Consider the following 57,926-nt stretch of genomic DNA (forward strand, 5'->3'; position numbering starts at 1 on the left):
ACCACCCTTTGTGTGAAAAAGGTACCCCTCAGATTTCTATTAAATATTTTCTCCTTCATCGTAAACCTATGTCCTCTTGTCCTTGATTCACCTACTCTGGGCAAGAGATCTCGATCACTGACTGGACAAGTGCATCTAATCGATCTATTCCTCTCATGATTTTATCCACGTCTATAAGATCACCCCTCATCCCCCTGCGCTCCAAGGAATAGAGTCCCAGTCTACTCAACCTCTCCCTATAGCTCAGACCCTCTAGTCCTGGCAACATCCTCATAAAATGCATTCATGATCAATGATAAATGCATTGGCTTTCAATTGTCCCCTGATCGTTTATGCGGCCACCTCTAACAGTTGCATTTGGATCGCGTCGTCTTTAATATGGTAGAACAACATTTAGCCGGCAATATACCAAATGTTCAGAAAATCTTACCAAATTCAATTCTGTAAACCGTTGTTTTGTGAGCGCCGACTGTTCTGGCTACTGGTCCCATACCCCCGGCATTTGGCAGGGCGGAGTTTACCTTGTCTGGGTACATCATCAGTAGGTCGCTCGCTCCCTCGGGCTGCGGCGCCACAAATAAAACGTGTTTTTGCTGAAATGTGTCGAGGGCTGTGTCTGCCCAGCTCCAGTTTCCCCCGGCGGCCGCTCACGTGTGCTTCCACGGCCGGAGGCTGTGGAGGAGAGACGAGGCGGGATGGCGGATGCTTGAAGCGTGGGGCTGGGAACGGGGAGGAGGGGAGTTTTCACACTGACTCGGGTACTGGGCGGAGCTGTGGTCGGTGAGCGGTTGAGCCGGCGACTCGGGAGGTGGGCGGTAACGTGAGCGGGGTGGGTCGCCCGCAGGGCGCTGTGAGCAGGGCAAGTGTTCCCAACATCTACCGCTGCCCCGTTTCCCCCTCTTTGTTACTCCCTCCCTCTGGGCTCAGTGCGACTGTGGCCCCCTGCATGCTGCTGGTGCGGACGGCACCGTGAACCTGTCTTAGCCCGGGCTGGGTTGGGCTGAGCTTGCATCTGTACCTGTTACCCCGGGTTAGGTTTGGCTCGATACCTGTTCCCACGGGGTTGGCTCCTCTGGGTACCAGCAACCCCGAGCTGAATGAGTCCGGACTGCACTAGGATTGGATCGCTATGTGTTACTCGGACTAATCGACTAACACAGCGTGTGTTGCCCCGGGGTAAGGTCGGGGCAGTACCTGTTATCCCGGGCAGGGGCAGGTCGATATTGTTAAGCCGGGTTAGGGTCGGGTCGGTACCATTTACCCCGCTCAGTATCTACTAACCCGAGCTGGAATCAGCTCGGTTGCTGTTATCCCGGGCTAGGTCGGGAGGACTGGTGTTAGCCCGGCTGGGCGTGTGGCCGGAGTGGAGCGGGCTGCGGGAATGGCCGGGCTGTGAGTGAGGCGCTGCCCGTTGTGTAGCTGAGTGAAGATGGCGGCGATGAGGCTGCTGACGGGCGCCGGGCTGCTGTTGGCTCTGTGTGCGCTCGGCCTCCTGGCCATGGCCATCTGCACCGACTACTGGTATGAGACGGACGCGCGGCGGCACCGCGACCGCTGCAAGAACTACGCCAACAAGAGGAACGACCCCGGCTTCATCTACACTCCCAACCACAACCTGCCCCTCCGCCAGGCGCCGCTCAGCCTCCCGCACCGCTCCAGGAGGTTCTTCCTGGGCTCCGCTTCCGTGGACTCCCACTGCAGCAGGCAGTTCAACTCCACCGTCCTCGGCCTGTGGAGGAAATGCCACCGCCAGGACTTCGACCTGGACACCGAGGAGCTGATCTTCAAGGGTGAGTGGCGCTGGGGCAGCTGCCGATCCGCTGGGATGGGGGCTAGGAGTCTACAAGCTGGAGGCGCCCGGCTGGGCTGGGCTGGGCTGGGCTGGGGTGGGGCTGCCTGGCGGGAAGGTGCGGAGATCTGGCGGGAAGGTGAGCTCAGCTCAGCGGGCGGGCGGGCCGGCTTGGTCGCTGGCCGTGGTGCTGAAGCCGCCGTGCAACAGGAGCCCGGTGCTGGGGCCGCTCCTCTGCTCTTACAAAGCAGGTGGATGGAGGGAGGGGGGGGAGTGAGTGAGCACGGAAGCAGGAGTGATATCTAGGAATGGTGGGGAAAGATTGCTAATCGCCCCAGAAGGATGGGTGCGGGCGGGAATGGCTGTGGGTCTCGGATTTAGGAACAGGTGCAATTCCCGTCCTCTCCCTGTTCGGTGGGGTAATAACCGTCTCAGGGAGGAAGGAGAGAGCAGATGAAGGGAGGCCTTGTAACATGGCGAGCACTGACTCCGCTTTCCCACTCTCCGCTCGCTGCAGACCGAAGAAGCAATGCATTGTAAATATTGCCGCGAGTGAAGGCAGGCAGGCGCTGGGGCAACATGGAGGAGGGTAATGATAGGGGGTGTGTAGTCGCTGCCAGTTCAACGGATTACAGTGTGGGAAATAACCGAAGCGGCAGAAGGGAAATGAGATGGAAGAGGGTAGGTGGTATGGGGGGGTTAATGAGAGAGGGGTAAGGGTAGGTGACGTGGTGGGATAGAGAGGGCGAGGAGACTACATGTGACGGAGTGGGGAACAGAGGTAAGGAGAGAGAGAGAGCAGGTGACGGTGGAGTATAGGGGAGGAGAGAGGGCAGGTAATGGTAGGATACAGAGGGAAGGGGAGAGGGCAGGAGGGGTGAAGTCCGGAAAGATGGATATACAGGGTGAGTACTTCACCCCACCTGCACTCTCCCCTTCGCTCTGTATCCCACCGTTACCTGCCCTCTCCTTTTCCCTCTGTTCCTCACTCCATCACCTGCAGTTTCCTCACCCTCTATATCCCAAGTGAACGAAGAGAGGGAGTTTACCGGTATACAGAACAGGAGAGGGGACAGAGGGAAGAGAGGACAGGGCGCAGTGTGGGGGTTGGGGGAGCATTGATATAGCAACCACAGTGGCAGAGTAAGTGGATGGAGATATATAAATGGGTAGGGCGTGGGGAGGGGAATGCGAGGGGGGGGAATACAGAGGGGGGGAGAGTACAGGGAGTGTGTTTGGGAAATGGAGGGAGAGACGGTGTGGGGGGAGAGCAGGGAATGAGGGGAGGAGGTAGAGAGAGTGGTTGTGTCAAAGAGAGCATTGATTATGTATGGGAGCAGAGGATGAAGGAATAGATGGCAGGGAACAGAAGTAGGTGGGACATAAGAGTAGTAGTAATAGTCCATTTAGTCTCTTATGGCTGTTTTTCTACCTCATCTCTTCCCTCCTATCTCTGTACACCTGGTTCCTCGATCTGAATGCAATAGATGGCCATCTGAACAGAGAATGAGCATTAAAAAAACCCAACTTCAGAGTAAAAAAAATTATCCTCAATTCAGTAGTAACCCTTATTTTGAGACTGTGACCCTCATTTCTGGACTTTCTAATCAGGAGAAACATCCTCCTGATATCCAACCTGCGATGCTCTCAAAGTACTTTGTGCATCACAATGATCTCTCTCATGCTTTTAAAATTGAGAAAAGAGAGTTCTGATCCACTCAATTTCTCCTTGTATGACAGTGCAGCTATCCAGGCAACTAGTGGGATGAATATTCAACATACTCCCGCTATGCCAAGTATATTCCTTCCGTTAGGAGACCTAAACTGTACACAATAGCTCAGTTGCAGTCTTGCCCATGCTCCACATCATTCTGATATCTACAGATACATCTATCATTGCTGCATACTGTTTACTCTGAGCTTCATATGAACAAGGAATTGCCGTACACCCTGGTGTATATGACAACAACCTAATATCAATCTCAATCCAGTTAGACTTCATAAAACATGCAAACGATTTTGTTTTAAATGCAGATGCTAAAAATCTGAAATAACAACAGAAAATGCTGGAAACACTCACCACATAATGTTCTGAAAAAAGGTCTTCAATCTTTTATTTTAAGCTTCTTTTATTTCTTGTATAAATTATTTTAAAATAACAGTCACATTTCCATTTACCTTCTGAACTGCTGGAACCACCTGTGTGTTAGCATCAACATCTCTCACCATTTTAAAATATGAACCTCACATTTTCCCACGTTCTATTCGGCCTGCAATGCTGTTGCCACTGTCAGCTTGTCCATATCTCCGTAAAGTGTTATCATCAATATTTACAATCCTACTTTTTTTTTTTTGTCAGCAGCAAACCTAGAAATGTTACATTTGGTTCCACTGGCCAAGTTATCAACATAGTCTGAAAAGCTGGCATTCAAAGAATGCATTTCTGCAGTTCCCCAATAATCACTGCTGCCCAATTTTTATCCTTTTATGCCAATTGAGTGCCCTTTTAAGTGTTAACTGACTTTCAACTGAAGCTGGGAAATTACTCACAATTCCACGTGTTCTAACTTTGTTTAACAGCCCTGTTTCTTATCAAAAGCCTATTTAAAAAAATCTAAGTACATCACATCCATCTACTCCACTGGAACCATAATAAACTCCAATAGATCATTCAAGTATGATTTTCATTTTATAAATCCATTTTGATACTGCTCAGTTATATTTTCCCAATGGCAGTTGTTAGGTTTGCAAGTCAGTAGCTTGCTGCTTCTCCTCTCCCTCCTTTAGAGCATAGAGGAGTACTGCAAAGGAACAGGCCGTTTGGTCCACAATCTCTGTGCTAATCGCGTTAACTTTACTCAATGCCAAGTTAAACTAATCTCCTCTGCCTGTACATGATCCATACTTCTCCATACCCTGCACATCTGTGCCTATCTAAAAGCCTCTTGAATGTCACGATCATATCTGCTTCTACCACCATTCCTGAAAGCAGGTTCCTTGCACGCGCCACTCTCTGTGTAAAGAAAACTCACCTCCGACATCTTCTTTCAAATTTGGCCCTCTCACCCTAAAGCTATGCCCTCTAGTTTTTGATATTTCTACCCTGGGACAAAGGTTTTCTCTACCCTACCAATGCCTCTCATAATTGTATACACCTCTATCAGGTCTCCCCTCAGCACCCGATTCTTCAGAGAAAACAATCTAAGCTTGTCTAACCTCTCCTTGTATCTGATACCTTCTAATTGAGACAACATTCTGATAAACCTCTTCTATACCCTCTCCAAAGCCTCAATGTCCTTCTTGTAATGGGGTGACCAGAACTGCACATAACACTCCAAATGTAGCCTCATTAATGTCCTATAAAGCTGCAGCATGACTCTTATACTCAAAGACAAATTTGCATTCTTTATCACTTTATCCACTTGTATTGCACTTTCAAGAGCTATGAACTTGGACCCCAACATCCCTCTGTACATCGATCCTGTTAAAGAACTTGCCATTGTTACTTCCCCCATATGTTCAACCTCTCAAAGTGGAACACTTCACAATTGCTCAGATTAAACTCCATCTGCCATTTCTCCGCCCATATGTGTAGCTGATCTATATCCTGCTGTATACTTGGACAGCCTTCTTCACAGTCTACAACTCTTCAAACTTACTAACCAACTATCAACATTTATGTCCAAGTCGTATATATATATACAAATAACAGAGATCCTAGCACAGATCTCTGTGGAACTCCACTGGACACAAACCTCCAGCAGAACAATATTCTTCCACGACAACCCTTTGTTTTCTGAGTAAGCCAGTTCTGAATCCAAATGACCAAGTCACTGTGGGTCTAATGCATCTTAATCTTCTGGGCCAGCCGACCATGAGGGATGTTTTCAAATCCCTTAGCAAAATCCATGCAACTCCCGCTGCCTTATCCTTTTCTGTATAGTGCAGTCACAATTGCTGCCCCCAACAATCTGTGGAATCTACAGAGCATTGGAAGATGATCCCCAGTGTACTGAGCATCTCCCCCAGCCACCTCCTTCAAAACTCGGGTGTACTGAGTCATTGAATCCTGGGGGGTTTGAGCTTTTAGGTTATTAAATCATTTGGTAGGTTTTAATTAATAGTTTACAGCGTGGAAATAGCCCTTCTGCCCAACTTGCTCACACCGGACACATGTCCCATTTACACTAGTCTGCATCTGCCTGTGTTTGGCCCATATCCCTCTGAACCTGTTCTATCTATGTACCTGTCTAAAATGTTTCTTCGAACATTGCGAAAGTACCTGGCTCAACTACCTCCTCTGGCAGCTCGTTCCATACACCTACCACTTTCTGTGTGAAAAAGTTACCCTTCAGATTCCTATTAAACTTTCTCCCCTCGCCTTAAACCTATGTCCTCTGGTTCTCGATTCCCCTACTCTTGGCAAGACTGTGCGTCTACCCAATCTATTCCTCTCATCATTTTATACACCTCTATAAGATCACCCTTCATCCTTCTGTGCTCCAAGGAATAGAGTCCTAGCCTGCTCAACGTCTCCCTATAGCTCAGGCCATCAAGTCCTGGCAGCATCCTCATAAATATTCTCTGCACCCTTTCCAGCTTGACAACATCTTTCCTATAACATGGTGCCCAAAACTGGACACAATACTCGAAATGTAGCCTCACCAACATCTTATGCAACCACAACATGACCTCCCAATGTCTATACTCCTTGCTCTGACTAATGAAGGCCAATATGGCAAAAGCCTTTTTTACCGCTCTTTTTAACTGTGATGCCACTTTCAATGAACTATGTACCAGTACTCCCAGATCCCTCTGCTCTACGACACTCCCCAGACTCCTACCGTTAACTGTGTAGGTTCTGCTTATGTTAGAGCTTCCAAAATGCACCACCTCATATTTCTCTGTATTAAATTCCATCAACCATTCTTCAGCCCACCTGCCCAACCGATCAAGTTCCTGCTGCAATTTTTGACAACCATCTTCACTATCTACAACACCACCCACTTTTGTGTCATCAGCAAACTTTCTCACCATTCCATGTACGTTCTCATCCAAATCATTGTTATAGATGACAAACAGCAATTGAACCCTGAGGCACAACACTAGTCACAATCCTACAGTCCGAAAAGCAATCTTCCACCCTCTGCTTCCTTCCATTGAAAAAGTTACTTTTATAACCACTAAACCAGGTTCGCATCTTAATAAACAGACACCACACAAACTGTTTGGTAGACCAGTTCAAAACTTTACTTATTATCGGCCGATGGAAGGGAGTGAGAATTCCAGCTAAGTGACCAATGTAGACACTCGACTGTCCTCGGTCCACTTCTCTGAACAACAGAATTACATTGCATTAAATAGGGTATTTTTGTCCCCTTAGCACATTCCACAGACATTAGTCATGGTCAGAGGTACAGGAAAAGGTTTCCGCAGAATGCATCACATCAAAGGCATTTTGTTTACATGGTACAAGATATACTAAAAACATTGGCCATTTGGTTTAGGTCATTTTATCTTCAAAGAGATCACCCTAGCTCTTTCACTGCTTCCTCTCTGTCACTTGGTCCCTCATAAACATAGGACACTTTGTTTACGGCATCTTTCTCCAAAGAGATGACTAGCTGTTTCTCTCTTCCTTTCTCGCCTCCTCCCCCATAACATTGGCCATTTGGTTTACGGCATCTTACTTCAAAGAGATCTAGCTCCTCTCTGCTTGTCACTTGGGAGACAATGTTATAGGATTTATTATCTCACACACCGCAACCTGAGGCAAGCCTAATTTGAGACTAAATATAAGCTGTAAGCTAGCCCAGAAGCCAATTTAATATCTTCTTATATTTTTAACTAAAATTCGGCTTCATCATTCCATCCTTTTATCAACATTTTGATAACAACTACAGTCCTTGCTGAGTACATACGAAAGACCATAAGCATCTCATCAGACAAATTAATAGTACACTAGTAACACAATCAATTCATAGTGGACAATCGTTCCACAAGTCCCTCCAAACATTTTAAATGGCCACCAACCTCCCCCGGATGTGACACTAAGATACCACCATAGGACAGGAAAAGGATTATAAAAATTGCTCAGCCTTTATTCGGCTTCGCTTGGAATTCCCCGTGTGCTGGTGTAACTGGTTCATGCTTCTCTTGTGTGGCACTGCATTTGCAACATAACAATGCCCTGTCACAAATATACTGTTTCCTAAATATACACCAGTGCCTTGGTTGTGGCAAAAACAGGTAGATTTAACTGGCATTTGCAGACCTCTTACTGTCTGTAGTCAGGATATCTTTGCTGCGCTTGTCATGTTTGACTTCAATCTTGTTTAAAAGGAGGTGTGTACCATCATTTGAATGTGGGTTAGTCCACAAGCTTGCCATTCTGAAGAAAGTTCAGTCCATGTGGGCTGGGCCACCCCAGAATAAAGGGAGCATGAATAGCCCATCGTCCTTGTTTCCACAAACTGTTCACAGTCAATCAAATGTATCCAGCGACGATGATCTTCAATCTTTACAGCAGTTCATGTTGTTAGCAACACTTGGTTGTTCTTTTCAACACAGTCTCAATTTCTTCTTGTCCCAGCACCATCATCGTATAGCTTTTATGGCCTTGGTCACTGGTTTCCAGCAAAAACTCCTCCAACCTGGGAATGTAGATCTGGCAAGACATGGGTTAATTGCCGTCCATACATAATTAGTTAATTGCCCAGGGCCTGTAGGTGGCTTCCCCCCAATTTAATATCTTCTTATATTTTGAACTAAAATTCGGCTTCATCACCATGAAGCCAATTTTCTATCCATTCAGCGATCTCTTCGTGAATCCCAGGAGATCTAACATTCCAGAGCAACCTACCTTGTCAAATGCCTCACTGAAATCCATGTCTACGATGTCTACAGCTCCACCTTCCATTGTCCTTTTAAGTCACATCTTCAAAACGTTCAAAGGTAGACAAAAATGCTGGAGAAACGCAGCGGGTGAGGCAGCATTAATAGAGCAAAGGAATAGGTAACATTTCAGGTCGAGACCCTTCTTCAGACTGATGTGGGAGTGGGGGCGGGAAGAAGAAAGGAAGAGGCGGGAGAGGTGGAAAGGGGAGGGGTAGAGGGAGAAAGCAAGGACTACCTGAAATTGGAGAAGTCAATACTGCTGGGGTGTAAACTACCCAAGCGAAACATGAGGTGCTGCTCCTCCAATTTGTGGTGGGCCTCACTCTGGCCATGGAGGAGGCCCAGGACAGAAAGGTTGGATTCGGAATGGGAGGGGGAGTTGAAGTGCTGAGCCACCGGAAGATCAGGTTGGTTATTGCGAACCGAGCGGAGGTGTTGGGCGAAGCGATCGCCAAGCCTGCGCGTGGTCTCGCCGATGTAGAGCAGCTGACATCTAGAGCAGCGGATGCAATAGATGAGGTTGGAGGAGGTGCAGGTGAACCTCTGCCGCACCTGGAAAGACTGCTTGGGTCCTTGGATGGAGTCAAGGGGGGGTGGGGGGGGGGGTAAAGCGACAAGTGGGTGGTTTGGGTGGGGAGGGACGAATTGACCAGGGAGTTATGGAGGGAGCGGTCTCTGCGGAAAGCCGAAAGGGGAGGAGATGGGAAGATGTGGCCAGTGGTGGGATCCCATTGGGGGTGGCGAAAATGTCAGAGGATTATCTGTTGTATGTGACGGCTGTTAGGGTGGAAGGTGAGGACAAGGGGGACTCTGCCCTTGTTCCTTGTTAGGAGTGGGGGGATGGAGAGTGAGAGCAGTCACGGGGTATAGAAGAGACCCTGGTGAGAGCCTCATCTATAGTCGAAGAGGGGAACCCCCATTCCCTAAAGAATGAGGACATCTCCGATGTCCTGTTTGGAATACCTTATCCTGGGTGCAGATGTGGCGTAGAAGGAGGAATTGGGAGCAGGGGATGGAGTCCTTACAGGAAGCAGGATGGGAAGAAGTGTAGTCCAGATTCCCCCTTCTTCAAAACACTCAATCAGATTCATGAGACACAACTGCTCACATACAAAACCATGCTGACTATCCCTAATCAACCCATGTTCATCTAAGTGCATGTATATACTATCCCTCAGAATACTCAGAGTAATTTTCTGACCACGGACGTTAAGTTCACTGGCCTGTAGTACCCAGCCTTTTCCCTGCAGCCCTTCTTGAATAGAGGCACAACATTTGCCTCCCTCCAGTCTTCCGACACCTCCGCTGTATTTAAGGACGTCTCCTAAATCTCAGCCAGGGTTCCTGCAACATCCTCTCCAGCTTCTCACAGTGTCTTTGGATATATCTGATCAGGTGCGGGAGATTTGTCTTTCTTCATATGCATCAGGACCTTCAACACATCGGCGACTGTAATACTGACTGCTCTCAAGACAGTTCCAGTGACTGCCCCAAGTTCCTCAGTCCTCTTGTCTTTCTCCACGGTAACAACAGAGGAGAAATACTGATTGAGGACCTTGCCCATCTCCTGTGGCACCACACAGAGTTGACTGTTTTAATTTCTATGGGGTCCACCTCTCTTTCTGCTTACCCTTTTCCCCTTTGTGTGCTTATAAAATATCTTGGGATTTTCCTTAATGCTATCTGCCAGAGCTATGTCCTGTCCTTTGTTTATTTACTCCTTAATTCCTGAAACTCCCCTAGGGATACACTTGATCCCAGCTGCCTATACCTGTCTCATGCCTCCTTACTCCTGACCAAAACCTCAATCCCCCTCGTCATCCAGGCTTACTTACATTTGCCTGCCTTGTCCTTCACTCCAACAGGGACGTGCATGTCCTGAGCTCTGGTCAGCACACTTTTAAAAACATTCCACTTTCCTGACATTCCTTTTCTCTCAAATAACCTACTCTAATCTACTTGAGCGAGTTGCTATCTCAAACCCTCAACGTTGGCCTTGGCCCAATTTAGCATATTAACTTTTTTTACTTCCTCGCATACACTGGGTCCAGTGTCTTGGGGACTCTTTGTTTAATTTTTCAGTTCTTTTCTATTTGTTATTATAAATTATCCTCTCTTTCTGTAAGGGATCCATGGTTGCTTTTCCTTTTTTTTTAATACTTAAAGCAACAATTTTATGTTTCTTGCCGATTTACTGACTATTTTCACTTTCTCTTTCTTTGTCAATTGTTACAATTGTACTGTGTGTTGGTGAGTAAATGCCAGGAATTAGCCTAATCTTTTAGAGTCTCCAAAGCCAATCCATCACCCCTTATGTAAGGTATTGGCATTGGAGACAATCTAAAAGATTAGACTACTTCTTGGGTTGTTTCTCTAGAAGAACATGGGACAATCTTATTGAAACATAAAGACTGCTAAGGGAACATGTGAGGGCAGATGTTGAGATGTTTCCACAAGTGGAAGGATTCCAAATGAGGGAATAAAATTATAAGATATAGAGGTGGTCATTGAAACTCGAGGTGTGTAGGATCTTCTTCGCTGGAGTTCTCTATCGAGGTGCAGTGGAGAAAGGATCACCGGGGATATGTAAAGCGGAGATGGCTACAATTTTGGAAAGTTCAGGAAATTGAATGCCATGGGGAAATAGGAAAGATGAGGAGTTGAGGCCTTGGTAGAGTGACCTTGATCATATTGAATGTTGGTATAGGCTGCAGGTGCCAAATGACCTACTCCTGCACCCATATCCTTATTCTACAACATTCCTGATCCTCAAGCTTACTGCTGTCCATGACTAGCTATAAAACCTCTTCTTACATTTAATACTCACTTTGATGTCTCCTGTAAAGTGTGGCTGGGTCACCTTTCCTGTCGTTCATTTGTTTTTCAAGTTTTGACTAACTTCTTTAAAGGACAAGCCACTGCCCCCCCCCTTCCCCTTCCCCTTCTCCCTCCCACCACTGCTCACTGCTCCTCTTAACGCCACCGTTTTCCTTAAATGAACTCAATGTAAAATGTTATCATGTTTTGGTCATTCATTCCTAGGGGATTCTATAACAAAGTTATTAATTAATCCTTTCTCAATGCACAGAACTAGATTTAAAAAATAGCCCGTTCTCTTGTCAGTTCCTGAACATGCTGATCTAGAAACCAATCTCGTTTATTATGCCCAGGGATTTATCCTCTACATTATTAATGCTAATTTGATTTGTCCCATCTATATATAGGTAAAGCTCCCCCAAAATCATCTTGTTAAAGCATCTCTGAATGCGTTTCCTCCACGTTGCCATTATTTGATTCCACTCCAATAGATTTTAACTCTGTATCACGATCTACTGAGGCTAGATCTTTTCAATCTACCGTAGCGATGGCATCTTTTATTCGCAGTACTACCCTACTTCCTTTCCGTTATCAAAGACCCTGAAAGCAGTTAGCTTCCAGCTGAGGGTAGGCTGCAGTCATGTCTCTTATGGCAATTGGAGCATGCCTGTTTACAAGTACCTGTACTGTTAATTCATTCACCTCGCACAGGGTGCAGACTTTATTTTGGATGTTATCTCTCTTAATTTGGCCGTCTAATATTTTTCCGGACTCTAACCCTCTTTGCTGCTGCTATTGTTTCTGCTGCCACTCCTGTCCATTTATAATTCCAGCTCTGTTTCTCATCCTCCTGACCCTCTGAGGTCTCCGTGACCTTGCTATACTAGTTTAAATCCTCTGCACCATCTCCACTCTTTTGTCTTCTCTACCTATCACCTGCATCCTTCTCTTTCCAGAGAGACCCATCGTTCCCTTCCTTCCACTTTCCGTAGCGATCCCGCCACCTTTCAAATCTTCCCAACCCCATGCTTTTCCATAGAGACCGCTCCCTCCACAACTCCTTGGTTCACTAATCCCTTCCCACCCAAACCGCTCCCTCCCTGGGTACGTTACAGGAGATGTGCCACGTGCCTGCACGTCTACCCGCAACTCCATCCAGGGACCCTCGCAGCCCTTCCAGATGAGTCAGAGGTTCATACGCACCTCCTGTAACTGCATCTACTGCATTTAGTGCTCCCAATGTAGGCCCCTGTACATTGCCCACCCCCATATCCCTCCTTCTTACATTGCACCTCCCTTTCATTCCTTCCCCTCTTTATCTGACACCCTTTTGGCTTGTCTACCTTTTGTCACCTTTTGTCACCCCTTTGGCTTCTTTTCATCTCAAACCTTTGTCCACCCAGCTGTCAATCAAAGGTCCCCCCCCCCCCCCCCCCACACCACGTCTCCACCCATCACTTGCCCAGCTTTGTTCCTCCCCATCTCTTTTCCAGCTTTCACCCCCTACCATAATCAGGCTGAAGAGTCCAGACCTGAAATGTTCCAGAGAAGCTGCCTGAGCCGCTGAATTACTCCAGCACTTCATGTTTTACTCATTCCAGCATCTGCAGTTCCTTGTGTGTCCTTCTCATCTGACTCAACAGTCAATCTACCTCTCTTCACCTGGCTCCACCTATCACTTACCCCACCCCTTCACCTCACCTCCTTTTACCACCTATCTCCCCGTTAGTCTGAGGAAGGGTCCAGAACCAAAACATTGTCTGTCCATTTCCCTCCACAGATGCTGCCTGACCTGCTGAGGTCCTCCAGCAGTTTGTTTTTACATACACACCACCATATTCCAGGCCCCTGTCCTGCTGAGATGGTGCAGGCCTCCCCTCCCCCAGAAACAGTCCCCGTACCTCACATCTAAAGACCTCGCTCCTGCACCATCTCTGCAGCCACTGCTTCATTTGTCCATCTTCCTATTTCTGTATGTGTTGGCATGTGAAACAGGGAGTAATTTGGGCAGCACAGTGGCGTAGCAGTAGAGCTATTGCCTTACAGCGCCAGAGACCCACGTTCTATCCTGACTATAGGTGCTTGTCTGTACGGAGTTTGTACGTTCTCCCCATGACCTGCGTGGGTTTTCTCTGAGACCTTCGGTTTCCTCCCACACTCCAAAGACGTACAGGTTTGTAGGTTAATTGGCCCTAGTGTGTGTAGGATAGTGTCAATGTGCGGGGATCGCTGGTCGGTGTGGGCATGGTGGGCCGAAGGGCCTGTTTCCGCACTGTATCTCTAAACTAAACTAGTCCTGAGATCATTCCTTTTGAGATCTTCATAAGCAGCATCTCAAAAGAAGTAATCTCAAGACCTCAACCCTCCAGCTGTTTCTGATACCAATGTGGACCACAGTCTTTGCCCTCACTCTTTGGGACTTTACAGTGACACCAGGGAGGCATTGTACCACCCTGGAGTCATAGCCACAGCCACAGGAACATAAATCTGCCCCCCCCCTAACTATTAAATGTCCTTTCACTATTGTGCTCTCTTCCACTTCTCCAGTGTAGGCACATTCCTGACATTGCTGCATCTCCCTGGGAAACCATCCTTCTCACCGACATCCAAACATCCCTGATGAGGGAGGTGGGCTCCTGGACCACTTGCCCTTCCCTCCAGATCTGCCCAGTGATCATCAATTGCTCTCTGCCCATACAAGTCGTGGTGTGACCACCTTGTGGAGTGTGCGATCTACCTGTCGCCCAGCCATGTGGATGTACCACAGTGACTCCGGCTGAAACCCAGAGACATTGTCGCACAGATGTAGGCCGGGTCTCTGGGAGTGCCCTAGCTCCAACGCCCCATATGGCACTCGCACGAGACCCCTCACCATGTCTCACATTAGAATAACATAGACTAGAGATTTGGTGGAAAAAGGTTTATTGGCTGTTCATCTTGCATGTGGCGCGATACTTTCATGCTCATGTTTACTCCCACTCAATATCACTTCAAAAGCACCACAGTCTCCACATTGCAGAGGAGCGAGACCAGTCATGGGTGGTGGGAAGAGAGTGGAATGAGATTGAGGGAGAGGGCAGGACAAGTGTGTAGTGACAGAAGTGGAAGGGTGGGGTGAATAGGTGTCGAAAGAGGGGGAACAGTGAGTGGATGGGAATATAGAGGTAGATAGCACTGTGTAAAGCAGTGGTTTACAGAAGGGAGTACGGAGTGGGTGGGGAAGCAGAGAGGATGGAGGGTGATGGATGGAGATATTGAGGTAGTCGATATTGTAACAGAACGGGGTGAATGGAGAACACTGTGAGAATGTATAAAGTTAGTTGAGTGAACCCAGGGTTGTGCAGATGGGAGGGAGGGCATGGGTGACTGGAAGGGTTCAGAGATGGGAGTATGTGGGGGCTGAAGGTTTGGGGATCCAGAGAGAAGAGAGTTCAGGATGCATTCACTGGGATACTAGGAGTGGTAAAGGCATGAGATGGCGAATTGGGGCTGGAGAGAGTGTGGTGTTTGTGGATGAGGGCGCAGCAAGATGATAACCCAGTGAGTGGACAATGATGCTGTGTAATGGTCAGGGGTAAGGAGAGGTGGGAGAGGTTTGGGGTTGGAGGGCTGGAATGAGGGCCTGGATAGAGTGGATGTGGAGAGGATGTTTCCACTCGTGGGAGAGTGTAGCACCAGAGATCATAGCCTCAGAATAAATGGATGTTAATTTCGGACGGTGACGAAGAGGAATTTCTTTAGTCAGAGAGTGGTGAATCTGTGGAATTCATTGCCACACAAGGCTGTGGAGGCCAAGTCAATAAATATTTTTAAGGCAGACATAGATTCTTGATTAGTACGGGTGTCAAGAGTTACGGGGAGAAGGCAGGAGAATGGGGTTGAGGGGGAGAGATAGATCAGCCATGATTGAATGGGGGAGTAGACTTGATGGACCAAATGGCCTAGTTCTACTCCTATCACTTATGTTATGAGTGGATGCAGCCAGCATTTGATTTTATTTCCATCTGTCACAGTTAGTGTCCACAGCATGCTTCACTGGTTTTGGTTCTGTTTTCTACATCTAAGATCCCGCTGGCCTTACTAATGAATGGGAACATAAGGGGCAAGTGTGTAGATGCCAAGAGGTGAGAGACGGGGCATTGAAGGGGGCAGAGAGGGAAAGGTTTGTAGTGAGATAACTTAGGTGCGGTGATGAGCTGTAATAGTGCACTGCACTGTAAAATGTAGAATCTGGATTGATCAACTGCGCTGAGCATCACAGTGTGTGGTGAGCTTGCGGGCTGTGTCCAAGAATCATTGTGGAAGCCGGGATGGGTGCAGACATTCACTCCGCTGACTTCATGGCAGTTTGTAAGATAAATCTAGTTAGTCTTTCTCCCATCTCTTTGCCCACAGATCGCAACATTACCTACACCAAATATTTACCTGAATCCCTTCTGAGTTTCTGTGGGATCTGTTTCCCCCACGCATGGAGTTTTTCATCCGCGGTGTAAATGCAGCTTCCCCACACTCACAGCAGCCTCTTCTGGTGATAAAGCTGTCAGTCCATGGACACTTCTGCTGCTGGAATGGTCTCAGGGTAGAATGATCCCCGTATGCCTCCTGACCCCCTGCCTGTGAGCTCTTATCCTGGTCGCACTCTGGGAACTCATGTTCCTCTAGAATGGGATCCAGCATTGGACACTGCATTGCAACTGAGACTGAAGAAGGGGTAAGGGTCAATAGACAATAGACAATAGGTGCAGGAGTAGGCCATTTGGCCCTTCGAGCCAGCACCGCCATTCAATGTGATCATGGCTGATCATCCCCAATCAGTACCCCGTTCCTGCCTTCTCCCCATATCCCTATGACTCCGCTATTTTTAAGAGCCCTATCTAGCTCTCTCTTGAAAGCAACCAGAGAACCTGCCTCCACCGCCCTCTGAGGCAGAGAATTCCACACTCACCACTCTCTGTGAGAAAAAGTGTTTCCTCGTCTACGTTCTAAATGGCTTATTCCTTATTCTTAAACTGTGGCCCCTTGTTCTGGACTCCCCCAACATCGGGAACATGTTTCCTGCCTCTAGTGTGTCCAATCCCTTAACAATCTTATATGTTTCAATGAGATACCCTCTCATCCTTCTAAACTCCAGAGTGTACAAGCCCAGCTGCTCCATTCTCTCAGCATATGACAGTCCCGCCATCCCGGGAATTAACCTTGTAAACCTACGCTGCACTCCCTCAATAGCAAGAATGTCTTTCCTCAAATTAGTGGACCAAAACTGCAATACTCCAGGTGTGGTCTCACTAGGGCTCTATACAACTGCAGAAGGACCTCTTTGCTCCTATATTTGATTCCTCTTGTTATAAAGGCCAACATGCCATTTGCTTTCTTCACTGCCTGCTGCACCTGCATGCGTACTTTCATAGACTGATGTACAAGGACCCCCAGATCCCATTGTACTTCCCCTTTTCCCAACTTGACGCCATTTAGATAGTAATCTGCTTTCCTGTTTTTGCTACCAAAGTGGATAACCTCACATTTATCTACATTAAACTTAATCTGCCATGCATCTGCCCACTCTCCCAACCTGTCCAAGTCACCCTGCATTCTCATAGCATCCTCCTCGCAGTTCACACTGCCACCCAGCTTTGTGTCATCTGCAAATTTGTTAATGTTACTTTGAATCCCTGCATCCAAATCATTGATGTATATTGTAAATAGCAGTGGTCCCAGCACCGAGCCTTGCGGTACCCAACTAGTCACTGCCTGCCATTCTGAAAGGGACCCGTTAATCCCTACTCTTTGTTTCCTGTCTGCCAACCACTTCTCTATCCATGTCAGCACTCTACCCCCAATACCATGTGCCCTAATTTTGTCCACTAAATCTCCTATGTGGGACCTTATCAAATGCGTTCTGAAAGTCCAGGTACACTACATCCACTGGCTCTCCCTTGTCCATTTTCCTAGTTACATCTTCAGAAAATTCCAGAAGATTAGTCAAGCATGATTTCCCCTTCGTGAATCTATGCTGACTCTGACCGATCTTGTTACTGCTATCCAAATGTGCGGCTATCTCATCTTTTATAATTGACTCCAGCATCTTCCCCACCACCGATAACTGGTCTATAATTCCCCGTTTTCTCTCTCCCGCCTTCCTTAAAAAGTGGGATAACATTAGCTACCCTCCAATCCACAGGAACTGATCCTGAGTCTATAGAACGTTGGAAAATTATCACCAATGCATCCACGATTTCTAGAGCCACTTCCTTAAGTACCCTGGGATGCAGACCATCAGGCCCTGGGGATTGCGTTCTGTTTCAAAAGCCTGGGATCCCACTGTTGTAGGCTAACGCTGTTGATCCGTCGCTTTATTTAATGAGGAGTGGGATATTTAACTGCCTTGGGATCGTTGTCCTTCGTGTTGGGGGGGGGAGGGGGGGGTATTGTGCTGTTTGATCGCCCCCTGCTATCCCAGGGACAGGGAGACACAGCGGCTTTTGAGACTTGTGTCGGGGGCAGTCATGGAGTCCAGTGGTGGAGTGAATTGTTACAGTGCTGATCACTAACAGCAGGTCTGAGGCAGTGTGCTTGTGTTTCAGGGGTCGTGCAACGCTGTCTGCCTGTGAAATACCACTACTCCTCTTCATCGGTCCCACAGAATCTCCCGGTCAATTTAACCATGAGCATTCGGCAAGACGAGTGGCATGCTCTCCGTAAGTACCCGGGCACGGCGAGTAACGCCAGATAACCAGTGATTGAAACAATGTTGAAGACCCGAGCCAGGCCTCAGTGCCAGAGTGTCGGGTACTGAGCTTTGCAGAAATTGAGTAACAGACCGACCCTCAGAGTAATATTGCTCCGTGCATTGGGAGAGGGAGGGTTTAGAGGGGAATGGGTCAAGTGCAGGCTAGCTGCAGTTCCACTGGAGTTTTGTGGGGAGGTCTTCTGTCTAACGGCAGCAGGGATGGTGGATGAGTGAGGGCATGGTGATCCCGTGCTCCCAGTCCTTGGGGTGGTAGCTGGTATATGAGGAAGTACCGTCTGAGTGAACAAATGCTTCCTTATCTCTGTCCTGGATGCCTTATCCCACATGCTGAGACTGACACTTTGTTTCAGACACCACAGGCTCCTAGAAACAAAGATGACCACGTCTTTTTTTAATTTTTACATATTTGTAAAAGCTTTTCCAGCCAACTTGTTTGAACCCAGCAGGTTTAATCTCACAATCAATTTTTGCTCTCTTAATCAATTCTCTTCTTGTTTTGAAATCTAACTGTTCCCAATCGTTTTGGGTGACTAGTTTTGACAGACAATCTAATCTGACTCCATTGTAGGAAGCACAGTAAACTTTTCCACCATTTCTACCACTGGTCTCAGAGACATGTCCTGCATTTTCCACTCACCTCTGCATCCCTTTGGTTCTCAATTTTCTGTCAGTCTTAGATTCAAATTAACAATTGGCGGAGCTTTCACTGACCTCTGGCCTAAGAATGTGTATCCCCCATTATTTCTGAAGGACCAGACCTTGCCCCTTAGTCTGAGATTCCCCAATTCGTCACTTATTATATAATAAAATAAATATATATAATCCCGAGGTTCGAGTCCCAAACTGCTCAGTCCTTTAAAAACTGCAAAAATAGGAGTAGGAGCAGGTCTCTTGGCCCTCCGAGCTGCTCCATCTTTCAATGCAGTCCTTTATCTTAATCTATAGGGTGATTTCACGAAAGGTCACTGGAGCGTAAATCCCCACTCAAGTGACCGAAAATTTTAACTGGGGGACAAGCGTCACTTCCGGTACATGTTAGTGGATGGGAAAACACGCACTTTCACACCCGTTAAAAACATCGAAAACGGCCAGTTTTTGAGCTGCAATTAAGTGAGCCAGTCGGGGTGACCGTGAGGAACAGCTACCTAAATTTACAGTCCAAAAAAAAGATAGAAACTAAGGTAAATTCAAGAGGGAGCTGAAGGGGCCAAAAAGGCGGAAGTTGATTGCGGACATTTGCCGTGGAGATTTAAAGATCCAAAATATCGGGAATTATCGCATTTGCTCGCTGCATTTCATCAAAAGTGGCATTATTGGCTTTTTATCTTTATTCATTTGTTAGATGAAAAGTATTAAAAGTTAGAAACTCGTCAGTAAAATTGCAAAATCGCCCATGGTTCTCGGGTGGATTTTAACATGCAAAATGAACACGCTTCTGAAGCTACATTCACCATTTAAATAATCGTAAACTTGCATCTGAGTAAAATTGATTTCCAAACGCATTGAGAGTTTACGATTATTTAAATGGTAAATGGAGCTTCAGAAGCGTGTTCATTTTGCATGTTAAAACCCACCTGAGAACCATGGGCGATTTTGCAATTTTACTGATGGGTTTCTAACTTTTAATACTTTTCATCTAACAAATGAATAAAGATAACAAAGTCAATAATGCCACTTTTGATGAAATGCAGCGAGCAAATGCGATAATTCCCGATATTTTGGATCTTTAAATCTCCACGAAAAATGTCCGCAATCAACTTCCGCCTTTTTGGCCCCTTCAGCTCCGTCTTGTATTTACCTTAGTTTCTATCTTTTTTTTGGACTGTAAATTTAGGTAGCTGTTCCTCACGGTCACCCCGACTGGCTCACTTAATTGCAGCTCAAAAACGGGCCGTTTTCGATGTTTTTAGCGGGTGTGAAAGTGCGTGTTTTCCCATTCACTAACATGTACCGGATGTGACGCTTGTCCCCCAGTTAAAATTTTCGGTCACGTGGGTGCGGATCTACGCTCCAGTGACCTTTCGTGAAATCACCCTATTCCTGCTTTTTGGTGTCCGTTTAACATGTGAAGAGATAAAAATGAGAAACTTTGTTTGGGTGCAATCTAGGCGAATCATGCCAAGCATGAGTATAGCAGGTGGTGCAAAGAGAAAACAAAGATAGTGCAGAATATAGTGATACAGCTACTGAGAAAGTGCAGATTAAGTAAAGAGTGGAGGTACACAAAAATACTGGAGAAACAGCGGGTGCAGCAGCATCTATGGAGCGAAGGAGATAGGCAACGTTTCGGGCCAAAACCGTTCTTCAGACTTAAGTAAAGAGTGCAAGGGCCACAACGAAGAAGTTCGGGTTTCATCCTTAGCATCTGAGAGGCCGATTCAAGAATCATAACAGCAGGGAAGAAGCTGTTCTTGAATCTGCTAGTGTGTGCTTTTGAGCTTTTGTATTCAGTCTAATGGGGGAGGGAGAAAGAGAGAATGACTGGGGTTTGATTATTCAAGTTTAATCAAGTAGTCCTAGATTATTCTGGCTGCTTTCCCAAGACAGTGTGAAGTATAGCTGGAGTGAATGGTAGGGAGGCTGGTTTGTGTGACGTATGATTTTTCCTGACATTACTTTGGTGTCCAGCAATCTCTCTATATTCCCCTTAAACATATTCATTGACTTGGCTTCTACACAGCTCTGAGGCAGAGAATTTCACAGGTTCACCGCCCTCGGAGTGCATAACTACTTCCTTATCTCTGTCCTGGATGCTGAGACTGTGACAGTTTGTTCCAGACACCACAGGGACCTAGATGACTTCACAAGTCTTTTTTTAATTTTGCATATTTGTGGAAACATCCTCTCCACATCCATTCTATTCCAGGCCTTTCACTATTCGGTAAGTTTCATTGAGTTCCCCCCTCATCCATCTAAACCCCAGCGAGCACAGGCCCAGTGCCATCAAAGGTTCATCATATGTTAACCCTAATCATTCCTGGGATCATTCTTGTGAATCTCTTCTGGACTCTCACCAACGCCAGCACATCCTTCCTCAGAAATGGGGCCTGAAACTGCTCACAATATCTAATACATCTTTTTGTTATCCAAGGCAGAGTTGGCATTTGTATTTTTGGTTGTCATGCCTTTTATGAAGCTCCATAATCTATCATGCCCAACTCGTTACTTATATCCTCATGGTTTCCTTTGCATAGATTTAGATCCTGATTTCCAGATTGAAATACTTCACTTTCCATTTTATAGAAGAATTTGTCATGTTCTGGTCACTCTTTGCTAATGAGTTCCCCATGACCAGCATATGAACAGATCCTTTCTTATTAGAAACATAGAAAAATGGTGCAGTAGGCCATTTGGCCCTTCGAGCCAGCACCGCCATTCATTATGATCATGGCTGATCATCCACAATCAGTAACCCGTGCCTGCCTTCTCCCCATACCTCTTGATTACGCTAACCCCAAGAGCTCTATCTAACTCTCTTTTAATTTCATCCAGTGAATTGGCCTCGGGAGAATTCCACAAATTCACAACTCTCTGGGTGAAAAGGTTTTAAATGGCCACCCCTTTATTGTTAGACTGTGGCCCCTGGTTCTGGACTCCCCCAACATTGGGAACATTTTTCCTGCATCTATGTGGCTTGTCCAGTATTTTTATATGTTTCTGTAAGATCCACCCCCCCATCCTTCTAAATTCCAGTCAATGCAAGTCCAGTCTTTCCAATCTTTCCTCATGACAGTCCCGCCATCCCAGGAATGAACCTCATGAACCTATGCTGCACTCAATAGCAAGGATGTCCTTCCTCAAATTAGGAGACCAAAACTGCACACAATACTCCAGATGTGGTCTCACCAGGCCCTGTACAATACCCAGCCTAAGCTGGCATATCTCAGGTGTTGACTAACCAGGGCGTTGAACATCACGTGACATTACTTCTATCCTTTTTAATTCAGTCCCTTAAATACATTCTATTAGCTTTTTTCCATTATTTTCTGTCCATGAGTTTCTGTCCATGAGCAATGTGGCAGCACCCCATTCTACTTTCCCACCTCACATATTTCCTTATAAATTGTGTAGGAAGGTTTAAACCGTAGAAAGACACTGGAGTAATTCAGCGGGACAGGCAGCATTTCTGGAGAGAAGGAATGGGTGACGTTTCGGGTCGAGACCTTTCTTCAGACTGGTTAGGGATAAGGGAAACGAGAGATATAGACAATGATGTAGAGAGATAAAGAATAATGAATAAGAGATATGCAAAAAAGTAACGATGATAATGGAAGCAGGCCATTGTTAGTTCTTTGTTGGGTGAAAACGAGAAACTCGTGCCATCTGGATGGGAGTGGGATAGAGAGAGAGGGAATACCGGGGCTACTTGAAGTTAGAGAGATCTATATTCATACCACTGGGGTGTAAGCTGCCCAAGCGAAATATGAGATGCTGTTCCTCCAATTTGCGTTCAGCTTCGCTCTGACAATGGTGGAGACCTAGGACAGAAAGGTCTTAGTGGGAATGGGAAGGAGAATTAAAGCGTCTAGCAACCGGAGGATCAGGTAGGTTCATTCCTTATAAATGGATGCTGTTCCTATACTAATCCTTGCAGGAGCCCACATCTTGCCGTACCGCCTTCCATCCCCATCCTCCATCATTAGCTGTCCAGTCAACTTCCAAGTCAGGCCAATAACATGTCTTCAAATCCGTGAGCTTCTGCTTGAGCTGATAGTATTTTATGAAGACTTTATCTACTATGAGTCCATGTAAATCTCAGCCCACCAATCTTTCAAGCATCACACTGCTGAACCATACACCACTATATAATTAAAATAGATTTCCTTGTATTACCTTTTTTTCTGGTACCATTCTTCAGCATGTGTTCCCTGTGATATCGGCCATGATGTCATTGCCTCTACTTCTGATTTCCTCTATCAAAGTGAATGATGATTTTGACTCCTTTCACCTTCTCTCCAGTTTAAGAACCTTTAGAGAAGCTCCACATAACTGGACACGTTCGTTCCTGGCACTATTCTACGTTTCTACTCTCTTATGTGTGGGACTGAATGCAGTTCTTCAGCCTGAATCATAACTATTTTGTTACCTTTAATTATCTGTTCCTCTGAAAACAACGCCAAGGATCCCTTGAAATTATTTTCCAATTTAGCCGTGTTGGATCTCCTCATCCCTCTCACTGAAAGGAATTACTTCACACTTTTTAGCATAAAATGTTGACACCCATTTCACTAGCATGTGCCCCCCTGGGCTGTTATTATCTCATTATTTGCTACATTTGAGTTTTGTATAATTTGCATGCTTTGAAAGTATGTCCTGTTTGCCCCAATCTGAGATATTAATGCAAGGCAAAATGATCAGTAGTCCTAATAGTTCGATCAGGGAACAATTTATTTATATATTTTTTAGTTTGTGTGTTAGATATAACATTATTTTATTTCTGTCTCTTAATTAATTTTATATCATCTGCTTTTTAATACATTTTGCTAAAATACCTATTATATGTTACATTGTGAAAAAAAAGTGAAAATCCACGTACACGTCGACCACACCACTCTTATCAACTCTCTTCTGTCATTCCGTTAAAAAATGTTGATCAAGTTATGTTGATGCAAGGAGGATGTTTCTCCTACCAGAGTTCATGGTCTCAGAATTTGGGGGGTCTGATGAAGCCACATTTCTTTAGGTTTGTACAGGTGAATCTGTGGAATCCTGTACTGCAGAATGTAGTGGAGGACAAGTTTCTAAATGGATGTAAAAAGGAGATAGATGGATAGGTGCAAAATACATCATGAAGCTCTATGGGGAGAAATTAGGACTGTGATATTGAGGCAGAGTCATCATTATGTTGAATGCTGGAACAGACTTAAATAACTGAGTGGTTGCCTAGAATGCTTCTGTTTCAAAGTTTACTTTGCACAGCCCAGTGAAATTGAACAATTTTATGTTCCGCTAAACAAGGAAATTTGGCCAACATGAGAATTTGGTACTGGTAATTCTGATCATTCTTGTGGCATATCACGGAAGCTCCAATATTTGTAATCCTGGGTTTTAATAGCCGGGAGGTAAGTTTGGTGCTAAATTTTCAGCATAACAGACTAAGAGCTTCTGAAGAGATGAAGAGAAGCACAACATTTCCACAATGGTGGCTGGGAGCTGCCCCCAGCTGTGGAATGTCCAGCATGTGTCTCTTGGAGATCCAATGGGTAGCAAGTGTACCCGCCTCCTCCAACTCCAACTCCAGGTTTCCAAGGTTGAGAGCAGTTAAACAGGGCACCAGCAGGGTTGAAGGATTCCAGGATTTTATACTCCCAAGAGATAAAGTCAGAATCGTGGATTCTGTGGCACACCAAGTTTGCTCTGATAACCAATTGCCTATGTACATTTGCTAACATTAAAAGACATTTCGATAGGTATATGGATTGGGTTAAACATGGGCAAATGGGACTACCTTAGATGGGGCAACTTGGTCGGCATGGCCTGTTTCCATTCTCTATGACTAAATAATCCCACTGTATTCTCCACTCTCCCCCATCAACTCTTCCTAAACAGGGTCACCCACTGCTACAGGGTTCAGGACAGTAAACAGATTCCAGTCACCGTTGGGGAAGCACAGTGGCACAGTGGTAGGGTTGCTACCCTACAGCGCCAGAGACCTGGGTTTGATCCTGACTACGGGTGCTGTCTGTACGGAGTTTGCATGTTCTCCACCTACGTGGCTTTTCTTCGGGAAGCTCCAGTTTCCTCCTGCACTCAAAAGACATACAGGTTTGTAGGCTAATTGGCTTGGTATAAATGTAAAATTGTCCCTTGTGTGTAGGATGGTGTTAGTGTGCGGGGAGCGCTAGTTGGCGCAGTCGCGGTGGGCTGATAGACCTGTTTCTGAGCTGCATTGCTAAACTAAGCAGTTGGTGTCAGATGCGAGAGGGTGCAATAGCCTTTTTAAATGGTTAATGGTTTCTTTATTGTCACATGTATCAGGTACAGTGAAATGCGTTTTTTGCATACAGCTCAGCAAAGCAGTGCAGTGACACCATGGGAACATTGCACAGGGAGGGGACATTGTTTAATGATTGGGGTCAGGCATGTGTTTCTGGAGTGATGGCCTACATCATAGCCTGGAGGACGGCACAGGAAGGGAGTCCAGAACCAGGGGCCACAGTTAAAGAATAAGGAGTAAGCCATTTAGAACGGAGACGAGGAAACACTTTTTCTCACAGAGAGTTGTGCATGTGTGGAATTCTCTGCCTCAGAGAGCAGTGGAGGCAGGTTCTCTGGATGCTTTCAAGAGAGCTGGATAAGGCTCTTAAAGATAGCGGAGTCAGGGGATATGGGGAAAAGGCAGGAACGGGGTACTGATTGTGGATCATCAACCATGATCACATTGAATGGCGGTGCTGGCTCGAAGGGCCGAATGGCCTACTCCTGCACCTATTGTCTATTGTAGGAAGATCAGAGCAGGGCAAGATTACAAGTACTATGGTTGTAGGGTGGGGTGAGTGGGTCTGGCAAGGGCAGAACACAATGAAGGACATTGGTGACGAAGATGACATCGGAGGAAATGGAAAGTTGGCCAGTGAAACATGAAGCAAAAAGACGATGAATTAATAGCATGGTGGGCGAGAAAATGGCTGATCTTAATGTTGTCATGGAGATCTGGTCGCTATTGATCACTATTCCTGGGCACGACGGAAAGGTGAAAGTTGACCTAATGGATTCAAGATGGTGGAGGGAAGGGTCTGAGCTTGGGAAGTCAGGATGATGTTTGTGTGGAGGCAAGTGCAAAAACACACGAGTAATGTTATAGACTCTTCAAACAGAAGTTGTATTCCAGGCAGAATGTAAAAGAGGATTTTAGAGTTCCATGTAACAAAGGTGTACACTTCTGCTTGAGTGAGCAAACCCAATTTGCTGTAAAAGTGAGGTAGAAGGATAGATGCAATACTTTACGATGGCTTTCCAGCTCAGTACATTGATGAACCTGCTCTGAGATTGCCTTTCTGTTGTATTGAAACTCAGAAAAATTACCACTAAAACTTATTGGTAGGTTTGGCATTAACTGGGAATTCTCGGTTGTCATCCTGGCTGCAGTCTACATCCTGCCTAATACACACATCAAGATAGTACTTGGGGAATGGGGAGTTGCGATCAACAAGTATGGAACATTGTAAGCTGATGCCTTCCGTGTCATCACTGGGAGCTTCAACCAGACGAGCCTGGTATGGTAAACTTTGTGGAAGGATATCTAAGTTTACAACGCGATCTAGATCAGTTTGGAAAGAGGGCCAAGGAATGGCAAATGGAATTTAACTCTGACAAGTGTGAAGTATGCCAAACCAGGGCGGGGTTTACATAGTAAACTAGACCAAGTGGGACCCGTCGGGTCCCAGCTTCACACGAGAGGGCTGGTCCCCCAATGCAATATTCCACCAATTCTAATATACACACACTCACACACACTCACACACACACAGACATACACACTCACACACACACAGACTTACTCACACACACACACCCTCCACTCCCACACATACACTCACTCTCATACACACACACTCACATACATACATACACACACTCACTCACATACATACACACACTCACTCACACACACATTCACACATACATACACATTCACACAAACTCTCACACATACACACATACACTCACACACACTCATACACACTCACACCATATATATGACAGTAAACTTTCTTGAATCTACTCACATGGCTGAGCGCAGCCTCTCCACTATGGGGCTTCTGCAGTCAGCGGCACTTAGCGCGACCTCTGCACTCATCGGAAATTACGCAATCAGCGCAACCTGTCCACTAAGCGGAAGTCACGAAATGAGCGGGACTTTTGGACTAAACACAGTCGGACCTAATAAAGCATTTATTCCTTCCAAACACAGTCGGACCTAATAAAGTATTTAATCCTTCCAAACACAGTCGGACCTAATAAAGCATTTATTCCTTCCAAACACAGTCAGACCTAATAAAGCATTGCAGTTTCAAGCACAGGCAGGGCAGCAGGCCAAACAACTCATGGCATTGTTATTTCATTTCCAATTAAGCATTGCACTTTAAAGCACCGGCAGGGTAGCAGGCCAAACAACTCATGGCATTATCATTAAGGGCTAACAAATGATTTATTGCAAGTACATTGCAGACTCACAGTTCAGTTGATTCACAGCTTAGAATTACAGTCATGGCCTCTCCCTCGCGATCTTGCAGAGTGATTGACTCACGTCCAGGCATCCGGGGTTTTATAGTCCTGCCCCCCCCACCACCCCCGGAAGGGGCATTACCTTCAGAGCGGCAATTGACAGGCGAGAGGACCAATCAGCTGATCTCAAGGTTTTTTTAAACGCTCATAACTTTTGTATTTTTTATCGATGGGAAAAGTCCTCGGGGCTGTCTCAGCGGAGGAGGACAGTGAGTAAGATGGCCACAAATCACAGCGATACAGGGTAACATTTTTTCTAAAATAAATATACAGCGCAGACAGGAAGTGGTCAAGATAAGACATTTAATTATATAGATGATAGAGGCTTGGAGTGTTGCAGAACAAAGAGATTTGTGAGAACAGGCGCATGGTTCCCTAAAGGTGATATGTCAGGGAGACAGTGCGGTGAATAAGACATTTCTATATATCACCGTCTATATCTCGTTTCCCTTTCGCCTGACTCTCAGTCTGATGAAGGGTCTCGACTCGAAACGTCAACTATTCCTTTTTTCCAGAGATGCTGCCTGACCGCCTGAGTTACGCCGTTTTTTGTGTCTAAGGAATTCGGCCTGCTTGGCATCGTTGGGGAGGGTATGGAGAAAAAATGTTTGAACATCATGATGTGGCTGTAAAAATTATTGGAGAGGCAACACAGGGTACGTGTACAGTTCCAGTCATCCAACAGTTAGGGAGGATGCCATTATGTTTGAAAGGATTCAAAAGAGATTCACAAGGATGTTACCAGGGCATGTGGGCTTGAGTTATAGGGAGGGTAGATAAGCTAGGACTTATTTCTCATGAGTGAAGGAAGCTGAGGGATGACCTTGTTGATGTGTACAAGATCATGACGGTCATGGATAAAGTGAACAATCAGTCTTTTTCACGAGGAAGAGGTTTCTAAAATTAGAGGGTAGAGGCTTGTTAAGATGAAGGAGGAATCTCAGGGACAACCTTTTCACTCGAGTGTTCTCATTTGGAATTAGCTGGCAGAGGAACATGCAAGAGGATACAATTATGAAGTGTAAAAGATATTTGTCAGCTGTATGGATAAGAAGTGGTCAAAGGACTATGGGCCGATGCAGGCAAATGGGACAGCCCTATATGCCAACTTCATCGGCATGGCCAAGGTGGGCTGAACGGCCTGTTTCTGTGCTCTATGACAAGTTTTATTTTGTTGTGGAAATTTAAAAAACAACTCGGGAAAATTGTCCAATGTTGGTTAATGCAGCACCTGAAGATAGTATTAGATTTGAAAGGATTTTGGATGTCAGAGTGGTGATGTCTGATTGATGGGAACATCTAAAAAATCAGCAAGAATGAACAGGAATATGAAGCTAATTTGTAAAAGTTGAGATTGATGATAAAAAGGATCAGTAAAGTATCTGTTTTATAAGCAGATGGTATGGGAATAGGGATATGAAAATAAATTAAATATAGACCTTCGAGACACTGTAAGATACAGCCCAGAAACAGACCCTTCAGCCCACCAAGTCGGTAGCAAGCATTAAACACCCATTTATACACATCCAGCATTAATTCCCTTTTATTATGCATACATTCCCATCAACTCGCCCCAGATTCTAACGCTCACCTACGCACCAGAGACAATTTACACAGCCAACCTGCATGTCTTGAGGATGTACGAGAAAACCTACATGGTCTCAGGGATGATGTGCAGACTCCATGTAGATAGCACCTGGTGTCAGGGTTGAACCTGAAACTCAGCCGGAGCTGTAATGCAGCTGCTCTACCAACTGTGCCACTATCACCCTGTGCTATCCAACTTCATAACAGAAGTTACTGAAACATTCAGATAATCGAGCTCCGAGGGAAATGATATATGGTTTCTTAAATTAGTATTAATATTAAAAATAATACTGGAGATGTTATTGGATGAAAACATGTCAGTGCCCTGAGCGTGTTTGTTGACAACGTAGGAGTTCAAACGTTGGTGGAGGCTGTTATGGTTTGTTTTTTGTACTGTACATGGGCCATGGGTGCATCAGGTGAATGTTTTCTTTCTCAATGAGATCCAGTTAGAACCATCTCTCTCCACTCAAGCCCTGTCTTGTCTCTTCATGTTTGACTGACTCCCATTAAACAAGCAATTATTTAATCTAATACCACCGCCCATTCAGAATTCAGTCATAATGCTGTGCTTTAACTAATAACTCTTATTTTCTGCCACCTGCTAGCATCTTTACTGCCAACAGTGGCAACTGCTCTTCATGTATAAAGCCCAGGATGCCAATGTAGCTGGGCTGTCACTTGCAGAGATTACTGTTGGGCTCCTTTGACCCAGCCACTTCACTTTAGGACTGTACCCTTAACATCTCATTGCCTGTCCTGGTTTACCGTCCCACACATTGCACTCCATTTGTCCGGCACACATCTAACCATCACACCAGCCAGTTTAGTTCCTCTTGATGTCACCATCCATCTTACTGTTTACTACAACTTTGCATTATCTGCCGATATTGAGATTGTGCCCCATACTCCCAAGTCAATGTAATTAACGCACATCCATTTATTTTTCTACAGTGTAATAGTGTCATTACCACTTCTTGTCCAGAGCCTGATTTCACAGCCATGCTACTGCAGTCCCCTTTATTGCCTTCAGGTTTGCTGGCAAGTCTATCTAGTATTTTCTCCAAACCTAACAGAGATGGACAGCATCTCTCAACAGATCTCCATCAGTGAAGTAGAATTTTGTGCGCTATCTTGGATCTATACCTGCTCAGGTGATGATTATTTTATTTTTCGTTGCAATCTCTCCACCACTGACGTTAAAGAAACCCATCCTTGTCAGCTGCTTAGAGGCTGGGATTACTGATTCAACCTCAACACCTTGGCTTACCCACCCTGCTCTCCCCCTCTAACCTTGCCCCCTCTGAAACCTAGCTCTCCACTCACTTCACACCAATCCCAGTGTCGTCACTAAACCCGCAGACAATGGCGGAGCTGTTGTGGTCTGGTGGACTGACCACTCTCTTGCAGAGATGTACATCAGCTGCTGATCAAGTCCTCACACCCACCCTTAGATAATGGCCCCACCAACAGACTAGAGCATTACATCTCATTACATCAGTAGACCTACCATCCCCAGCCTCCAACCTCAGTGTCCCAACCCCACATGGATATTAACCATGCCTTGGAATATTCTATTGAAATTTGCCCCCTCTGGTAAATTGGATTGTAATATTGAAAATCCACACCAGTGGACAGCTCCCAATGCAAGCACTCCTCTGTTGTGCAGTTCCTTGTTTCCCTGTGAACTTTAGTCAGCATGTTCCCTTTTCTGGACTTGCTTTACCCTCTGGCCTTTTGCCATGGGGCTCTAGGCACTGGATGCCCGACCTTCATCCTCAGTCCTGTTCATTCAGTTCCTCAACCATCTCCTTATATCCAGTTATTATGGGTGACTTTAATCTACATATAGATTGGGCCAACCAAATTGGTCGCCGTGCTGAGGAGGATTTCCTGGAATGTATATGGGATGTTTTGTTTAATCAATATGTAGAAGAACCGACTAGAGGACAGGACATCCTAGACTGGGTATTGTGCAAAGAGGAAGGATTAGTTTGCGATCTTGTTGTGCAAAGCCCCTTGGACAACAGTGGCCATAATATAGTGGAATTCTGTATTAGGAATGGAAAGTGACACGGTTAATTCAGAGACTAGGGTCCTGAACTTAAAAAAAGGAGATTTTGAAGGTATGAGATGGGAATTGGCTGGGATAGACTGGCAAATTATACTTAAAGGGTTGACGGTGGAGATGAAATGGCAAAGATTTAAAGACCGCATGGATGTACTCCAAAAATTGTTCATCCCTGGCTGGCGAAAAAATAAAATGGGGAAGGCGGCTCAGCTGTGGTTAACGAGGGAAATCAAGGATAGTGTTAAATCCAAGGAAGAGGCATATAAATTGGCCAGCAGAAGCAGCAAACCGGAGGACGGAGAAATTTAGAACTCAACAGAGGAAGACAAAGGGGTTAATTAAGAGTGTGGGTGGGGGGGGGGGGGAGCATGAAAGAATGCTTGCGGGGAATATAAAAACTTGACTCTAAAAGCTTCTTTAGATATGTAAAAAGCAAAAGATTTGTGAAAACAAATGTAGGTCCCTTTATAATGGGAAACAAGGAAATGGCAGAACATTTAAATGAGTACTTTGGTTCTTTCACAAAGGAAGACACAAACAATCTCCCAGAAATACATGGGGACCGAGGATCTAGTGGAAGGGCGGAACTGAAGGGAATCCACATTAATCAGGAAATGGTGTTAGGTAAACTGTTGGGACTGAAGGGAGATAAATCCCCAGGGCCTGACGGGCTGCATCACAGAGTACTCAAGGAGTTGGCCCTAGAAATCGTGGATGCATTGGTGATCATTTTCCAATGTTCTCTCGACTCTGGATCAGTTCCTGTGGACTGGAGGGTAGCCAATGTAACCCCGCATTTTAAAGAAAAGAGGGAGAGAGAAAACGGGGAATTATAGACCAGTTAGCCTGACATCGGTAGTGGGGAAGATGCTTGAGTTGATTGTTAAAAGATGTTATAGCAGCACATTTGGAAAACAGTGACAGGATCGGTCAAAGTCAGCATGGATTCTTCTGGAATTTTTTGAGGATGCAACAAGTAGAATGGACAAGGGAGAGCCAGTGGATGTGGTGTATCTGGACTTTCAAAAAGCTTTTGACAAGGTCCCACACAAGAAATTAGTGTGCAAAATTAGAACACATGGTATTGGGGGTAGGGTATTGACATGAATAGAGAACTGGTTGGCAGGCAGAAAGCAAAGAGTAGGAATTAACGGGTTCTTTTCAGAATGGCGGGCAATGACTAGTGGGGTGCCGCAAGGCTCTGTGCTGGGACCCGTTATTTACAATATATATTAACGATTTAGACGAGGGATTTAAACGTGACATCTCCAAGTTTGCGGATGACACAAAGCTGGGTGGCAGTGTGAGCTGCGATGAGGCTGCAGGGTGACTTGGATAGGTTGGGTGAGTGGGCAGATGCATGGCAGATGCAGTGTAATGTGGATAAATGTGAGGTTATCCACGTTGGTGGCAAGAACAGGAAGGCAGATTATTATCTGAATGGTGTCTGATGAGAAAAAGGAGAGGTGCAACGAGACCTGGGTGTACTTGTACATCAGTCACTGACAGTAAGCATGCAGGTACAGCAGGCAGTGAAGAAAGCTAATGGCATGTTGGCCTTCATAGCAAGAGGATTTGAGTTTTGGAGCAAGGAGGTCCTACTGGTGAGACCACACCTGGAGTATTGTGTGCGGTTTTGGTCTCTTAATTTGAGGAAGGCCATTCTTGCTATTGAGGGAGTACAGCGTAGGTTCACCAGGTTAATTCCAGGGATGACGGGACTGACATATGAGGAAAGAATGGAAAGACTGGGCTCGTATTCACTGGAATTAAAAAGGATGAGGGGCTATCTTATAGAAACAGATAAAATTATAAAAGGACTAGACAAGCTACATAGATGCAGGAAAAATGTTCCCGATGTTGGGGGAGTCCAGAACCAGGGGTTACAGTTTAAGTATAAGGGGTAGGCAATTTTGGACTGAGATGGGACAAGGTTTTTCACCCAGAATTGTGAATCTTTGGATTTTAGCTTGGGGCGAAAGGAATTAAGGGATATGGGGAAAAAGCAGGAACGGGGTACTGATTTTAGATGATGTGCCATGATCATATTGGATGGTGGTACTGGCTCAAAGGGCCGAATGGCCTACTCCTGCACCTATTCTTCTATGTTTCTATGCAGCGTGCCCCCCTCTTTGCTCCATCACTGTCAAAATCAGTGGAAAACTTTGTCTGTGCAAAGCTGGCATTGGTACATTCACATATACACTGGTGTTGAGATCAGGGTGGATTTGCTGAATGATTCACCAGTGTTCTTATCCAGCCTGTGCTTCCCTGGAACTCTGCCAGAACGGTGGCGAGAGGGTTGTCCTGGATCATGCGAGCGTCAGTGCCGGGTGGCGAGTGTCATTCCTTTTAGTCTAAAGCTGACTCCGTTTGACAGATCTGCGGCGGATGACGGCAGGCTTCATCGGAATGGCTGTGTCCATCATCCTCTTCGGCTGGATCATCGGCACCCTGGGCTGCTGCAAGGACCACGACCTGATGCAGTATGTGGCTGGCCTGTTGTTCCTCATGGGAGGTGAGAAGATTGACAGTTCCGCACTGTGAGTTCAGGCCAATGACTCGGGCGTGGAGAGCTCATCGCTGGTACAATCCCTGGCAAACTGAGAGAGATATCCATGCACTGACTGCAGGGAGTCCCATCCGACCTCATGGGGAGATATATGAACACTGGTTCCTGTCTCTCTCCCTCCAGGGAGGTATCCAGTGAACCTCCGTCCCTCTTTCTCTCTCGGGACAATACTGGCATTTGATTGATCTATATCTCATTCTGGGATGACTAGCAGCGTTTCAGACTAACCTGTTGTAGAGGTTGTTGTCACTGAAGTATTATTAATGTACTTAGTGACACACCCAAACACCCAGCACACACAAAGGAATTTAACCAACAGAATTTTACAGTGAGTGGCAGCACAAGATGTCAGGGCAGGTAACCAACTGGGGTTTTAAAGAACATGTGGAACTGCAGATGCTGGAATCTGGAGCCATGGACCAAACTACTGGGGGAACTCAGGGGGCCAGGCATCGCTGGAGGCAGAGGAATGGTCAACGTTTTGGCTTGAGTCTCATCTGGAGTGAGTGTAGACGGGAGATAGTGGTAACAGAGGTGAGGATGGGGGGGGGGGGGGGGGGGGAGGAGGCAGGAGCTAGCAAGCGATAGGTGGAATTAGGGGATGATGGGCAGGTGGGGAAGGTGAAGTGTTCGTAGAAAACAGCAGGTGGGTGATAGGTTAGGACAGGCTAGGAAAAAAGAGGAAGCCGAGGAGGAGTTAGAGACAGAGACAGAATGTGATAAGTGGGGACATGCGATTTTAGGGCACACCTTCACCGTAGAAAGTGGGGCAGAGACCTCAAAGGCTTTAGAGAAGAAATTCCAGAGATCAGGAACGCAGCAATGATTCCAGGGGTGGGAATTAAAATGTGCCGCTCAAGGAGTGCAGTTACCTTGGGGGTCAGAGGAGATTACACAAAATAATAAAATTAGGGGCCATGAAAACGTTTAACTTACATGAAAACACAGAAAGGCCAATTAGCGTGGTGGTGTCTCCTGGAGAGGAACTGCACCAGTCCGTTTCTCCTTCTCCACGTCAACCAGCATAATCTCCCTTGCACGTCCTTCAACTGCCCTTGATTCTCCTGCTACCCATCTTCACTGAAGAGTTCGGAGAGGCTAGTTAACCCATATATCCCAGGGATGTGGGGGCAGGGGCTATTGTGCCAAGGAGAATGTACAAACTACACGTTTCTCATTGTTGCTAAGGAGAATGTACAAGTGTAAAAAGTCATGAGAAGAATAGATCAGGTAGATGCACAGAGTCTCTTGCCCAGAGTAGGTGAATCGAGGACCAGAGGACATAGGTTTTAGGTGAAGAGGAAAAGATTTAATAGGAATCCGAGGGGTAACGTTTTCACGCAAAGGGTGGTGGGTGTATGGAACAAGCTGCCAGAGGCAGTTGTTTGCTGAAATGCATTAGATGAGTTAAGTGCAGAGCTGACTCTGGAGGGCAGAGGAGAATGCGACCAACGGTGGGGGGGTCAAGTTATCAGAGTGGTTCTACTGGTGGGAGGCGAGCAGTCTGACGGTCCCAGAGTCGGTGGAAGTGATCGGGCTGGAGTGCGGATAATAAATGGAGTTTGAAGGGGAGGGTGGAAGGAGGAGGTGCAACTGCTTGAGAAAGAGTGACTCTCTTTGCTTTCTGTCCCGCCAGGAACCTGCTGCATCATCTCCCTCTGCACCTGTGTGGCCGGCATTAACTTCGAACTCTCCCGTTTTCCGCGCCACATGTACGGCCTGCCCGAGGACATCAGCCACGGCTACGGCTGGTCCATGTTCTGCGCCTGGGGCGGGCTGGGCCTCACGCTGCTGGCCGGGTTCCTGTGTACGCTGGCCCCGTCCCTCAGCACGCCGCACACGACCGTACACAAGCCGCGGGTGGAGAACGGCACTATGTGACCGAGGGAGCGGGGCCTCGGGCGGCCTGGTGAGAAACGTTTCAATACTTCCACGCTGTTTTATTGAATGTAATTTAGTAGAATGACTTGTGATAAGGAGCATTAAAAACTCTAAGAAAACATCTATCATTAATGCCTTGAAACCCTCGCCCTGCATTGAGGGTGTACAGTTTTGATACAACTCACCCGCGTCAGAGTCCCGGGCTCTCAGACATGTGGTGCCTCCCTCCCGCCTGGAGGGGCGGTAGGTCTGCGATCCGCCCGGTCTCGTGTTTTGTAATGCGGCCGTGACCGAATTGAACCACAACTGCATTCATTTGTACAAAGACAGAAATATCTTTTTCCCGCTGTACAGAATTCCGCCGCTGTAAATTGCACCGCGTTTGTTTGTTTGTTTGTTTGATCTTGCTGTAAATTGCACCGTTTTTGTCTTTCTTTTTGGTTGGATCCGATCAGTTGGAAATGCATTTTTGTAAATAAAAACACGTTGGAGATGAAAATGAAACGATTTGCAGACGTTGGAGGCGCTGCGCACTGTGCGGCCTCTCGTCCACACACACTAGGGCGCCAGTGCTGGGGTACGGCGAGGACAGTCCATGGTCACCTGTGGGCTGGTGACAGCGTGGAGTAGACAGGGCCAGCGGGGAGAGAGAACAGGCTGACTGGGGCCAGGGTAAATCCAACTTCAGCCCACTCATGTTATCCAAGAGAAACTGCTGACACTTAAACCACCTGCTACCCACATATCTTGCACACATCCAACAGCCCAGGTAAATGTGTACACTTGTTTAACAAACATGTCCAACCATTTGAAACCGATAAAACAGAGCATTGGCAGTCAAAATAAGCTATCATTCATTAAATCTTTTAGCTGGTTGAAAAATGCACATGCATTTGCTCTGGTAAAATAGCAAGACTGCTAATTATGTGACGGTCACTGCTATTTACTGGAGAGAAGGAATGGGCGACGTTTCGGGTCGAGACCCTTCTTGAGACTGATCAGTCATCTGAAGAAGGGTCTCGACCCGAAACGTCGCCCATTCCTTCTCTCCAGAGATGCTGCTTGTCCCGCTGAGTTACTCCAGCATTTTGTGTCTACCTTCGATTTAAACCAGCATCTGCAGTTCTTTCCTACACTGCTATTTACTCCTCAGTTCTGTATCTGGTACCTGCCCTGTGAGATCTACTTGCAAGATCTGTGAAGGTTCCTGCCTAAGTCACTGGTAGGAAGGCCAATTAGCCTGCATATCAATGTACTGAGAGGCAAAGTTCCATCCAACCCCTGCCCCCCTTTTAAAAGTCATCGAACAATGCTCATCAGCAGTAAGGGCTGCAGAGGAAGGATTGGGTATGGTAACTTGGGGTTCTGGATGGGGTAAGGTTGGGGGCCCCAGAGTAGTTGGAAATGATAACATTGGAACTTAAGGGGAAGGGAATTAGTTGGGAATGGGTAACAAGTTCTGAGGGGGATGATTATTGGGAAGGGTCTGAGGGGGTTAGGGTGGGGTTGTATAACATTGGGTTCTGTGGGGGTGGGAATGGGTGAGGTTAGCGGTTGCAGGGAAGGGGGTTCAAAAAATTATGAGGGGCTAATGGGATGGGATGTTAGGGAGGGAACTGGAATATGGAATTTGGAGTCGGGGCAGAAGCACTGGGGTTAGGGCAGGAGGGGGTTGCACAAAGTAATATTTGGGGCCATAGGAAGGGTTTAAAATGGGTAAAAGTGGGGGTGGGTGAGGGGATGGAATAGGTAACATTGGGGGTTATGTCACTGACCAGCTGTTTAATTTCAGTGGGTGCACGTTGAAGGCAATAGACTATAACATTTTCTGAATCATGTCAGTTCTTCCATTCCATCCAACCACTTTTTAAAAATGAATGACCAGAGGTCAGTGGCTGCCCACAAAACTGGGCCAACAACTCCTCCATGTAACAGAGGAGGTAATGCAGGTAAAGAGAGACATCGCAAGTGAACCCTGGGAGAGGCGATCTATCTAATTGTTTGCTGTGCCCTAGCCATTACACGACCCAGGTCAAATTAAAGTGGTTGGTCCTTCACTCCAAACCCTTGCCTGCTTCACATATTCTGTGGTAGCTCAGCTCCACCACCTTCCCCTTATCAATAACTCAAGTTTCTTCACGCCTCACCTTGGACAAAAGAAAGTTTCTCAGTCGCTGATTCAACCCTTCCTCTACTCCCTCTCCTGCCTCAAGTTGGCAGGTTTTGACTTTAGTCACCAGACTTGCTGGCCCCTCCATCTACTGCGCTTTGTTCATAGTGCCACGTCATTTCTCGAGGAAGCATGCAGCTCTGGATGTGCAAGTCTGTGTACTGTATTCAACTCAGTGCAGTGCTACCTGTGTTTGGTGCAATGTAAAATATTGTGATGTCCATTTAGATGTATTGTTTCCATGGATTGAGCAAGAAAGGAAATGATCTTATTGGTGGGTGGGGGGTGTTTGAAATTGTAATATACACATTGAACATTCAGTTGGTCAATAATAAAAACAAATTACTACAAGATAGTATTTTGTAGCTTCATTCTAGTTACAAATGTGGCTGTGTTCATTCTTTGGGCTGGATGGAGTGCTCTCTCATCCATGATAGTGCAGGTCTCAGCACTGCGTTCATGGTTACTGCAGGCTCACGCTGGGCACAATGACCCTGAACCAAGCGGGCAGATTCAAGAGGGGAACAGAGATTAAAGGCACACAAAATGGAAACAGCCTTCAGCCTTCTGGGTACGTGTCAAACTATCCATTTACATAACCCGACCCCACAGCCTTCTCACCACAATCCCATCAACCTCGCCCCCAAGTCTATCAATTACCCATGCACTCAAGGCAAGTCACAGTAGCCGCAGCAGTCGGGAATGCGGGAGGTCACTGGAGCATCCAGGAGAAACCCACACGGTCGCAGGAAAAACATGGCAGACTCCACACAGACAGCACCTAAAATCAAGATTAAACTGGGTCACTGAAGCAGACTAATAGATATTGAAAAGCAGGGGTAAGGGTGGCAGGATGTTAAGAGGTTGCCGATTGAGCTGTTAACTCTGGAAAGGGTACAGGGAGTTTAGGGGAGTTATGGAAAAAGCAGCACCAGATTATATGATGGGCCAATGTTTAAGATGGGCGGTGGAGCACTGAACCATAGACGATGACTGGGAGTGGGACAATGGGTGGCTGAGAAAGAAAGAGCAGTGGAATGTACACAGGAGCCTGGGTTACAGCATAAACAGTAAAGCTGGAACAGCTGTGGCAGCCTACTCCAAAATGGCATCATACCAACTGACAGACAAGGTACTGTAAGTAATTTATGGAATAAAATCTGAATCAGAATATACAGATTCTGAGCTCACGGTCAAGCGATGAATTCTGTACTGAGTCCGAATGGGTGTAAACAGCACACCTCCTTGACCCTGGCAGTCTTGTGCTGGGAATACAGGTACTACCCTACTCCCAGATCCCACACACCTATATCGACAACGAGCCAATACCAAGGCATTCAGCAGCAGGGTGCGCCTGCAGTCAGATCAGAGAATTAGCAAGTGCCACTGAAAGTGTTTACCAAAGGTTTCTGTGTGTGCTTTAACACTGTCTAAAACTGAAAACATTCCTGTTAAATCACACCACACACCTTGGTTTATATTATAACATCCCATCAGGTTTTTGCAATGACACTCCTGTCACTAACAGCTTTAAAATAATCTTACAACTCAGGCTGTTCAGCCTATCATATCCTGCCTGGTCTTTTTCTTCTCCCAGGCTCTGGGTAGTTTTCCCCAAAGTCCTGTGAGCTGCTGCTGTACAGGTGGAAATAGTAGTAAAGCCCCTGTAACCATCCCTCCCCCGACTCAAACCCCAGACGGTCGATGGTCGCAGAAAAATGCATTGCTGCCATGAGTGAGGCCGAAATATCATCTAAGCAGCAGAGATAAGAGAGAACACAATGGAGGCAAGGTGAAACAGAGGTCTTGTCAATACATCTTGGAAAGGCCTAAAAGGACAGTAATAATACATGGGGAACGGGGTTTCAAATACCTCAGAACAAACTGGCCAGAAGAGGTAGGTATAGGACACAGAACTCCCATAATGTGCAGTGAATCCCATAGTGTGCAGGCACAAAAAGCAGAGAACATTAAAGTACTGGACTATTTAGACTACAATGATCATGGCATGTCACAAAACAATGACTGATGAAAGTAGACAGATGACAAAATTAAGGTAGACTGAAGCGTCAACCCTGACGGGCTAAGAAATGTCTTGGAAAATAAAACACAAATGGCAAGCAATGATACAGAACAGCAGAGGGGAAAAATGTTTAATCAAAATCAAGATAAAACCAAGAGAAAATTGAAGTCCAGGATCAAAATATATTGACACAGGTAACCTAACACCCAGTGAAATACAATGATGGAGGCTGTAGACCCTGGAATCCCGCAAAAACTGCTATCGGAAGCTGCCTGACGCACTGTCCTCCATCAGAATGTTTTTGGCAAATGAATGGATCAATAAGGAAAAGGAAAGACATAGGTAACAAATAACCAGACAGAAGAGTATAGAGATTAGAAGATTACTTAATCATTTAGGAAGTAAACAGATCCGAGGTTAAATCATCAAGTAATGAAAACAAAATCAAAATTGTAAAATATATTGCAGGAAAGTTTGGGTGTGAACTGTGACAAACAGGATAAAATCACTGAAGAACGAACTGATAGAAATTTACGTCGCAGCCTCCACTTCTTTGCCCATGCTGGTCAATAAGGGACATAGAGTCCATAAATATTCAATATCACTTTTTACTATGGAGACATCAGTGTATATGTAATCAGAAAATAAGATTAGAAGTCACGCAACTGCCTATAAAATGTAGAAATGTCAATTAATTACTCAGAAAATTGCTCACACATTAAAATAAACCTAACTGGTCGAACACCACGGTTAGATATAGGAGTTGTGCCAAAGAAGGGGAGATAGCCATGTTTAAAACAGGAGATTGAACATATACAGTGAACTACAAAGCTGTCAGTTTAACAACAGCGGTAATTGATAGAAAATAAAGACTTGCCCACATTGCTTAACAGACCTGTGAAATTCTTGGAGGCGATGTGGTGATTGCATCGTGTACCTCGGTAAATTTCCAAAGGCGTTCAACAACAGACAACTGAATAACATCAGAGTCTGGAATTTAGTGAGTCAGAATGTCCGTTTGGATGCAAGACTGAAGCAAAGTAAAGTGTAGTTGGTTAGGGCAGCACAATGTGCAGGGGGGCAGCGATAATCGTGGTGGTGGCATCGCCTTTCACAGTTTGTGGCCATGGTTCAAACTTGTAGAATTAAACCATAACTTCATAATTCATGTGTATAAAATCATGAGAGGAATAGATCGGGTAGACGCACAGGATCTCTTGCCCAGAGGAGGTGAATCGAGGACCAGAGGACATAGGTTTCAGATAAAGGGGTAAAGATTTAATACGAGTCTGAGGTGTAACATTTTCACACAAAGGGTGGTGGGTGTATGGAACAAGCTGAGGAGGTAGTTGAGGCAGGGACTATCCCAACATTTAAGAAACAGTTAGACAGGTACACAGATAGGACAGGTTTGGAGGGATATGACCAAATGCGGGCAGGTGGGACTAATGTAGCAGGGACATGTTGGCCGGTGTGGGCAAGTTGGGCCTGTTTCCACACTGTATCACTATGGAACCAACTTGGGGACGTTGTCAGTTGGATGATGACTGCAGCAAACTAGACTTCAATAGATTTGCAGAACAAACATGGAATTGGTTAGAGAATTTCAGGTTCCGGTTAGAAAACTAAAGTCACAAGAATCTAAATGCGATTTAGAATAAAATGTGGGTGCCAGATCACACACCACTACTAGCGGTAACATCATTAAATGATATGCCTCTGGTAACAAAGGTTTATTGATGATTTTTTTTCCTGCAATGACTTGTTATTACGCTGGGGTTTATTAAAAGGGATGGAAGTGAAGCGATGGTAAACTTGGTCAGACTTTCATTCAGACTAGTTTGATTGAGCAATGGTTGTCAAAATTCCTGACCAGGGTGCAATGACGATCAATTAAGCCCTACCCCAGTACCAGAATATAATTTGAGGTTAATATAGTCACCTTCTACCTAGGTACCTTGTGGAACTAGAGGTTCAGGAGCATTAGTGGAGCCCTCATCAGTGACCAGGCAGCTGATGAGTTAATGCTGCTCCTCTCTGACAAGGGCACTCATGGGGGCAAACCAATGGGGCTAATGGTGTCCTTGTAACCATGGAGGGGGAGGGGAAAAATAGGTAAGTATTGGCGTTTCATCTCACCCACCTTTCAGCTAGGAGTCTGGAATGTTAATGCTGAAACGTTCCACCCATCACTATTAATGTCTCAAACATGAAACAGAAGGATGTTGCTACCAACCAACCCCGATTGGAGGAGCGGCATTAAAATGTATCAGTCTGGTCAGGTGAGGTGGCATTGAGCATCTTGTGCACCCGATGGGGTTGGTTGGTAGCACAAGATGCTCAATGCCACCTCACCTGACCAGACTGATTAAATTTAATGCCGCTCCTCCAATGCCTGGGTGAGGTTAATGCAGTCCCTCCCTTGACTGCAGGACTGCCAAGGGCCAATGGTGCATCTCCCCCCCCCCCCAATCTAAGCAAGAGAAGCCCACTTCATTCTTGAGCTGGGTTGTGGAAATACCCTGGTGAGATAACCCCCCGCCCTCGAGGTTCCCGTTCATGCTGGTTGGTGTCTATTGATGTCCTTCCATTTGTCAAGCTCAGCAACAAAAGCCATCGGGTCACTGAGCTCTAGAAACGGAGCAGAAACCATCACTTCAAACGCTCGTTATTCCTCCACGTGGGTCAATTCAACATCAAAGGAACATCCCGGGAAAAGGCAGAGAACCCCGGGAAACAGATGGGACTGTATTTCTGCTCAATCCCCCCAGCCACGCCAACGATAGCTGTAAATCTGTTGTTAATGCTGTACACCAGATGGGACCCAATACTGTCACACCCGGACTGCGAGATTCATTAACACTGTGTAGGCAAACTCCCGATACATCACCGACCAGGCTCGGCCGCAATTGACATAGAAAAATGCAGTTTATTTAATCTAAGTGAAGAGATTGCACGTTTACAGAAGAGTCCCCAGTGGGCCACACCTATGAGAGGCTTTGACACTCCTTGCTCACCGCTGACACTGATGTCTCGTTGCCCTAAGCGTAATATTGTAGGTTGGCTTTTTTCTTGGCCTGGACCTCCAGGATGCCCTCCATGTAATCCTCATGAGTGAGTTCTGTTGCTTTTCTGCGCAGAGCAATCATCCCCTGTAAGATTAAAAGAATACTAGCTGAGAAAACCCAAGAATCTGCCAGCTAGAGAAAACTCACTACAAATTCAGCCTCCAGGCATGAATCGTAGAGCTCAAGGTACATGGCAAGGTGAACCTGGTGGTGTTGAGAGGCTTACAATTGTATGCGAGTCTGTCACCAGTACCAAGTGTCAGATCTTCATTCTCCAGAGTTGAAAGGGGAGGGTAACTGTAATTTATTCTTCTGGAAGAACTGACTGTGATGTCTCCACAATTAAAATACTTGAAGTAGCTGCACCATACATGCGCGAGTGTAGTTCAGCAAGAACCTTCCATGGGAATACAAATCTATGGGCATGGCATGTTTTTCTTCAGCCACCAAAGTCCTGAGGACAGGGCTTTCAGCATCATTGTATTTGAAAAAGAAGAGGGTTAAAAATCCCATGTTTATTTAAGAAAAGACAAAGCGCTGGACTAATTCAACGGGTCAGGCAGCATCTCTGGAGATCATAGATAGGAGACCCGGTTGGGACCCTTCTTCAGACCAAGTCCGAAGAAAGGTCTCGACCCCAAAGGTCTCTTATCCATGTTCTCCAAAGATGCTGCCTGACCTGCTGACGTAGATTCGACCACTCACCCACAAGCTGGGGGCATTTTACAGTGGCCATTTAACCTAGCAACACCTTTTTGGAACCAGAGCACCTGGTGGAAACCCACACAATCATAGCAAAACATGAAGACCCCTTCATTAGTCACTAAATATACTGAAGACAAAAGGTTGATAGCTTTGGATAAAGGATATAAGGTTACTGCAAAAAGCAGCGCTAGGTAAAAGTACAACCTTGATCTTAATGAATGGCAGAACAGGCACAAGGAAATGAATAATCCAGTCCTGTTTCATTCTTATATTCTTATGGGAAGTGCTGTCAGGTTTATACTGCTCTTTGAAATCTTCTATATCCCAACATATCTGCTCGGAGGTATACTCACTGCTTCCACACACACAGCCTTGCACTGAGCTCCATTAAAGTCATCGGTACATCGAGCCAACTCCTCATAGTTCACGTCAGGGCTGTGGAGCAATAACAAGGAATTAACAATCTTGCGACTAAAAACGAAATGCCACCACTTTGTCTTAATAATTAAGCTACCACAGCTGGATTACTTTGCATGCACACCTGGACAATATTACTTGCCACGTCCAATTTGGTACATGGTTGCAAGTTCCTAATTACCCATTAGATTAGTGTGTGACTGGCTGGAGATGATACAGGACAGAGAAACCATGAAAAGACTAATAAAGTGAGATGAACCTCTTCTAGTCCATGGGTTCCAACAGACAGGCTTACCTCACGTTCATCTTCCTTGAGTGAATCTGCATGATTCTTGCACGTGCCTCTTCGTTAGGCATTGGGAACTCAATCTTACGGTCAAGTCTGCCTGATCTCAGCAAGGCTGGATCCAGGATATCCACCCGATTGGTGGCCGCAATCACCTGGAGGGGTGAAAGCAGAGAGAGCTGGTCATACCCAGGTAACAAAGGGAGGTCTCACAGGTACATTCCTGGCTCCAGTACACTCTGCTCATGCCCAACAAACCCTTCGGATCACGGTTGAGTACGCTTCTGAAATATATAGATCAAGGTGAAGGAGGTCCATCTCCATTCCAAGAAGCTAGGCCCTGCGTGCATTCCTCCTGTTGCTAGGGTTATTGCTGCAAAATAGATACTTGTGGTTTAATTTAGTTTAGAGATACAGCGCGGAAACAGGCCCTTCGGCCCACCAGGTCCGCACCGACCAGCGATCCCTGCATATTAACACTATCCTACACACACACTGGGGACAATGTTTACATTTACCAAGCCAATTAACCTACATACCTATATGTATTTGGAGTGTGGGAGGAAACCGAAAATCTCGGAGAAAACCCACGCAGGTCACGGGGAGAACAGACAGATCGAACCTGGATCTCCAGCGCTGCATTCGCTGTAAGGCAGCAACTCTACTGTTGCACCACCATGCCGCACTAAGTGGTAATACACTTATTTTCCCCATGCTCACCTTGACAAGTGTATTTGGCTGGAAACCATCTAGCTGATTGAGCAGCTCCAACATTGTCCGCTGAACCTCACGGTCACCAGCCTTCTCACTGTCAAATCTGCAGGGAAAGAGAAAACCCAAGTGTCACCCAATGATCTTCCTCAGGCAGTATTCACTGCTGCTACCAACATACTGCCTTCAACCCCAACCATATCAGGGGAAGAACATTCCACAACCGCTCCAGCAGAACATCTCCCATCATTTTTAACAGAACACTGACACGTCATAATACGAGAGTGATTAAATGCTCACACATACCCCCAAACAGAAAATAGCAGTGCTTCACACACAATGGATAGTGTGGACTACAGTGAAACCACTCTGCTACCTCTCAGTCACACAGCGAGACAACACGAAAGGCCAATCAGTTCACTCACCGCTTTGTACCAATGGCATCCAGTTCGTCGATAAAGATAATGGATGGAGCCTTCTCTTTTGCCAAGGCAAATGCATCGCGAACCAGCTTTGCACCATCCCCAATAAACATCTGAACCAGCTGTGGTCCCGCCAATTTCAAAAAGGTAGCCTACAATGAAAAGGAGATCAAAAGATCAAAGCGTGTGAAATGCTTCTGTTGCACCATCCAATAAAATGCAACCCGGTCAGATAATCCTCTGCTGTCACCAAAACTGCCCAGGCAGGTTACAAAGTTATAATTGTCGCTTCCTCTGCTATTACTTAGGGTGGCAACATCACAACTTAAATTTAGAGCATACCTCCCTTGATGCTATATTTAAGTGCGTTGTAAGCCCTAGAAAGAGCCATAAGCAATATGACAATTCGTTGTGTGAGATATACATTAAACTGGGCAGCTTGGTGCTCAGATCCAACTTAAACAAGCCTGTGAAATCAATTAACAGAGATACGGCTCAATTTCCACTGTAGGGGGAGGACTAATAATGAGACCACAACTGAAGGAGAAACAACAGCAGAAAAATCACCAGTGCCACGCACTCTAACCAGATCATATCACCAACTGCATGTCAGTGAAGACAAAGACCTCAAATGCAGCACAGAGATCATGGTGCACTGGGTAAGCAGTGATCCCTGCTGTCCTGTACGCTTCTGAGATTTGGGTTGCTTACAGCAGACAATCTGAAACACTGGTGGATACCAACAACACAGCTTCTGTAAAATTCTCCAAATCCACTGGAAAGATAAGTGAACCAATGTCAGTGAAACCTCCTTGACCATCATCCCGGAATTGAGCCTCACTTCAGCCAGCTCTGTTGGCCAAGTCTTTGTTTACATGCCTGAAGCAACACTCACAAAATAGGCACTTCATCCTAATTACCAAGTGGACAGAGGAAAGAATTCAAGGATGTATTTAAAAATGAAGGGACCATCTCAGCGACTCCTGGGGATCCTAGGCCCACATCAAAATGAAGGAGCAGCATTCAGGATGATATCAGGAGCCAAGAGCTCAGAGGTCCAGTACAAATGAGGAAGTGGTCAAGGATCTCTTGACTCCCCTGCCCAGCCCTCCCTCCATTGATTACCACATTGATCTTAGATCACACAGAAATGGAGTGGAAGCAAGTAATTAGGGACATCGTAAAAGGAGCATGTACAGAACTGTCCCTCACAGAAACATGGCTCTGGCACTCACCTTAGTCTGGGCAGCACAGGCTCTGGCCAGCAGGGTCTTGCCTGTTCCTGGCGGTCCATACATCAGAACACCTTTGGGAGGTTGAATCCCCAGGTTCTCAAACTTCTCCTTGTGATTCATGGGAAGGACGATGGCTTCAACCAGCTGCAAGAGGGAGGTACCAGGATCGTTATGGAAAGTCTCTCGTTCTCTTACACACTCAAACTATCGCATTGCTCTCTCAATTTGGCCCTCTGCCCCAAAATAAATCTGCTCTTCTGAACCCAACTTAATACATTCCCATAGAACCAAATAGGAACTTGGAGTATGTAGCTCCCAAGTGGTACTCTTCCCTCCTAACCCAAGCCATCCCAATCACCAGGCCATCACACCTCTATTCATCTCCCACTCAGGAGCCCTTGGCTTTAATGCTCCAGCAATGCAGGCAGGACAGGACATCAACAACTGTGGACAGTGACTAACCTCTTGAATCTGTTTGTCCAAGCCACCAACATCACTGTATTGCTCAGTTGGTCGTTCATCCACCTCCATGGCCTTGACTCGAGAGTCATACTCCGTTGGCAGTGTCTCCAGAATCAGGTAGGAATCTTTGTTCACACCCTGGAAGGAAAGGCTGGATATTACACTGACAACACACATAAAACACCCTCACTCTGAAGGTCACTGCATACAGATCAGGGACATTCACGGCCCCACAAGGTTCTGAGAGCAGGAAATTGGCACACACATACTTAGAAAGTTAAATCAAGTTGTAAAACAAGTAAAAGCAGAGAGAATTTAAAACAGGCAAGAAGCGTAGACAAAAGACACAAGGGTCATAAACTCACCACCAGATCACCTGGCTTCAGTTTCTCTGCATCAACTAGTCCAATCACCGGCAAGAAATAGGTCTGTAAAAGACAAAATAACACTGTTTTGTTGCAGATCAGCCAAAACCTGCTGACAAATGGTCTGCTAGAGATAAGCTCAAAATGTTGGAGTAACATTTGTGGGTCAGGCAGCATCTCTGGAGAAAATGGATAGGCGACGTTTTAGGTCGGGGCCCTTCTTCAGGTCCGAAGCGTCGCCTATCTATTTTCTCCATCGATGCTGCCTGGCCCACTGAGTTACTCTAGCATTGTGTACATCTTTGGTGTAATGCGGCATTGTAGTTCATTTTTATTACAAAGCTTGTTAGCTTCTCCCAAGAGCAGCATGGTCATGGTCAGTCTTCTCCTTCTTATCGAGTCCACACACAAGATTAGAAGTTGTTCAGCCAGAGCTGAATACACTTCTCGGCATCTGCACAATGGTGTCTGTCTTGCGCTTCTTGCGCTTCTTGTGCGTGGTGGTGGAAAGATTGGTTGAAACAGGGCCGCGACGTGAACGCTCTTTCCTTGGCCCCGGTCATGGTCAGTGTCAGCCTGGTTTGTATATTTCATACCTGGCCACTCTGTTACCATTCCAGACCAAACAAGTGTGAGGTGTTGCACTTTGGGAGGTTGAATGTAAGGGGACAGTATGAAGTATATAGAGCAAGAGTTGGAATAACAGGCTTGCTCTGGCATGTTTAGGAGTGGTGAAAGAGTAGCTAGGTATGAAGTATCTTCGCTTTACGTGGATATTGCCAGGACTTGAGGGCCTGGGCTATAGGGAGAGGTTCGGCAGGCTAGGACTTTATACCTTGGAGCACAGGCGGGGTGAGGGGTGATCTTATAAAGATGTATAAAGGGATTATAAAGATGTATAAAGATGTATAAAGGGAACAGATAGAGTAAATGCACAGTCTTTTACCTAGAATAGGGGAATCAAGAACCAGAGGACACAGGTTTAAAGTGAGATGGGAAAAGCTTTAAGACCCTGTCCCACGATGCGAGTTCACCCAAGAGCTCTCCCGAGTTTAAAATAAAATCAAACTCGTGGTAAGTACGTAGAATGTACGTAGCGGGTACGTTGGAGCTTATGGATGTCTCGTAGCGGCTCATAATGCTAACGGCAGGTACTCGGGAACCGTGGAAATTCATGAAATTTTTTCTCAACAGTGTGAAAAGTTTCCAAGAGTAAAAAAATACTCATGATGATGTACCCCGAGTTTGATTTTTTTTTAAACTCGGGAGAGCTCTTGGGTGAACTCGCATCGTGGGACAGGCCCTTAAATAAGAATCAGAGGGGCAACTTTTTCCACACCGAGAGTGGTGGTTATATGGAATAAGCTGCCAGATGAGGTAGTTGAGGCAGGTACTATAACAACATTTAAAAGATGGATAAGGATAGGAAAGGTTTAGTGGGGTATAGACCAAACGTGGGCAGGTGGGATTAGTGTAGACAGGGCATCCTAGTCGACACTGGCATGTTGTGCCGAAGGGCCTGTTTCCATACTGTATGACATGTCTATACAATCCTTTCTCATGCCACCACATTCTCAGGTTACACCACATAGTCAACTTGAACTGTGCACATGTCCCATGTTGCCGTGCATGTGCAATACAGAAACACTATCTTCTGAAAATAGTCCCCCACACAGCTATTACATCCTCAAACCTTCAGACCCACTCACCTGACGGGTAGATGTTTTGATGACAGCGCACTTCCCTTTCCGTTGCGAATCCAGATCAACGTTTGCCCCATCCTCCTCCTGATCATTTGGATCAACATCCAATAACTGAGAGACATTAAAGGAGATATAGTGAGTGGAATCCTAAACTCATTCTGCTCAACCGCCCCACTCCACTAATCTTGGGCACAATATCTAGGCTGGTACTTAAATGTGACCATGAATTCTAACGCGTGGGGAAGGTATCCTTTCAGATGTGTGAAGTTTACGAGCAGAAGGGGTTGACAGTTTGATGCCAGAGAGAGAAGCAGCTTGCATTATTCCTGTTTAAGAAGGAACTGCAGATGCTGGAAAATCAAAGTTGGACAAAAATGCTGGAGAAACTCAGCGGGTGAGGTAGCATTGAGAAAAGGAAATAGGCGACGTTTCGGGTCGAGACCCTTCTTCAGACTGATGTGGGGTGGGGGGGGGGGCGAGAAGAAGAAAGGAAGAGGCGGAGACAGTGAGCTGTGGGAGAGCTGGGAAGGGGAGGGGAAAGAGGGAGATTATTCCGGTGTACCTTAGAAGGCAGGACGTGTGAAAGAATGGGTTTGGTTTTAACCCGAAACGTTGCCTATTTCCTTTGCTCCATAGATGCTGCCTCACCCGCTGAGTTTCTCCAGCATTTGTGCCTACCTTCGATTTTCCAGCATCTGTAGTTCCTTCTTAAACATTGGTGCTCCCTTCTATGTCCAAACATTGTGGGTTCCCACTCAACACAACCCTAGATTTGTGCTGAGAAAGTGATGTACTCTGAAAGGAGGTTCTCTTTGAAAAATATTACTTATTCGATCAGAAGACAAGAGGCAAGCCCAGCATTTATTGGCCATCGCTAATTCCTCCTGAATCGAGTGGCTGGTCAGAGACAATTAACAGTTAATTACATTAGCAGGCCCAGAGCTCCAGACTTGCCAGATTTGGTAAGGACAGTACATTCAATCACATGAATGAACCAGACAACAAGCCAGCATGATAAAATCCCAACAATCCTTTATGCACATGTTTGGAAATTCTGATGGTTCGATATCTGTCTCACCCGATTTGTCTTTCTGCACGCCCTTTAAACTCACTCGGATCCCTTTTCTCCTCTATAAGTTCATGATCATGTTCAGAGCTGCTATGGGAAGAGTTGATGTCTAGCTAACTCTAAGTCTAAGCTTCCGTCTATTCGGTTGACAAACTGAAACAACTGGCTATGGTTAATCAAGGTCTCGTTTACCCTCTCAGGTCCCCTTCAGGGACCATGCTCCAAAGTGGCATCACCCGAGGTTCTTCAGAATCAGAGCGTGTCGGGATCCTTAACATTAGCTTAACGGTACAGCTATCGGACATCAGCGTACTTACCTCGATCACATTGGAGACCAAGTACGGCAGGGTCTTGTTGACTTTGATCTTCTCGCTGTTCTCCTTGATTTTGTCTTTCATGGCCTGCAGCTCATGTGTGACTCTCAGCACCTCACTCTTCATGATCTGCCAAGCACACAGTTTATATCAAGTCCAGGCACACTGCACAGAGATCACTCATCATCCTTGCAATAATGCATAGAACAAACATAAAGCCAAGGTTCCTTAATCTGAAATGTTAACTCTGTATCCTTTCCCATGGATTCTGCCTGACCCAATGTTCATTTCCAAAAACTATTTTTTTAGTATAGCCAGCATGGTCAACTCAATTATATCAGGGTGGTGTTTGGCACTAGTGCTTTCATCAATCAGGGTACAGGAATCGGGTCATAACGTTACTGATGTAGAATCTGTCAGTAAGGCCGCCTTGGAGTACTGTGTGCAGTTCTGGTCACCCTGCTATTGGGAGAACGTCGTTAAACTGGTATGGGTGCAAGAAAGATCCACGAGGACATTACCGGGTCTGGAGGATTTGAGTTATAGGGGGTGTCTGGAAAGAGTCATACAGCACGGAAACAGGCCCTTTGGGCCAACTCAACCACACCAAGATGACCCATCTAAACTAGTCCTATTTCCCTGCATTTGGCCCAGTCAACTGCTCCTATACACAGGCTAGGTCTTTTTTCTCTGGAGCATTGAAGGCTAAGGGGTGAACTTAGAGAGATATATAAGATCATGGGGTATAGAGAAGATGAACAGCTACTGTCGCTTCCACAGGGTATGGGTGTCTAAAGCAAAAGATTAGAGGGGAAATATTTAAAAGGGACCCAAGGGGCAACGTTTCCCCCACAGAGGATGGTTCATATATAGAACAAGCTGCCAAAGAAGGTGCGTGAGGCAAGTACAATTCCGATATTTAAAAGACACTTAGACATGTACATGGACATGAAAGGTTTAGACAGATATATGCCAACCATGTCATGTCCTAATAGATCCTGTGTTTGAATGAGGCCACCCTTCAGTCTTCTAAACTCCAAGGAATACTGAGCCAAAATATCTTAGCCTTTCCCGAAAGGAAGGAGAACGAGACCGGTGGTCTCCAATGTGCAGTCCGCTTATGGCAAATTCCGTTCTGCAGAACTATTTAATGATTTGGACGAGGGAATTGAAGGCTTTGTGGCAAAGTTTTCAGATGATACGAAAATAGGTGGAAGGGCAGGTAATGTAGAGAAAGAAAGGACTCTGCAGAACGGACAGGTTGGGAGAGTGGGCAGAGAAGTTTCAGATGGAATATAGTATAGTAAAGTGTGGAGTCATGCATTTTGGTAGTAAGAATAAAGGCGTAGACTATTTTCTAAATGGGGTGAGAATCTAGAAATCGGACGAGCAAAGGGACTTGCGAGTGCTGGTGCAGGATTCCCAAAAAGTAAATCTGCATGTCAAATCGATAGTAAAGAAAGCAAATTCAATACTAGCATTTATTTCAAGAGGGCTTGTATACAAAAACAGGGATGTAATGTTGAGGCTCTATAAGACCGTATTTGAAATATTGTGAGCAATTTTGGGCGCCATATCTGAGGAAGAGTGTGCTGGCTCTGGAGATAGTCCAGAGGAGGTTTACAAGAATAATCCCAGGAACTAGTAGGTTAACCTATGATGAGTATTTGTCAGCATTGGGCCTGTACTCGCTAGAGTTTAGAAGAATGAGGGGGAGGTCATTGAAACATACAGAATAGTGAAAGGCTTGGATAGAGTGGATGTATAGAGGATGTTTCCACTAGTGGGAGAGTCTAGGGTCAGAGCTCATAGCCTCAGAATTAAAGGACATTCTTTTAGGAAGGAGAAGAGGAGACATTTCTTTAGTCAGAGGGTGGTGAATCTGTGGTTTGCTACAGAGGCTGTGGAGGCCAAGTCAGTGGATATTTTCAAGGCAGAAATAAATAGACTTGATTAGTACAGGTGTCAGATGTTATGGGGAGAAGGCAGGAGAATGGGACTAGAGGGAGAGATAGATCAGCCATGTTTGAATGGCGGAGTAGACTTGATGGGCGGAATGGCCTAAATCTACTCGTATTCCTTATGACCTTATGAACCAATCGGGAGATTTACCTTGATCTCACTGTCCAGTAGTCGTGTCCGCTGAACAATCTCATCAGTGGACATTTTAAGCACCTCTTCGCCAATGCCATCCTTCACAAACAAAACCACCATTAAGGAAGTCAGGGCACAACAGACAAGCGGGCAATGGATATTTATTCATCTATTTATACTCAAATCCTGTAAACACATTATCGCCAGTCTCTTTTTCACTCCCACACCACCTGCACCATCAGACAACCGCTCTCCCCCCACATTCCCACCCTCTGTGCTCCCACTCTCTCCATTCACATTCACCTTTCAACCATTATTTTCAATACCATTTCCCCCTCCCTCCAATGCCCACCACATTTACCCTCCTGCACTATAATAATCCCACACCAACCCCCTGGATTTTCCAATCCCCTCCACTTATTTTTCCCCCATATTCATTGCCATTCTCACACTTTGCCTCCAACTATTGATCTGATCTCATGCTTTCCTTTCCACATTTCCATACCCTCTCCCCGACTCTCAATATTCTGTTTCCTTCCTTTCCCCAGCGCCTCTATATCCCCACAGCCCCTATTTCACTGAACCTTCACACCGCCTTATTTTCACAATCCCCCCCATTTCCTTCCCCCTGCTCCCCTTCTCCCACCCACCTTCCCTCTCCCTCTCCCACCCACCTTCCCTCACCCTCTCCCACCCACCTTCCCCTCATCCCTCCCTCACTCACCTCCACCTCATCCCACACCGACCGGTCGTTGAGCGACGCCATGTTTCCCGCTGCTGCTGATCTCTCGGCTCCGGGCCGCAGTTTGGTGCCCGCACCTTGCGGGACGCGCTACCCCGGGGATCGCTGCCAACGGCGCAGAGTCCCGGCCACTAGCACAGACCTCGCTGCTCGGCCCCGCTGCCGTGCGCCGCCTTCCGCTACCTCCGCGACCCGCAGCGAATGTGCGAGCGGCCGGGCTGGGCTGGGCCTGGTCTGCGTGAGCGGGGGTGACGCGGCAGAAAGTGCTGAGTGTTGCTGTGGGCGGCGCCATCTTTGTGCGGGGCAGGGGGGGGGAGAGCTGTCAATCATCCGCCTCGGCCCTGCCCACACCAGGCAACATGTCCCCATACACAATCTTGGGCAAATTACAACCCAGGGGATGGACACAAAATGCTGGAGTAACTCAGCGGGACAGGCAGCATCTCTTTGTGTATATCTTCGGTTTAAACCAGCATCTACAACATTTCATCTTACAACCCAGGGGTATTGATATCTATAATGTGTGTGAGTGATTGGTGGTGGTCGGAGGGGCCGTAGGCGCAGAATGGCAGCCACGCTTCCGTCAGTCTGTCCCAGGGCAGCTGTGGCTACAGAAGTAGCTTACCACCACTGAGTGTGACTGAGGAGTGAATGAATAATGCGATGTAAAGCGCCTTGAGTATTAGAAAGGCGCTATATAAATCCCATCCATTATTATTATTATAACCCCTGCATTCCCTCTCTCTCCATCCCTCCCCCACCTAAGTTACACCAGCTTTTCGTTCTCACCTAGCAAACAGCTGTTTCCTTTATCATTGTTATTTTTTTGCATATCTTTTTGCTTCTTTGAGATTAGTTAGTGCTGCAAGACATTTAGCACAGTGTCAAACATATTGAATGAGTAAGATTCAAAGGCAGGAGGAAAACCAGGAATGGGGTTTGGAGAGGGAGGTGAAGACTGAAGGTATAGAAATTACAGGGTAGGTCAATCTGTCTTAAAAATATCCAATGACTTGGAGATAGACACAAAAAGCTGGAGTAACGCAGCATGTCAGACAGCATCTCTGGAGAAAAGGAATAGTTTTCTATCCTTCTATCCAGAGATGTTGCCTGAGAATGAATTAGTTACTCTAGCATTTTGTGTCTTATCTTTGGTGTAAACCTGCCTCTGCAGTTCCTTCCTACACAGTCACTGTTCCGTCAGGAAGGGTGGTAGCCTGTCCCCTGCCTAACAATGTCCACACATTAATATTTAACTAAGCCTTAGAATCCCCCCTTCAATATCGCAGATGCTTGAAATCTGCACGAAAAACAGAAAAAGCATGTAAATGCTCCTGAAATCTGTTTTAATCACCAGCTTTTGGTTGCTGCTTAGCTTTGAGCAATATGTGAGATTTTTTATGCTACTGAGCATCCTCGCTAAAACGTAGCAAGTACAGATTGTGATGGCAGAAAGTTATTACAGGATGCCTGTGACTAAGTTCAAGTTCAAGTGAGTTTATTGTCATGTGTCCCTGTATAGGACAATGAAATTCTTGCTTTGCTTAAGCACACAGAAAATAGTAGGCATTTACTACAAAACAGATAAATGTGTCCAAATACCATGATATAAATATATACACACATGAATAAATAAACTGGTAGTGCAAATAGCAGAAAGTGGTTGCTAATAATCAGAGTTTTGTCCGAGCCAGGTTTAATAGCCTGATGGCTGAGGGGAAGTAGCTATTCCTGAACCTGGTTGTTGCAGTCTTCAGGCTCCTGTACCTTCTACCTGAAGGTAGCAGGGAGATGAGTGTGTGGCCAGGATGGTGTGGGTCTTTGACTAGATGTGTTCCTTAGTGCTGGGACCCTCTGCTCTTCGTAATGTGTGTAAATGACTTGGATGTTGTTGTAAGAGGCATTATTAATTTTGCAGATGACAGAAACAATTGATGGAGTTGTTTACAGTGTAGTTGTAAATGACAGGGTGTTATTGATGTATTGGTGAAATGGCAGTGGAGTTTAATCAAGATAAATGCAAGGTCATAGAATTGTACAGCACGGAAACAGGCCCTTTGGCCCAACTAGTCCATGCTAACCAAGCTGCCCAATCTACACTAGTCCCACCTGTTCACGTTTGGCCCATATCCCTCTAAACCTTTCCTATCCATGTACCTATCCAAATGTCTTTTAAATGTTGTTATAGGTCCTGCCACAAATACCTCCTCTGACAACTAATTCCAAATACCCACCACCCTCTGTGTGATAACATTGCCCTGCAGGTTATTATTATATTTTTCCCTCTTGCCTTCAACCTACGTGACGTCCTCTGATTCTTGGTTCCCCTACTCTGGATCAAAGAATCTGCAATTATCCTATCTATTTCCCTCATGATCCTATACGCCTCTATAACATCACCCCTCATCCTGCTGAAATAAACTCCTAGTTTGCCCAACCTCTCTCTATAGCTCAGGCCTTCAAGTCCTGGCAACAAATGTTCTCTGCACTCTTTCAGCCAAAGATCTTAGAGCAGATCTTTGCTTTCAGCTTAACAACATCCTTCCTATAGCAGAGTGACCAAAACTGAGCAAAATATTGAAAATGCAGCCTCACCATGTCTTGTACAACTGTAACATAACATCCCAATACTCTATACTCAATACCCTGATTGCTGAAGGCCAATGTACCAAATGCCTTCTTGACCACCCTATATACCTGTGATGCCACTTTCAAGGAACTATGTACCTGCACTCCTTCTACAACAGTCCCCAGGGCCCAGTCATTCACTGTGAAGGACCTGCTCTGGTTTGGCGAGGAGATGCAATTTAAGAATACGAATGAGAACATACACCATGAATGGTAAGGTCTTGTGAATATTGAGGAACAGAGGGACATTGGTGTGCGTCCAAAGTATCCTTGAAGTTGGCAGCGCAGATAAATAACATGTTTAAAAATATGGCATACTGGCCACCGTTAGTTGGGGCTTGAATATAAAAGCAGGGAGGTTCTGGTCTAACTTTATAAAACATTAGTCAGACCTCAGCATGCAGTTCTAGTCACCGCATCATGGGAAGGGTGCAGAGGAGGTTCAACAGTTAGTTGCTGGAAGTGCAGCATTTCAGTTAGGAGACTGGAGAGGTTAAAGATGGTTTCCAAGGGGTGGAGGTGGTTAGGAGATGAAGAGTGAGGTATATATAATTATTATAAATAGGGGAGACTGCAGGAATCTATCCCCCTTATCTCTGGAAGATAAAACCAGTAAGAGTTAAGAGATTTAGAGGGGATCTGAGGGAGATCTTTTTTAACCCAGTGGTCTGTGTACCTGGAATGCACTGCCCGAGTGAGTTGTGCAATGAACATCACTGACAGCATTTAAGACGTGGCTGGTGAACACTTAAATCACCTCAGCATCGAAGGCTATGGGTCAAACTGGAAGATGGGACTACAACAAATGGGTGCCCACTGCCCGTGGAGGGTTGAATGATCTGCTTCCTTGCTGTATGACTGTGACTATGTAATTAAGACATACAAATGGAAGCTCATAGTGGCAATGCATGGTGGCCTCGAAATTTTATCGCATTATGCAATGTATATGTGCCATGTTTAAAAAGTGAGGGAATGTTAATGTTGATGTTCAAACCCACCTAAGTCACAGGTCACCTAGGTCACAAGTCACTTGAAGCTAATGTATAGGTGAAGCAAGCAGATAGCAAGGCAAATGGTGCATTTGTTTTTATTACCAGAGCATGAGTTCAATCTTATTGCAACTGTATTGGGCCTTGGAGAGACCACACCAAGATTATTGTGCACAGTTTGGCTTACTTACCTAAGAAGAGATGTAGAGTGGGGAATTACTAGGGTTGCCAACTGTCCCGTATTAGCCGGGACATCACATGTTTTGGGCTAATGGTTTATCCTGTATTTAAACACTCGGGAAGAGGGGACTGTCGGGTCGGAGAGCCGCGTCCGGCCCCGCCTCACCCGTCTCGACGTCGTGCAGCCCATGGAGTGCAGCAGCAGCGCCTCGCCTGTGGCCCGTCAGTCAGGAGCCCTGTTGCCAAGTTCCTTTTCCTGGTTATTTGCCACAGGTCTACTTTTGGATTGACGTATCCTTAGAATCATGTATTAGTTGTCCTTTGTACTTGTAATAAACTTACTTTTGTAAAATAAAGGGATGCAGTTGCTATAGAAGGGATGCAATGAAGATTCAGTTGTTGCTCCAGGATGGCGGGTTTCTTGCATGAGGGGCAGACTGGGAATGTAATCTCTAGAATTTAGAAGAGAGATCTCATTGGAATTTACAAAACTCCAATAGGGCTTGAACGGCTGATTGCAGGGAGAGTGTTTCCCCAGATGTAACAGGGGTCATAGTCACAGGGTAAGGCTGAGGAAGGGAGGAATTTAATTGTGTAGTCAGTAGTGAAACTGATGAATTGGTACTCTGAAGGGCACAAAGGTGAGGCTCAGTCACCGAGTTCATTCAAAAGTGATACAGTGATTGATGTATTTATTTAAATTCATTCAAGTGAAGTGGGCTTTGCAGGCTGAGCCAACACTGAATGACCCAC

General features: G+C 45.9%; 2 protein-coding genes across 3 annotated transcripts; one reads left to right on the forward strand and one right to left on the reverse strand.

The window, feature by feature from the left end:
- The first annotated feature begins 409 nt into the window (after positions 1 to 409).
- Positions 410 to 36,578, forward strand: LOC116984316 (transmembrane protein 178B-like). Of its 2 annotated transcripts, XM_033038438.1 has the most exons (4): positions 411 to 1,790; positions 18,085 to 18,198; positions 33,518 to 33,655; positions 35,346 to 36,578. In XM_033038438.1, exons 1-4 carry the CDS (start codon positions 1,430 to 1,432, stop codon positions 35,588 to 35,590), a joined length of 858 nt encoding a protein of 285 aa, XP_032894329.1. In that variant the 5' UTR covers positions 411 to 1,429; the 3' UTR covers positions 35,591 to 36,578. The 2 variants fall into 2 exon arrangements, with proteins under 2 accessions (XP_032894330.1, XP_032894329.1); XM_033038439.1 differs by lacking the exon at positions 33,518 to 33,655 and having other exon boundaries at positions 410 to 1,790.
- Positions 36,579 to 42,692: 6,114 nt separating this feature from the next.
- Positions 42,693 to 53,614, reverse strand: psmc3 (proteasome 26S subunit, ATPase 3). Its single transcript, XM_033038437.1, has 12 exons — positions 53,359 to 53,614; positions 52,653 to 52,733; positions 50,544 to 50,669; positions 49,164 to 49,268; positions 47,455 to 47,517; positions 47,090 to 47,227; positions 46,628 to 46,771; positions 45,396 to 45,544; positions 44,980 to 45,076; positions 44,269 to 44,414; positions 43,910 to 43,991; positions 42,693 to 42,935 (listed from the first exon to the last, which is right to left on the reverse strand). Exons 1-12 carry the CDS (start codon positions 53,398 to 53,400, stop codon positions 42,825 to 42,827), a joined length of 1,284 nt encoding a protein of 427 aa, XP_032894328.1. The 5' UTR covers positions 53,401 to 53,614; the 3' UTR covers positions 42,693 to 42,824.
- Between the last annotated feature and the right edge of the window lie 4,312 nt (positions 53,615 to 57,926).

The sequence above is a fragment of the Amblyraja radiata genome, chromosome 20 (assembly GCF_010909765.2).
Source record: "Amblyraja radiata isolate CabotCenter1 chromosome 20, sAmbRad1.1.pri, whole genome shotgun sequence".
NCBI lineage: Eukaryota > Metazoa > Chordata > Chondrichthyes > Rajiformes > Rajidae > Amblyraja > Amblyraja radiata.

Excerpts from the sequence above, each read along its gene's own strand:
- psmc3 (XM_033038437.1), bottom strand. The coding sequence starts at position 53,400 with ATGGCGTCGCTCAACGACCGGTCGGTGTGGGATGAGGTGGAG. Across the intron at positions 49,269-50,543 it reads TGGTCTCCAATGTGATCGAG|TTATTGGATGTTGATCCAAA; the intron begins GTAAGTACGCTG and ends AATGTCTCTCAG. Across the intron at positions 43,992-44,268 it reads TCAAGGAAGATGAACGTGAG|CCCTGACGTGAACTATGAGG; the intron begins GTAAGCCTGTCT and ends ATTGCTCCACAG.
- LOC116984316 (XM_033038438.1), top strand. The coding sequence starts at position 1,430 with ATGGCGGCGATGAGGCTGCTGACGGGCGCCGGGCTGCTGTTGGCTCTG. Across the intron at positions 18,199-33,517 it reads AGACGAGTGGCATGCTCTCC|ATCTGCGGCGGATGACGGCA; the intron begins GTAAGTACCCGG and ends TCCGTTTGACAG. Across the intron at positions 33,656-35,345 it reads CCTGTTGTTCCTCATGGGAG|GAACCTGCTGCATCATCTCC; the intron begins GTGAGAAGATTG and ends CTGTCCCGCCAG.